At 43.4% G+C, this 72,089-nt stretch overlaps 1 protein-coding gene across 1 annotated transcript; it reads right to left on the bottom strand.

Moving 5' to 3' along the window:
- Positions 1 to 31,534: 31,534 nt before the first annotated feature.
- On the bottom strand, positions 31,535 to 67,185 carry SPTLC1 (serine palmitoyltransferase long chain base subunit 1). Its single transcript, XM_033164065.1, has 15 exons — positions 67,086 to 67,185; positions 65,158 to 65,265; positions 63,792 to 63,886; positions 61,351 to 61,444; positions 60,554 to 60,626; positions 55,065 to 55,197; positions 46,817 to 46,946; positions 46,076 to 46,165; positions 44,917 to 45,024; positions 43,543 to 43,638; positions 41,087 to 41,183; positions 39,312 to 39,366; positions 35,751 to 35,868; positions 33,696 to 33,766; positions 31,535 to 32,949 (listed from the first exon to the last, which is right to left on the bottom strand). The coding sequence occupies exons 1-15, from the start codon at positions 67,149 to 67,151 to the stop codon at positions 32,853 to 32,855; spliced, it is 1,431 nt and encodes a 476-aa protein (XP_033019956.1). The 5' UTR covers positions 67,152 to 67,185; the 3' UTR covers positions 31,535 to 32,852.
- Positions 67,186 to 72,089: the final 4,904 nt, after the last annotated feature.

Here is a 72,089-nt window from a genome sequence, read left to right as displayed (position 1 = left end):
ATTGGGAAAAAAATGTTTAAAATAACTTTTATTTAAAAAAACAACAGCAGCAGAGGCTTTTCTGTTAGGAATTGTAGGTGCTGATATTCCAAGAGAGCAGAAAAGCCTTTATATGTATGCGATGACTGCAGCACGAATGCTACTAGCACAGAGATGGAATGAAGATAAAGTCCCTACCAGAGAGGAATGGCAAATTAAATTGTTGGACTATGCTGAAATGCCTGTTGTCTTTGTCCATGGAGTTTTCTTGGCAGGGATATTGGAGTGGCTTGCCAGTTCCTACTCCAGGTGGATCACGTTTGGACCTGTCCATCTTGACCTGTCCATAGCTTCCCTGAGTAATTCAAGCCCCTTCGCCACGACAAGGCAGTGATCCATGAAGGGGATCCATGAATTATGGTGCTGGAGGAGACTCTTGAGAGTCCCATGGACTGCAAGAAGATCAAACCTTTCTACCCTTAAAGAAATCAGCCCTGAGTGCTCACTAGAAGGACAGATCCTGAAGTTGAGGCTCCAGTACTTTGGCCACCTCATGAGAAGAGAAGACTCCCTAGAAAAGACCCTGATGTTGGGAAAGATGGAGGGCACAAGGAGAAGGGGAAGACAGAGGATGAGATGGTTGGACAGTGTTCTCGAAGCTACTAACATGAGTTTGGCCAAACTGCGAGAGGCAGTGAAGGATAGGCGTGCCTGGCGTGCTCTGGTCCATGGGGTCACGAAGAGTCGGACACGACTGAACGACTGAACAACAACAACAATGCTGAAATGGCAAAAGACTGGAAAGCTCAGTAACCAAGAAGACCAAAACAATTTATCTTGGAGACCAGTGTAAGCAGATGAAAACATTAGCAGGATTGCAATAACACTTGTAATGTAACGAGTACTACGGAGATAATGGAGTTATAAAAAAAACATAGATTGCTGAAAAAGATGCAGTAGGAAAGGTTTAACAACAGAACCCCTGGAGGGGAAGGTGGGAAGTCCAGAGATTCAGAGGAATCTTTCTATTATGGATGTGTGTTGTGGTATTATTATAATGGTATATTTGTAAAACCAAATAAAAATTATTATTTTTGGGGGGGGGAGGATTCTCTTCCAGCCCTACCTGGAAATGTCAGGCATTGAACCAGGGAGTTTCTGAATGCAAAGCAGATGTGTTACCACTGAGCAGTGCAGTCCCTCTTGATGGCAGATGTTGGGGTTCTGCTATTAATTTAATAAATTCCAGAGAGAAAAACACACAAAGGAGATCCAATCAGTCCGAAGCTGGCTTACCCCTGCCCCCAGCTGCAGAAATGATAAAAATGCAAAGAGAGAACAACACCATGGAACACTGTTTTGTCATATCCACTCCTGGGCATAGTCAAGGACCAACCAAAACGTGGCCCATTAGGAGAAAGACAGGAGCAGCTGTAGATGGCAACTTTTTGTCCTTCTTCCTGAGCACATCTGGTATTTACGCTTAATGCAGTAGAACCACAGTGGAACATCAAAAGAGACACCCATATTGCAGTGGAAAAATATTCCCCAACCAAGACGATGAGGTATTACTGCTTGCTCAGGAAGAGTTTGGTTTTGCTTATTTGGGAACATATTCTGTGGACAGCTCTCCACATTTCTTTTCTCATCCCTCACCACCTACATTTATCTAGGTCATTTCTCTTGCCTTGTAGTCACATGGATTAAGATATAGTCCTGATTTCAGAAATAAAGTGCAAGATTTGAGGGGCTTTTGCTTTTAGTAAAAGCTGGGAAATGCACGGTTTTTCGAATACGCTAACATTTTACAGATAACGAACGTTCGGCAAAGTTCTCTTATGCCGACACATAAGAAACTTGCTTAATTTGCTATATGAACCAACTTAGTTCATTTGCTTTTCAGCAGGGATCTTTGCAACATGTCCCTGCATGCTTCATTGGTCCTAACCTGTCCCTCTTATCCAGATGCCTTGGCCCTTGTCTCTTGGTCACGTTGCAATGTAACCAAGACATGCTAAGGCTTTTATATATAAGAAACATAAAGTGAGAAAAACTGATGTAACATGTTCCACAACTAATATTCCCTACAAGGATTTATAAAGATTTTTTGAGTTTTTATTTAGATTTTTTACTTAGATTTTTTTGAGTTTTTATAGCCCAGTTTGAAAAGAAAGAAAGAAAGAGCATGTCCTGAAGGCATGAAGTATCAAATCTTGTAAAAATGAGATGATCCAACATTATATGGTCATTATTGATAAGTTGTGGAACTTAGGAGCACTTCTTTTCCTGTTCTTGTTCTTGTTGTACTATACAGTGGAACCTTGGTTGTCAAATGCTTTGGAAGTCAAACGTTTCGGCTTTCGAACACTGACAACCCAGAAGTGAATGCTTCCGTTTTTGAACACACCTCAGAAGTCGAATGGCTTCCGAGGCGCATTTCTCCATTTTCTCCCTTGCAATTGCCACCTCAGTTGTCGAAGATTTTGGAACTCAAACCGTCTTCTGGAATGGATTACGTTCAACACCCTTGGTTCCACTGTACAACTTTTAGAAGACATCTGAAGGCAGCCCTGTATTGGGAAGTTTTTAATGTTTGGTGTTTTATTATGTTTTATATGTCTTGGGTGGCCCTCAGATGAGCAGGGTATAAATAATAAATGTTGTTGTTGTTGTTGTTGCTGCTGCTGCTGCTGTTGTTACAGTGGAACCTCGGTTGTCAAATGTAATCTGTTCCGGAAGACCATTTGACAACTGAGCCTCAATTGCCGGTCAGCAAATTCCTTTTAAAAAATGGAGAAACGCACCTCAGAAACCGTTCGACTTCCGAGGATTGTTCGAAAATGGAAGCATTCGCTTCTGGGTTGTCGGCATTTGTGTTCCAAATTGTTCGGCTTCTGAAGCATTTGACAGCCAAGGTTCCACTGTACAGTGGTCCCCCGTGTTACGTACACGATCCGTTCCAGGTCGCAGCACGTAACCCGGGCGTACGTTACGCGAGCGAACAAAAGAAAAGAAAAAGAAAAAACCTGGAAGTTCGTGGGTTTTTGTGCTTCTGCGCATGGGCGAAGTGCGCAGAATATTTCTGCGCACCCGTGTGTCATGCGCGCTCCGTGGAGGACTTCCGGGTCGCGGAGGTGTGTAACTCAAACGTACACAACACGGAGCATACGCTACATGAGGTATGACTGTATGATTATTTCCACCAAAGGCATGCTAGAAGAGAAGGCCTCTGTCCTGGAACTGTTCAGGGGATATTACCATTGATGTGGTCTTGAATTCTGAAACAGACTGAAACCCACACACACTCAGCAAAACACAATATCCAAATGCATCTCATAATAAGCAACCACTCACTCGTGCAATATGTCTGATAGCAACATGATCAACTAATGCTCATATTTGGAAGTCAAGGTACACAATAAGGAGTGATAAAAAGGTTCTTGAAAAGGGCTAGGGTGCTGAAAGCCCAGAATTTCACAGGGTCAACTATTTCACCCATAACTGCCTTAACACATTTTCCTCTTAGCCATCTGGACTAGGGGAACACTGGCGGAACATGAAGTAATTTGCACATGTATTGTAGGGACTGGATTCACTCTTTTACCTGACCTCCCAGATAGCATCTGTGCAGATGTGCCGCTAGGTTTAAGGCTTAAACATTAAGCAACGGAAATCTCTGTAGTTCAGCCTTCAGCTTTGTGCAATTTGCCGCTGCTCATCTTGCACAGAAGTATTTAGTACAGTCATACCTCATGTTGCGTACGCTCCATGTTGCGTACGTTCGGGATATGCACTTCCGCCCCCCGGAAGTGTTTTCCGGAGTGCGCGGGAGCGCTCGCAACTGCTGGATGCGCAGAACGCTTCTGCGCACTTTGCACATGCGCAGAAGCACTCAAGTTGCGCAACTTCCAGTTTTCCAGGTTTTTTCCGTGCGTTCGAGTTATGCATGCCCGTGTTACGCACGGCGACCTGGGACGGATCGCGTGCGTAACCCAGGGTTCCACTGTATCCTGTGTAGATGTCATTCATAGGAAGAAAATACCCAGTGTGAGTGACTGTCGGAATACGTTTCACGGATCCGCCATGGATTCATAATTAATTGGTTATTTTATGGGTTTTTCAAGGTTTACTTTTGGTATAATTGCGCGCAAAAGTGAAAGTGAAAGCATGAATGAATAGTGTGATTCACTTACAAGATTAATCCGCCTTTATTTTGTAGATCCGGTCATGTTCAAAGTTGTTAATGAGCGTTAAACTTGCTTCCCGCCCTTTTGGAGGGCAGCAACAGTGATTTTATTGGTTAAAGTACTAATGATGATGTCACGTTTGTTCCCTAATAAAAGGCAGAGGCACCCCGCTTAGGCAGGAGGAGTAGCACGAGACCGCACGTTCTTCTTATGTTCTTTTAGTTGGGTTTTAGTTGAAGTCAAGTTTAGTTTAAGGGGCTAGGAGCGGGCTGGACGGGTTGGATGGGTTTTTCTTTAGTTAGAGTTAGATCGCGGAAGATCATTCGGTTTAGCCTTAGTTAGGTTTTCTTTAGGTTTAGCCTAGGGCTAGAATTGCGGAAGATATTTTGGTTTTAGTTTATTTAGTTAGCCTCGCGGAAGATTGGGCGCGCAGGGTCTTTAAGCTTAGGAGAACTTAGCTTAGGGGACGAGCCTACGCGGGTTCTGCCGAAGCCACTAAAGATACAACCGGTGTCTGTCTTCCTTTGGGGTTAAAGGGGGGAGTAAAGTAAAATTTTTATTTCTTTAAACTGGTCCGTCTATTCAGAGTCAGGGTATATATTTTATTTCACGAGGCAACTGTTCATTAAAGAAGGCAATTAGAAACTCACACTTCATCGGAGTCGTCAATTGGCTTACTCATCATCCTTCAGACTGTGAGGCTTGGCCGGCGACCGTGCTCAAAAGCACGCGGAACGCTGGCCACTTTCCCCGCAACTGGTACCTCGTGCATAACCAATCCAAGGCCGTGCACGAGGAGCTCCAGCACCCAAACCCCGACAAGTGGTGCCCTCTCTGAGGCAAAGCGTAGTCAAAAATCGCTTCCACGAAGACTCCGGTTAAAGGCAACATATCGGAAGTGGCTCGGAAACAGACATTGAGAGGTGAGGTATAACGGCCCGGTTTATCCAGGATTTCGCTGCAGTAGCGCGAATCCACCGCTTGCCCAAAGTAGTGTAAATAGAAGTCGCGCGCGTATATTTTGCCCCAAGGGGTCCCCGGGTAGAGCGGCAAGGAGTTTAGTGTAAGCCTACGGGCAGAGTAAGGTCTTCCCTAAAGCCTACGGGTGGGAAGGGTTCTGGCAAAAGCCTACGGGTGCCAGGGTCTGGCAAAAGCCTACGGGTGCCAGGGTTTTCGGTCAAAGCCTACGGGTAGGGCCGGTGTCTCCCGAAAAAGCCTACGGGTGGGAGGGAAAGGTTTTCTGGCTAAAGCCTACGGGTGCCAGGTTTTTCGGTCAAAGCCTACGGGTAGGGCCGGTAGCCCCTAGTAGAAGCCCACGGGTGGGGGTGGAGGTTTTCTGGCTAAAGCCTACGGGTGCCAGGTTTTTCGGTTAAAGCCTACGGGTAGAACCGGTGTCCCCTAGTAGAAGCCTACGGGTGGGGGAGGAAAAGTTTTGGAAAAGTGTTTAAAAAAATGGGCTCCTCACTCTCAACTGCTCAAGTAAAATTTTGTGAAGATTTATTGTACCTTTTGAAAAGAAATGGTCACCCTGTCTCTGAATCAGAAGTAGAGCTTTTAGTTAAAACCATTGGGGAAATTTGTCCCTGGGTCCCTAAGGAGGGAACGAAAGATTTAGCTTCATGGGAAAGGATCGGGTTAGAATTTATGGCCAACCCGAAAATCGGAATTCCTGTACAATTAGTATGGAGCAAAGTAAGAAACTGCTTTCAACAAATCGCTCCAAGAAATGTTTTGCTTAATGGAACAGTGAATTTAGGAAATACTGCTTTTAATAGTGCCCCTGTGCTGCCGCTTGCGGTTGTGCCATTTTCGGCCCCCTCGCAGCAGCCAGTTCAGGCCCCGTTGTCGTACACGCACTCGCCCTTGTCCAATTTGTCATTGCCAGATTCATTGCCGCCTGTGCCGGTGCAGCAGACGCCGTCGGCCTTTCAAGCCCCGCCGCGGACTGCCCCACCGCCAGTCGCTCAGCAGTCATCGCAGGCCTTTTACCAGCCAGCGATTTCAAGTCAGCAGCAGCCGCGGACCTCGCTCCAAGCAACGGTCCGGCTTCCTCCATCGCAAGCCGCGCTTTTGCCAGCGATCCAGCAGCAGCAGCAGCAAGCAGCCTTTTTGCCAGCAAACCCTGCTGCCCTGCAGGCCGCGCTCAAGCCAGCAGCTCCAGTTTTGCAGCAAGCTGATTTCCAATCAACAGCAATCCAAGCTTCAATGCAAGCAGCACAACAGCAATTTACCAACCCTTCAGCACCTCCAATGCCAATGCAGATTCCAAGACAAGAGCAAAGCCAAACAATGATGATCCAGATGCCAGGACTTGCAGTACAGAGCCAACAACCTTATGCTCCAACTTCAAGTCAGCCATCTTGTCTTCATCCAACTTCAAGTCAGCCATCTTGTCTTCATCCAACTTCAAGTCAGCCATCTTGTCTTCATAGTCAGCCATCTTCAAGGCATCCAGATGTCAAAGACTCTTTAGCACCATCTAGTGGCTCATCATTTGGAAAGCATCAAGAAGATTTAAGCTCACTGATGCCACCTACAGACCCTACAGCAATGCAGCCCATCTGCAGAACCCAAGCTTTGGAAGCAGCTTTGGGACAAATAGACTTTAGTGCTGATCCAATGCACATCTTTCCAGTGATTCGTGCTAATGGAGGACAACCTGCAAGATATCAAGCCATTCCTTTTGAAACACTACGTGAACTGCGAAAAGCCATACGCGAAAATGGACTTCAAGCTCCTTATACTAGAAGTTTACTTGAAGGACTGTCCACTAGTAGACTTCTGCCATCTGATTGGAAGTTGATTCTTCGCACCTTCCTGTCGCCTACAGATGCTCTTCTGTGCCTGCAAGAGTGGAAAGAAGTAGCAGCCAGACGTGCAACGCCACTTGCCACAGAAGATATGCTCACAGGATCAGGACATTACTCCAATCTCAATCAACAGCTAGCCATACCTGATGCTGCACTTGTCACCATAGCAGACATTGTAGTCAAAGCTTGGCGCAGACTACCCAATCGCACAGATGCTAGCTCAGTATCAGGATTCGCTGCAGTTAGGCAAGGTCCAAAAGAACCTTATGGGGACTTCGTGGATCGCCTGATTGTTGCAGTGGAACGCCAGATAGAAGATCGTCATGCCAGAAACATGCTGACAAAACAACTTGCCTTTGAAAATGCCAATGATGACTGCAAGAATGCCCTAACAGCAGTTGCAGCTCGTCCGGATGCCACATTGACTGAGATGCTACGCGTCTGCCAGAATGTCGGTACCCACTCCTACAAAGCACAGCTCTTGGCAGCTGCGGTACAGATGCCACGTCAAGACAGCTCTACGCCAGTCAAGAAGTGCTATGGGTGTGGAGGCGATGGGCATTTCCGGTCGCAGTGCACAACAACGCCAAGGCCTTCTGCCAAGCCGCCAGAGAGATGTCCCATCTGTCAGAAAGGATTTCATTGGGCGAATGATTGTCGCTTGAATCCACAAAACACATCACCTACCTCATCTCCAGTTCAGGGAAACGGTTCTGCGGGCCGCGCCCCGGCCCCGGTAAAACAATAGGGTGCAAGTTCAAGAACATCATGAAGGTCAACCATCCCAGAAAGGTGAACAACGCTACTCCTTATCCAGGTCATCAGGAAAAAAGAGTGATCCAGAGAGATATCTACTCTTCAGATGTCCAGAGAAAAGATGTGACCTCATCAAGCATTCAGGTTCCAGAGGTTTCATCATCTGCCTTACCTATTCAAAGGGTTCCAGTAGAGAACACAGCATTCAGTTCACCTTCTGCTGACCGCCCTTCAGTTCCTGCTGATGTTGATCCTGCTTCACAGCAAGCAATCACAGTCAAGCCTCTGATCGCAGAATTGCCTTCAACGTTGAGAAGACATCCTACTGAGATCAATCTCGCAACTCCTGAGCTTTATTCATCTTCAAATCAAGGTCAATCTGTCATTGAAGGACATTTGCCCTTGATGAAACAGCAGTGTTCAAGTTCTAACCCAGCTGATGATCACTTTCCATGTGGCCAAAGAATGCAAGTGAGTGAGCCAGCTCCCTCTTGTGGAAGCTTAAGCATCACTCCAGTTAACAATGTCCACACCTTTGTGTCACCTCCAGCTTTTAAGCTCAGCCCGCCACAACCAAACAACTATCAGGAACAACAACTTCTACTGCCTCGTGTCAAAGAAGAAGTTCCATCCTGCCAGTTTGATGCACAACTGACTGAATGCCAGCAGGTTCAACAGCATCAGCAACTTTTACCAACAGAGGAACCTCAAGTTTGCCAACTCAACGCCAAGCAGCTTCAGAGTTGCCAACTTCAGCAGTGCAAAAAACCCGAAGCCAAAAAGATATCTTCAAACACTGCCAACGAAGAACAAGAAGAATCTTCTGTCCCAGGTATACCACTCTTCTTAACAGAGGACTGTTACTTTTCAAATCCATGGTTTGCTCAGCAATTGCCAACATCCATTCGTGGTCCATTCCCAGACACTTCGATTTGCCTTATCCTGCCTAGGATGGATCGCCTCCCTGCCACAGTCACATTGACTGCAGGCCTAGTTCGAATCACAGATTCATCGCAGTTGCTGATTCCAGGATTTTCAACTGTTCCTTGTGTCCTAACAAAAGGTTTGGAAATTGCCAGACTCTATTTGCTTACTTCTACGCCTACAGCTCCTGTAGACTCTTTGCCTCCTCAGACAGCAATGGCGCTAATCAAGATTACAGAAGAACGCCCTCATCTCGTCTTAGAAATGGGTGGACGAAAGATCAAGGGTCTTCTTGATACAGGCGCAGATGTCACAGTGATCGCCAGAAAGGATTGGCCTGACCAGTGGGCAACGACTGTCACCCAGGAAGTCTTCGGAGTCGGAGGTTTCGAACCCGCCCACCAGAGCGTGCATCCGATTACCTTCCAGTCAGACTCAGGCTCCATGGTGCAGCTCCGTCCACTTGTTATGGATGTGCCTATCACCCTTTGGGGTAGAGACTTGTTGTCTAAAGCAAGAACTGTTATCCACACTCATTTTTGATGTGGGCCTCTGCATCAGCGCCAGTTCATGCTCTTCCACTCACATGGAAGGAAGGACCCCCTGTGTGGGTCGATCAATGGCCGCTGACATCCGAGAAGCTCGTCGCAGCAGAGGCCCTAATTAAAGAGCTCATTCTCTCTACAAGCCCCTGGCAAGCACTGTTACAAAAGTGCATTGTTCTTTTCTGCATTGCTCACATCTATTCACTTTTCCTTTATTCAATGATCCAATCGCCAGCCATGGAACATTCCTTGTTATGTTCAGTGCTGACTTTGGCAGTGGTTGATTGAAAAACTATAACTCCCGGCGGAACTTTTGGTTCTTTGGCTAGATTCCTATTTCTTTATTATCCTCTATATTAACAGCATGCTGAGAATATTCAACTCGTTGTCTGAACACACCAGTTTCTCAAAGCAAGGGACTTGTTTCTGTTCCTTAAGAGGAAGTGTCTAAAATTTGGCCCAGCCATGGAGAACTACGGTTTCCAGCTGCCCGCCTTCGTTTGTGTGTTCAACCTCTACTCTTCAACAATACGTTTCTACAGTTTGTCCAGTTAGGGAGAACTACGGTTCCTGGCAATTTTTGCCCAACGCCTTGTCAAATGCAGCAACTATCCTCAATCTATGCATTTTGTTTGCCTCTGGGCAGCCCCTTGGTTCCTGGCTGCCTAGATTTGTTCCAGTTATTCCCATACCTGCACTCACTAGCAGATCACCTTGATTTGCTTGCTTAACCTCCTTTCTTCTACAGGTATCGTTGTTTCTTCAGAACTCGATGTTTCAGTACTTTCCTGAGCTCCATGAACTTTTCCTGAGTTCCAGGACTATTTCTTCTACATGGTCATGTGTAGTCGGAGAAGAAGACGACCGGCAACTCATTCATCGTCTTCATCCTCCTCTCCAACACCATTTTGCAGTTCTAAACCTGTCTTGTACTTGTAAAAATTGCATATTTACCTTTGTATGCTTCTTGAAATATCCGCCTCGCATATTACATGTGTTTTCCATATAGCTTGGTAATTAATGATATGGGTGTTTATATATATGATAATTTTTCTGAAATGGTTTCCATTTAGAGCGTCACAACTTTGATGATATGGAAATGTTTATGTAAGGTCAAAGCATCGTCTTTGTGCAGTTCTAGTCATAGACATATTTATACATATATGTTTTATTTCAATAATCCTAAATCTCCACGTTGTGCTTGCAAAAGTTGTAGTTCAAAATGTGGTAACACTTATATGCCTTATTTGAAATGATTTCCTTTGGTCAAAGTATTGGTCATTCTCGGATTTGTTCAAGATATATATGTCAAGTCTGGTGGTGTCCTACCCTTTTGGTACCCCTATTTTCTTTGAAGAATACCCCTCTATATGCTACCTTTGGCAGTAAACCAGGTTCCCAGCTTTTCCCTTCACTCTGTTTCCTGCTGTTGATGGGAGACCCTTATGTAGTTGGTTTAAATCCCATCTCGTTTCGCTGGAAACCCTTGCGTAGATGGTTTAAATCCTCATCCTGGCTGGGACACCTTTATGTAGGTAGCTTAAATCCCCTCTTGTGGCGAAAACCACTTGTACATAGGTGGCTTAAATCCCCTCTCTGGAATCGGACCCTAGTTCCCCGTTACCTGTGGTCGCTGTGGTAAGTCCAGAATCTAAAGTTCCCTCGATTCTGTAGCCTCAGAGCCACAACCCTTTTATGTTTCCTTATCCATTTTCCTTAGTTTCCAAATAAAAATTTAAAAAAATGGGGGGAGGGGTCTGGGTAGGCCATGTAGCCCCAGCTCTAGTTATACTTTAATTTTGGGTCCCGGATCGGGACCTCTCTTATGTTTGGGCAGTCGTTATCCGTTATTTTTAATTTTGGACCTGTATCAGGTCCTCTCTTGTGTTTGGGGAGTAATTTGTTGTTTTACGCTGCACGCGAAAGTATACATGCTTATGAGGTGATTTGTTGTGTTATACTACATATTGAAGTATTTATATATGCCTAGAAGGTTTACAGTGTATCGGATCGATCATTTTATGTTCGGCTAGTGGTTTGTTATTTTCATGACTTTATTGCTACATTATTGTACAAGTATTTCCTCCTATGAAGGGGGTGGATGTTGATGGTTTTGCTGGTGTTTATATCACAGTCTTGATGTGGACACTGTCAGCACTGTTGACGCTTTGCCTTTTCATGTCGAGGTTTATATCGAAGCAAATGGTAATGTTTGTGTCAAGATAAATGCTTATGATATCTCTAATTTTTTTTTATATAACTAAATCAAAATTAATTTAATTTAAAACAAAAAAAGAAAGATGATATGTCGGAATACGTTTCACGGATCCGCCATGGATTCATAATTAATTGGTTATTTTATGGGTTTTTCAAGGTTTACTTTGGTATAATTGCGCGCAAAAGTGAAAGTGAAAGCATGAATGAATAGTGTGATTCACTTACAAGATTAATCCGCCTTTATTTTGTAGATCCGGTCATGTTCAAAGTTGTTAATGAGCGTTAAACTTGCTTCCCGCCCTTTTGGAGGGCAGCAACAGTGATTTTATTGGTTAAAGTACTAATGATGATGTCACGTTTGTTCCCTAATAAAAGGCAGAGGCACCCCGCTTAGGCAGGAGGAGTAGCACGAGACCGCACGTTCTTCTTATGTTCTTTTAGTTGGGTTTTAGTTGAAGTCAAGTTTAGTTTAAGGGGCTAGGAGCGGGCTGGACGGGTTGGATGGGTTTTTCTTTAGTTAGAGTTAGATCGCGGAAGATCATTCGGTTTAGCTTAGTTTAGGTTTCTTAGGTTTAGCCTAGGGCTAGAATTGCGGAAGATATTTTGGTTTTAGTTTATTTAGTTAGCCTCGCGGAAGATTGGGCGCGCAGGGTCTTTAAGCTTAGGAGAACTTAGCTTAGGGGACGAGCCTACGCGGGTTCTGCCGAAGCCACTAAAGATACAACCGGTGTCTGTCTTCCTTTGGGGTTAAAGGGGGGAGTAAAGTAAAATTTTTATTTCTTTAAACTGGTCCGTCTATTCAGAGTCAGGGTATATATTTATTTCACGAGGCAACTGTTCATAAAGAAGGCAATTAGAAACTCACACTTCATCGGAGTCGTCAATTGGCTTACTCATCATCCTTCAGACTGTGAGGCTTGGCCGGCGACCGTGCTCAAAAGCACGCGGAACGCTGGCCACTTTCCCCGCAACTGGTACCTCGTGCATAACCAATCCAAGGCCGTGCACGAGGAGCTCCAGCACCCAAACCCCGACAAGTGACTAAAATAAATTTCATTTCAATTTCTAGCCCGCCCTCCATCTATTCATGATCCCAGGTTGGTTAATATCAATACAATTCATCTTAGCACCATTAAAACAAACAATGAAACGTACAATATCAGAATACAACTTTACAGCAGATTGATAACCAACCATTTATAGTTTACTACATTAGGTCAACTAGCTCTGAAAGCCTAGGCAGATAAGTGAGTCTTTACCTGGGGCTGAAAGATTATTAACAGTGGTGCCAATCATATATTAAGGAGAAAGGAGTTGCATTAACTGGGTGCCACCACAGAGAAGTCTCTGTCTCATTAAACTGAACAACGTGTGTCTCCTAAAGATGGGACAAGGAGGACATCCCCCTGCCCTGATTTTGGGAAGGCTGGTAAAGCAAAAGGTCCCCTTTTAGTCCAAGTCATTTTGGGGTTTATAAGTTTATAAATTACCTTAGATTCAACTACATAGTTTTAGGCAACCAGTATAGGCTCTTAAGAATTGGCATTATGCAAGTTTGATTTGCAGAGGTGAACAGAATTCTGGGGTCTGCATTCTGCATTTTTTTGTGATTCCACCCAGAGGTGTAGCATGGAGGGCCATGGCCCTGGGCAGACATTTTTGATGGTGCCCCCACAACAGGCATGGAGCCCTGGCAGCTGAGTCGCAGCGGGAGGCAGGTTGGTCTAGTGGGCAGGTGGATGGAGGCAATGGGCAAGGAGGCAGGTTCCATTCACCCTCCATGCGGGCTGCCAAGCCCATCAGGGGGTGCAACACTTGCCCTGCCCCGGGCACCAGCAACCCTTGCTATGCCACTGATTCTACCCCACAAAAACCATTCACAGTATCTTTAGCTTCCATGGGAGATCAGAATTCCCAAACTTTAGGAATCATGATTATTCACGTCTTTTTTTTTAATGGCATTGATATTAGTTCTCCAGTGATTGTTGGCCTCCAACTGTCCTGTCCTGATCCCCAACCTGTCCTGATTCCTAACATGGCCAGTAGTTAGGAATGATAGGAATTATAGGCCAAATGCATCAGGAGAGTCACAAGTTTGTCAGTTTTGCCTTAAGGGTAGAGGCCAGGCAAACTATTTTCACTGGAAAATGCACTGCTAAGTTTGAAGGACTCCTAAGACAGAGGTGCTTTGGGGTCTAGACTGTGACTTTCTTGAAGTCCAAATGGCAGAGGCTTTCCCACACAGTGAGCAGCTGCTGAAAAGACAGTGTGATAATTGTAAATTGCCTAGATCGGTAAAAGATACAAACGTTGTCTGCATATCATCAGTAACTCACCAAAAACAGAACAAATTTGCTGAGGTTTCTTGCATCATTTTTTTTTTAAAGAGTGTGACAAATGTAGGTTTTTTTCACAGTGCTGAACTGCTAATGGGTACAAATAAGGAGTCGTGTGACTTTTAAAGATACCCTGAAAAATGTCATAGCTTCAACAGCTGGAGATTTACAGAATACCAGAATTCCCCACAAGCTAGGGTTGATTTGTACGGCCAGTTCGATATGGGGACAGGATGATTTAAGCACCAGGAGATGGTTGCTGTTAGAAATTGTGGTGAGTTTTGTGCATGCTCTTAATATTCTTCAGTCTGAATTGCAAAATTTAACTGCAGGCCACCGCTGCCCTGAATAATGAGTATGAGATGGTGAATTGTTTTATTTGCTCATTCATTTGATTTTCATCCTGTCCTACCTCAAAGGAGCATGGGGAGGGATTTGAGATGTTGTATTAATCTACTCTGGGAGGCTGGTTAGGATAACAACAGCAGCAGCAGCAGCAGCAGCAGCAGCAGCAGCAGCAACAACAACAACAACTTATTTATACCACAGCCGCTCTGGGCAGCTCCCAACAGAATATTAATAAAAAGGTGATAAAACAGATTAAAACTTCAAACATTAAGAACTTCCCTACACAGGGCTGCCTTCAGATGTCTTCTAAAAGTCAGATAGTTGTTTATTTCCTCAACATCTGATGGGAGGGCGTTCCACAGGGTGGGTGCCACTACCGAGAAGGCCCTTTGCCTGGTTCCCTGTCACAGGGAAGGAACCACCAGAAGGCCCTCAGCACTGGACCTCAGTGTCCAGGCTGAACGATGGTTGCGGAGGCACTCCTTCAAGTATACTGGGCCGAGGCTACTTAGGGCTTTCAAGGTCAGCACCAACACTTGAATTGTGCTCTGAAACACACTAGGAGCCAATGTAGGTCTTTCAGGACTGGTGTTATATAGTCTCTCGGTGGCTACTCCCCAGTCACCAGTCTGGCAGCCACATTCTGGATTAGTTGTAGTTTCCGGGTCACCTTCAAAGGTAGCCCCACGTAGAGGCATTGCAGTAGTCCAAGGATGAGAGACAATGACTGGGCCAAAGTCACTAAGTCTTACAACTCAGTAAGGATTTGAATATCCAGTCCAGTACCATATTAACTAGTTCCCTGTGATGGCACTAATGCAAACTTTTTTTCCCTACAGCCGCTTGTGGTATGTGGGATAATTCTGATGGGTTTGTTGCTGCAGATACATTCATATAAAACCTCCCCGCCCTGCGTGCTGTATGAAAATCTGATTAAAACCTCCTTCTCCATGTCTGTTTAAAACAAAAAAACTATAAGACATGTTTACAAGCTCCTCTACTTAACATCTAGTTTGGGTCTAGGATTGTGCACTTAGCATTGGCTGTGTTTATGATTTTAAGAGTTGTTTATTTCTTGTAATGTCTTTTATAGGTGTTTTAACAGTTTTACATCTTGAGCAGTTTCTTTTGGAGTGGTGATGGAATTTTGGTTAAAAGAAAAATGTAGTAAGAATCTAGATTAATATTTTTTAAATTAAAAATAGCACATTGCAAAGTGAAAAAATACTAGTGTAGCAAAGTTAACAAGTCATCTCTAAGCAAAAGCTTAGTACTTTTGATTTGAAATCCCCAAAGCCATAATCACAGGCAGCGGTCCTCTAAAAATATATTAAAGACATCCATCTAAGTTTAATTGTATTGGCTATTATGCATAGTCCCCCCACCCCCACCCCCACCCCCCGTCTAACCAAGGAACTGGTTTTTCCCATTAATGCTAAATTCCAAAGCTTCTTAATCCAACATTTTACTCCAAGGACTTTATTATCTTCCCAAGCTTTCATTACACGTATCATTGCCGCTGCCAGCAGATAGTGAATAACCCTCCCGTTTATTACCTCATAGATGTATCCCATCTGAATCATCTGCGGATTTTCTGGCAAGCTTATACACCCCATCATACACGTATCAGTTTTATCACTTCTTTCCAGAAACATTTTCTTTACAGCCAGTCCCACCTAATATGAATAATATTCCCTTCAGAACACTGTTTTCTTAGCCTTTAGCTTGGCCCAAAATGTGTGGTTTTTAAAAGACTCAAAGGAATATAATGCAATCTATAGATCATTTCAAAATAAGATTCCTTTAACCAAACCTACACAGCATTAGACTTATCAGCTAATTGCAGCCCGTTGGGAGGATTCCAAATTTCCATTGTATATAGCGCTTTCCCTCCTCTTTGTAGGAAATCTAAAGTCTTCCTTAGTGCATAAAAAGTGGGGGTGGTGATAGGTGGATACGAGCATCACTATGGAGTGAAAGAAATGTGGGGTGTCATTGTTGGCTTCTCACCATCGTGAGAATAGTCCCATGTCAATAGTGGTCAATAGCCCAGTGGTCAATAGTCCCATGTCTACAGAGTGTATTGGAAAGGGGTGTGTGCATGTAGACTGGGCCAAGGCCCCATCTCTTATTAAGGAACTCTACATCACAGATCCTGAAGTTGAGGCTCCAGTACTTTGGCCACCTCATGAGAAGAGAAGACTCCCTGGAAAAGACCCTGATGTTGGGAAAGATGGAGGGCACAAGGAGAAGGGGACGACAGAGGATGAGATGGTTGGACAGTGTTCTCAAAGCTACTAACATGAGTTTGGCCAAACTGCGGGAGGCAGTGAAGGATAGGCGTGCCTGGCGTGCTCTGGTCCATGGGGTCACGAAGAGTCGGACACGACTGAACGACTGAACAACAACAACACATCACATTGGTCAGAGCAACCTTCTGATGCACCTCAAGGGCACAAATGGCGCATTGGTAAAGAGCCTATCCCTGCAACTTCCTCAATGCATTCTTTCAGTGTTGTTCGAGTCCTGTGTGTCTCTGCATTCTTCCTGCTTATCCCTTGATTGCCTCTGGGACCCTCTGTCTAGTAGCTGGAGTGAGCTCCCGGTGCTCTGTCCCAGCTCCTGACAACCTAGCAGTTCAAAATCATGCAAGAGCAAGTAGATAAATTGGTACCAATGTGGCGGGAAGGCAAACAGCGTTTCCATGCGCTGTGGCTTCTATCACGGTGTCCTGTTGCGCCAGAAGTGGTTTAGTCATGCTGGCCACATGACCCAGAAAGCCGTCTGTGGACAAACGCCAGCTCCTTTGGCCTGAAAGTGAGATGAGCGCTGCAACCCCATAGTTGCCTTTGACTGGACCTAAAAATCCAGGGGTCCTTTAACCTTACTATCTCTCTCTCTCTCTCTCTCTCTCTCTCTCTCTCTCTCTCTCTCTCTCTCTCTCTCTCTCTATCTGTCTATCTATCTGTCATCTATCTATCTATCTATCTAGTGTGTGTGTGTGTGTGTGTGTGTGTGTGTGTGTAGTGTATATATATAGAGAGAGAGAGAGAGAGAGAGAGAGAGAGAGAGAGAGAGAGAGAGAGAGTGAGTGTGTGTACTGGGCCCCAGGACTAGCAAGTTATCAATAGCAAATGCTAGGAGATGTTGCCAGGAGCAAATAAGAGATCCTGCTTTATGCTTTGTAACCACCTATGTGTTTTTCTTAAATTAAAAGTAGTTGCGACTCTACTGATCTGTTTGACCCAGTAACTACCAGCTCATCCTTGCAGAATGTTCTAGAGATATACATGTTTATACAGCAGTACATCCCACTTTCTCCAATGGACTTTCTTCTAATTGGCACAGACTGCAGCTTCATTTTTTGTGTAAGATTGTACCAATTGACATGCATAATAGAGTCTCTAACCGAAGTCAGCCACTTTAACAGCAGCAACAAGGGTTTTCTTCCCAAAATAGCCCTAGGGAGGCATATGGAACGCTCTCCCATCAGATGTCAAGGAAATAAACAACTACCTGACTTGTGGAAGACATCTGAAGGCAGCTCTTTTTAGGGAAGTTTTTAACGTTTGAGGTTTTATCGTGTTTTTAATATTCTGTTGGGAGTCACTCAGAGTGGCTGTGGAAACCCAGCCAGGTGGGCGGGATATAAATAATTATTATTATTATTATTATTATTATTATTATCTGCTGCTACTACTATTATTATCATTGCCGGGCAAGTCACAGGATGGAAACAGGCACGTCTGCATTGGGTATAGGTGGTATATACGGTAAATTCAATAAATCATCACCGTCATCCTGCTTACAGGCTTCCCTCGTTGGCCACCATGAGAACAGGCTGCTGGACTAGATAAGTCTCTGGTTCCATCCCGCAGGGCTTTTCTAATATTGAAGCTGTTTGGACCAATCCAATACAACAAGCCGTTATGATGTTTTGCCTGGCTTAAAGGGCTATTACTTCAGCATAGCAACAAGGCCTGCCAACGCATGTTTAGAACCGAATTGCCAGTGCACAAATGAAGGCATTAAGATGGCCAAGTAAATTGAACGTGCTGTTCCAGGAAGTCTTGGAAATTCTCATTAGCTTCAATGGGAATTACATAAATACATCCAGAGAAGACTATACCCCCCAAAGTTTCTATTTAAAAATAAAAAATAAAAAAAACCAAGGATAAGTTTTTAAAGGCAGAGATTTGAATCAGCATTAAGCAATAACTGTCCAAGGATTTTGATTTGATCCACACTCTGTGGGGTGCTTTCGGTTATTCAAACCATGTGTTATCTGCCTGGTATTTAGGTCCAGTCCTGCTGCTGTCAGCATTTATTTTAAAATCTGATGCAATATATTAAGTTGATTTGAAGAACAACAACTAGAATTTGTTGGGCTGCGGGGGGGGGGGGGCAAGCAGGGAGACTTGAAACAAAGAGCTGAATGAGATGGAAAGCTTATGGAAATAATAAAAACTCCAATGCTAGAAAACGAAACGGCGTGTTCCCAGGGGAACAAGTTTACAACCTTCTTGGCAACTCCTAATCAGACACATGTAACAAAAGTAACGTAACCAGCTTCTATATAAACAAAAAACACGCATACCTTCCAACAAAGGGATTACACTTTAACATTCCCATATTTTGCAGAATTACCATATATAGAAATATGAATCACAGTCATATGGCGCTGAGCTTGGAGCAATAACACTTCCTTAGAAGAAAGGGCCATTCATAAAAGGTGCATCTTTTATCAGGACGTCATTTACCAACTTTATTTTTCATGTGGAGGAAGAATGCAGTCACATTCACGTTTACAAGGTAATGCTATCAGCGTTTCCCCTGCGGAAGAACTCTTTGGGCGGGCTTTTGTTTTTGCAAAGTCTTTAGAGAGACAAAGCTCATATTGTCAGCTGAGGAATCTTACTGCAAATAAAAGTTTGTGCCGAATGCCTGTCTATATGGGTCTATTAGGGGACCTTAACGGGTCCCTGCTAGGACACAGGGAGGAGATGGAAAGGGAATCCAGAATTTCTCAAAGCAATTTATATAGGATTTTTTAAAAAAGAAAAGAAAAACCCAGAGTGTACACTACAGGAAATAAAATGTTAAAGTTATAAAGGTTAATGATTTTTCTTTTCTTTTTTTTGTATTCAGGTGTAGGGTCTGCCTAATGTATGGCCTTAAAAACAACCCAAATCCAACTTTTGTGAAACTTCTCTGCCCGATATTGGATAGCTCTATTAGTAGAGCATGAGACTCTTAATCCGAGGGTCATGGGTTTGAGCCCTACGTTGGGTGAAAGATTCCCGCGTTGCAGGAATGCAATCGTGGTCCCTTCCAACTCTATAATTTTATGGTTCTACTACAATCACCTAGAGGTGATTCTGATACCACCTATCAAGAACCTAGGAGGGTGACTAGATATAGACCTCACCTGGGTTTAAGACTTGCAATATGAGCAAATGAATATTAGCTTGGAGCTTTTAAAACTTTGCCAAACCAGATTTCATTGATGGTAACTCAAATCATTTTGTACCAGTTGTTTGGTCTTTGGCATGCGTCCAATAGTTGGAGACACACATACACGAGTTGATCACTAATCAAGCACATGGCAAAATTATGATCACTTATATTCCTATCATAAGTCTAGAAACAAGGGATAAGTGTTCTCAAGGTGTGCTGTTATCACATGGTAAAACATTTCCCAACATAATGTAATTTCTTCTTAGTTTTAATTTGAGTCAGATGCAATAATAACGGTGAGCCAAAATAATTCCTGGTTCAGTTAACTTTTACCCCCCCCCTTCCCCTTTTGCAATGATAAAAAACATGAGTTCCCTGCCATTTCAGTTTTTTCTTCTTCCAGATGACTCATTTTCTGGGAAAGAAAAGGAGAGTTTGACATGAAACAACGAAAACCCAGACCTACTTGCTTCCTTTCCCAGAATCCTTTGAGGGAGGAGACTTAAGAGAGACTTTTTATGGCCTGTGCAAATGGGAGGAGGAGGAGGAAGAAAAATCTTTCTTTTTTTCTACACTCAGAATAAAAGCTGAGGATTTACCAAAGATCCCCAGAATCATGTACGATACCATTGGCTATGCCTTCCGGCTGCTAATTCTGGCATTGAAACAAACTGGCATAATAACAGCTTTAAGTAGAGTCTAGCTAGCATCCTCACCTATCTATGCCTCCATAAGTGCAAGGTGAAAAACCTTTCTGGGTGGCAGTATTGAGGCTATAAACTAAACAACCATATTTCTAGAACAATGGCAGTACTTATTGGGAAAGAAAACCACAGATGTGAAGTGTGCTGCTATACCTTCTATGATTAAAAAAAAGTTTCTGGATTATCAGTTATAACTGACCACCTAAATTATGTGGCACATACACACATGCACAGCGACAGACTTTGGTCTTTCAGTTTTCAGCGACAGACTTTGGTCTTTCAGTTTTTCAGTAAGAGGCCAAAATTTGGTGCCCCCTTCTCCCACCTTCCATTCTCTGTGTGCCCTATGCCATAGTTGCGGTGCCCTCTACACACACACACACACACACAGAGAGAGAGAGAGGGGGGGGGGTTTCTTATAGACTTCAAGCTTCAACCATATCCCCCCCACCCCTTGAAAAGAACATCTTAATGCAAGTATCTTAAGAGTCCAACTAGATGTGATGTAACAGGGCCACAGAATAGGATGCCTGACAAAACTGAGGGATGGTAGATCAAAGCAGTCGTGGGGAGAGCATGCAAAGTTGGGGATGTGGTTTTAAACTTATCTCCTCACACCATTTCCAGATACAACGCAGCCCCTCTCAAGCAGATGGTATTTTTCTGCAACAGAAAAAAATGCAACTTTGAGAAGTGGTTTAAACTGGGGAAATGGCACAGGGGGCAGGGGAATTCAGATTCCCAGTCTGAATAGTGGTCACCTGCAGCTGTTTTGGTGTACGAAAGCAACAAAACAAGGAAGGTTCTGTTTGCAGTTCTGTTCCTGCATCATTTGGGCCAGAATAGATAAGAGAGCGTCCCTTCAGAACCATTAAGAAGGGCAGTTAAAATCACACAATCTTTTACTTCAAATAAACATCACTGGAATATTACAAAGCGGTTTGCCACAGAGTGAAAATCTTGGCCGCAGGAGATCCACAGGCCCTGTTTGGGTGCTCAGTGTCCATGCTTCATTTCTGAGCTGTGTGTGTTAGTGAAACACACAATAATACATGTGGCTACTTTTTATTTATTTATATTTTGTTACAAACCACTTAACCTTTAAGATACGTTACCAAGCTGTGTGCGAAGAATAAAAACATCAACACATGACAACATAAAAGAAAGCCAGTATAAAAAGCACACTAATTTCACATCTCCACTTGAATCATAGCATTGTAGTGTTGGAAGGGACCCTGAGGATCATCTAGTCCAACCCCCTTCAATGCAGGGATATGCAGCTGTCCCATATGGGGATCGAACCTGCAACCTTGGCATTATCAGCACTAAACTCTAAGCAGTACAGTAACCATCACTATATGCGACCCATTGACTCATCCGGGAAAGCATGGATCAAAAGAAAAGCTTTGAGCGTGCACTGAAAACATGTAATCATTGACATATGATTGTGTCTGGGAGTGGCCGCTGAGACCACATAACACTGGTCCTGAAAGACCTACCTTGGCTCCCAGTGCATTTCCAAGCACAATTCAAAGTGTTGGTGCTGACCTTTAAAGCCCTAAACGGCCTCGGCCCAGTATACCTGAAGGAGCGTCTCCACCCCCGTCATTCAGCATGGGCATGGAGGTCCAGCTCCGAGGGCCTTCTGGCGGTTCCCTCACTGCAAGAAGTGAGGTTACTGGGAACAAAGCAGAGGGCCTTCTTGGCAGTGGCGCCCGCTCTGTGGAACGCCCTCTCGTCAGATGTCAAGGAAATAAACAACGATTTGACTTTTAGAAGACATCTGCAGGCAGCCCTGTTTAGGGAACTTTGTAAAGTTTGATGTTTCATCGTGTTTTTAATACAGTGGTACCTCTAGTTACAAACTTAATTCGTTCTGGAGGTCCGTTCTTAACCTGAAACGGTTCTTAACTAGAGGCGTGCTTTCACTAATGGGGCCTCTTGCTGCCACTGCGCCACCGGCACACGATTTCCGTTCTCATCCTGGGCCAAAGTTCTCAACTTGAGGTAACGCTTCCAGGTTAGTGGAGTTTGTAACCTGAGGCGTTTGTAACCCGAGGTACCACTGTATTTTGTTGGGAACCACCCAGAGTGGCTGCGGAAACCCAGCCAGATGGGCAGGGTATAAATTTATTATTAATTACTACTACTACTACTACTACTACTACTACTACTTCTGTTCAGGAAGAGAATTAATGTGCAAAGGTTGGAGGTGGAGCAAGGTGCCCCCATTCCATTAATTCATTTATCAGCAATTCATCTCTGCATGACATCCAAAAGTAGTTACTGCTCACATAACTACGCTTCCAAAGGAAGCCGGTAGGCCTACTTAAATCTTGCTGGCTTACCATTTCTCGGGTTAATAAAAAATTGTGATCAAAACTAAAAGCTTTTCAATCAGCGCTATGTGTTATGATACTGTTAAAAACAGAGAAAAACCTTGTGGGATAGTTCAACAGAATTACCAAAACCATCCACTAGCATTTTTGCTGCTCTAAGTAACCTTCCATTCCAAAGCATTTTTTACGGAATAGAAATGGACATTTGCCCCCTTTTCCAGATAAAATGCTCAAATATGCTCTCGAGTGAGAGTTCCAGAAAGGGAACTCTAAAATGTAGGGGTGGATAGAAGACTTAAGAAATTATTACCAACTTAATTCAGTAGCCATCAAATTACGATATTTTAAAAATTGCAATTGAAATTGTTCTACCTGCTCAATTTTTCTTTTAACCTTAACATCAGAATTTTTGTTTGTTTGTTTTTTTAAAAAAATCATAGGCATGAGAAGAAACACACTTCTGGAGTTACAGCTTTGGGTTTAAATAATGACTTTTAGACAACTGTTTCTTATTGTTATATATATATTTGTTTTGTTTTCACTGAGTAAGAATGTTCTTTGTGCTTTGTTCTCCCGTGGTGGAAATGTGTTCTGTATTAAAGTTCCGGGATAAACGCGAACAGTCCCAAATCTCAACCTTCAGCTTTCTATAACGCAAGAGCTAAGGGAAGATAGTGAATGTGGTTTTATGACCAACAGATGGTGTAATTGGTGTCAGAGATGTTTTTATGTTAAGGGGTCGTGGGTTCAGCTTCCATCTGGAACCTTCTCTGATCTACTGTATATCAAAATGATTAAAGGAGCTACGAGTATACAAGGTCAAAGACATCACCACCTGCCTGGAGGAGGGAAAGTGTTACTTTCTCAATCTGGCAATTAATTAAGCTTCAGTTATACTCCACTGACTCCCTAGAATAGGCCCTCAGTGTTCACATTGATATAGCTAGCAACAAGAGCAAGTCTCTCATCCAAATGAATGATCCCCATGCAATTTTTCTCTTTATGGGAAGGTGAGGAAAGAATCTAAAAACTGTAAATTCCATTGTATGTTCAGGTCCAGGGTCGACTTTCACCATGGCCAAGTCTCAAATGGAAACAATGAAAATTTAATGGCACCTAATGTCAGTCCATTAGGACTTTTAAGTAAGTCTGCAAAGAACTGAACTCACTGAGCTAGGGTTGCCATATTTTGAAGTGCAAAAAAGAGGACACTATGATGACTCTCATTTTAAATACCCCTACTATATGTAGGTTACAGAAGCTGTGATATATTGATGAGCAGGGCAGGAGAAGAGAAGATGAAAGCAAGTTTTTAGCTACCAGTTATGCCTATGTCTCATCCAGACAAATGGAAACAATTGCCGTTCACCGTGTGCTAGCTTTGTGTTGCTGCAGTTGCGACCTGTGTGGATTTGTGAGTATGGGCTTATCCTGGCCCCATCCTGTTTGCCTCCTGGTCTACAAGCAATACAATAAGATGTACTGGTTGTTAAGAGGACAAAAAATGGTCTACATACATACATGCAAAACTATTGTAGGAAAACAAGTGTTTTATTTCACTGTTCTGAAGTTGTAATTTAACTTGTCAAGTTTCTGGCTGAAAGAGAAAGCAAGCCTGAAACAAACTCCAGAAGGATATTTCAAGCCAAGCAGGGAAAGAAGTTGGGTTTTTTTAAAAGGCTGTTTCCTCACAAAACAGATTTAAAAATAAAATCTATGTCTATTACAACTAAACGGACTGGTTTTTAAAACAGCATGAAAACAGTTCCCCCAAAATCAATTTTCTAGCGTTATCTTGTGTTCGAAAATAGCATCTACATGCTACTGACAGAACGGAGCCTATTTTGCTCGTGTCAGTTGCGGCCACAGTTAGTATAGCTTTGGGTTTCTGTTTACTCTTTCTTGTACTTCTAAATCTACTAAGTTGTATTTACATATATTTCAGAATTGCACTCTGAAAATTCAAACACTGGTATTGAGTACAGGATTTTACATCCTCTAGAGACGTTTGTTTTTGTGTTCATTAAAGCAAGTTTCTAGTCTTAAGGCCAAAAAAGTAACAAACCAAAGGCTAGAAAGATTGATGAAATTCCAAAAGTGGGCCCAACTGGTGTTGGCTAAAAAAATATCCATTATTATTCTTGCAGGCTCTGAGTGCAATATTTCAGTAGGTGTATGTCCTCAGAGGTGTATGTCCACTGTGGTCTAAACACTGAGCCTCTTGGGCCTGCTGATCAGAAGGTCGGTTTCGAATCGACGACGGATGAGCTCCCATTGCTCTGTCCCAGCTCCTGCCAACCTAGCAGTTTGAAAGCATGCCAGTGTGAGTAGATAAATAGGTACTGCTGTGGTGGGAAGGTAAACGGCATTTTCATGTGCTCTGGTTTCTGTCACGGTGTCCCATTGCACCAGAAGCAGTTTAATCATGCTGGACGCATAACCCGGAAAGCTGTCTGTGGACAAACGCTGGCTCCCTGGGCCTGAAAGCAAGATGAGTGCCGCAACCCCATAGTTGCCTTTGACTGGACTTAACCGTCCAGGGGTCCTTTACCTTTACCTATGGGAAGAAAACCCTTGTTGTTTCTGCTGTTAAAGTGGCTGAATGGTTAGAGACTCTACTATGCATGTCAATGGTCCAGTCTTACAAAAACTGACCCATTGGCCATGCTGGTTGGGTCTGATGGGACTTCAGAGTCCTACAAAATATTAAAACAGCCTAGGTTCATCACCCCCAGAGTATAGATTGAGGCATGCTAATCATCTCTGTATCGCTCCCATCTTAGCTTACTGTATTTTTTGACGAGGTTTTTTGACACAAAAATCATGTAAAAAAACTGGGGTCGTCCAATACATGGGGGGAGATGTAGCTGCGCGCAGGGAGTGATCTGGGGGCGCTGGTTAGTGGTGTGCAGCTTCCCCCGATACAGCTGCGTGTGGGAAGCTCTCCCTGGATCGTTTCCTGCACACAGCGGCATGGGCAAAGGTGCCCTCCGGCCAAGCAGCTGGCTGGCTGGAGCACAACTTCCCTCGATGCTCCTGGGCGAGGGAAACACTCCCTACCTGCGCATGGGAAATGATCTAGGTAGTGTTTCCTGCTCACAGCTGGGGGGGGAGGAGAGGTTCAACAACTTAGGGCCATCTCCCCTCATTTTCCTTAAAATTGAGTCCCTCCCCTCCCCCCCTCCCCCCCTCCCCCCTCCCCTCCCTTCCCCCTCCCCTCCCCCTCCCCCCTCCTCCCCCCGTCCCAGTCCCCCTCCCCCCCCCCCCCAAAATGGGGGGGGCCTATACATGGAGCATCTAATAAGACGGAAAAGTACGGAATATGCTGCCGAAATATTTTTTCTCTGTTTGGAGTGGGTGGGGTGGCAAAGCAGGGAGCCGCATTCTGTTGCACTTACAGAATCCAGAGAAGTATGAGCATGCAAAACATTCAAGGTGGTTTATAATCCGAACAATGCCAGTACAATACATTAGCTTCTCTGAGTTTGGCAAGAATGACAGCAGCAATAAGAAATATACCAAAACAAAGAATAAAAGCAGAATGGAAATATGTAGAAGATTATTTGGAAAAGAAGATATGAAAACGGAATTAGTGATTTGTTTAGATTGAGAGCACATGGGGATATTTAAATTTAAATTTAAAATATTTGAATGATTGGTAATTATGTTCTCAAAGACTAGGAGTAATTAAAATAAAAGGTAGAGTAGAAGAAGCAGAAATTAATAGGGAATCAGTGTATAAACAATATGAAGTTGGATTTTAAAGTTAGATTTTGAGTTTGTTAATATATTCAGTTGAGTATTATTATTTATTGTTTATTGTTTATTTGTTTGTTTATTTGCTTACGTGTTGATTTGTTTTTGTTTTCGTTGTTATATTTGGTTTTGTAATTTTGAAAATATTAAATAAAGATTTTTATTACATTTTAAAAAACAAAAACAAAAAAACACATAAGCTTCTCTTGCCTTTTGGCACATTATCTCAAAATAGTAAGTTACAACTACCGGAATGTAAAATGCGGCATGCTGCAAAATGAGTCTTACAAACCCTAACCTTAACCCTTATGATTGTGAGAGGTTCTTTATTTCCCATGTTTCTCAATGCCTTTTTATTTTTAATTTTATAAATAATTTTTATTTGGTTTTACAAATTCATTCACACTCATATTCATCCGTAATAAAAAATTTTTACACAAGATTCTTCCGAATCTCAAGACTTCCCTCCTCTCCTCCATGGGTTCTTTGAATAACTTTTAAACTGCATATTATAAGTCCATCCAATTTACAGTCCTCCATTGTGTCCAAAATCTATGTATCATTGCAAGAGCTATTTAAAACCTGCTAAAGAGCAGGACGCGGGTGGCGCTGTGGTCTAAACCACTGAACCTAGGGCTTGCTGATTGGAAGGTCGGCAGCTTGAATCCCCGCGACAGGGTGTGCTCCCGGCTCCTGCCAACCTAGCAGTTTGAAAGCATGTCAAAGTGCAAGTAGATAAATAGGTACCGCTCCAGCAGGAAGGGTGGCATTTCCGTGTGCTGCTCTGGTTTCGCCAGAAGCGGCTTAGTCATGCTGGCCACATGACCCGGAAAAACTGTCTGCAAACAAACGTCGGCTCCCTCGGCCAGTAAAGCAAAATGAGTGCCGCAACCCCATAGTCTCCGCAACTGGACTTAACTGTCAGGGGTCCTTTACCCTTTTAAATAGTTCAAGTGTTTACAATGGTCTTTCAACTATATATAAATTTGTCCCTTCTTTGTTGAAGTTTTGATCCTCCTGGATTTCCCTGGTTAATCTTGCCATCTCTTGCATAGTCCAATAGTTTCGTCTGGGGCCCAAGCCACCCTGATATGTATTATTTCTCTTCTTCTTGGCGTGATGTCCAGGACAACGTAACAATGGGATTTAACTGTGTAGCACCACGTTTGAATAAATGAGAGCAATAAGAGGATGTTGTACCAAATGATTTACATTGAGTGAGGGGCTTCCTCTCTAGCATGGGGGAGCTGTAGGCCTCTGACTTCATGTGAAAACCCGGATATGGGGAAGGAAGTAGAGGAGTCTACTAATGCTAGAAATGTAGAGAGAAAGAAGGAACCTTTTACCATATGTGGTGGACATGGCCCCAAGATTAAGGACTTCTGGAAAAGGATTTATAATGAAATGAAAACAGTGTTTGAAACACCTTTATTAAGAAACCAAAGCCGTTTTATTGGGAGTCATAGGGAACCCCCCCAAAAAAGGATATTATTTTCTTTTGTATGCCACGACAGCAAGAATATTAATTGCCAAGAATTGGAAGAATCAAGAGATAGCAGCAGCCGTTGAGAGATGGCAAATGAGATGATAGACTTTATGGAACTTGCCGAGCTGACATGAGACTACGTGACCAAGGAGAGGAAGCGTGCAGGAAGATTGGAAGAAATTTATATTGTATTTTTTAAAAAATATTGTAATTTTAAAATTCTATATTCCTTAGGGAGAGTGGCTAGAGGTTTTCGGTAATGAGCTTGGAAGTGGACTTTTTAAGACACAATGTTATACGGAAATAATCTTAGGGTGATTGCTAACAGTATGTAACTGCCAATGAAGATTGAAAATGAATTTCGAAGGAGCAGATCTGGGGTAGTCACCCTAAGATGATAGCGGAATAATAAGAATATATAAGAATTTGTGTGTTGTTTGTTTGTATTTGTTTTGTTTTTATTTTCTTATAAAATGAATAAAAAAATATTTTAAAAAGGAAGTAGAGGAGCTACTAAATCTAGCTCTAACGACCAATTTGATTTATTAACACGGATTTCTGGCTTACTTTATTGTACATGTTTTGAATGATCTGTGTCTAAACAAACTGGTCATTTTTAAAAATAAAAACACACAGCTTCGGTCCAATCGTCATACATACACGCTTCCAGACATTTCCTTTTAATTGGAGCCCTGAAATTGGTTAAGTACACAAATGCTTGGGGTAACCCTAATATTTCCTTTGCCAGAGTAGCATTTACAGCTCCTGTACATTTTGTGAATCATTGCAGGATGCAAACTTGGTTTTGCAGTAGCAGCTTCAAGATCGGCAAACGCCAACACCCCCCCCCCCACAGCCCCTTTGAAGTAATAAAGACCAATGGGGTGGACAAAAAGACAAGACGAAGACAGTCCTCCATTCTTTGCCGCGACCAGATCACATTTCTGAAGTGCAGAGGAAGAGTCAAAGCTGTTCTGCATACCAGCACTCTGAACTCAGTATTCTTGTTGGGCTTTAGTTCCCAACTTCCAAATAAGCTTCAACGGAGAATGATCACTATACTGGTAAGAAATCACATTGGTGTTTTCTAATGTTGCCCGTGGTTAATTTTCAAGCATTGAGGTGGCAGAAACGGAAGCAATCTCATTTATTTGTGCAAGGGTTGCTCTGGCACACCAGCCAGTTTCATTAAAGCACCATTTTAGACATTGTTCTCTAGTGCTACAAACTACTAAGGACCAGTAGGACACACCTAGACAGCATCTTAAAAAGCAGACACATCACCTTGCCGACAAAGGTCCAGGTAGTTAAAGCTATGGTTTTCCCAGTAGTGATGTATGGAAGTGAGAGCTGGAACATAAAGAAGGGCTGATCGCCGAAGGATGGATGCTTTGAATTATGGTGCTGGAGGAGACTCTTGAGTCCCATGGACTGCAAGATCAAACCTATCCATTCTTAAGGAAATCAGCCCTGAGTGCTCACTGGAAGGACAGATCCTGAGGCTGAGGCTCCAATACCTCATGAGAAGAGAAGACTCCCTGGAAAAGATCCTGATGTGGGAAAGATGAGGGCACAAGGAGAAGGGGACAGAGGATGAGGTGGTTGGACAGTGTTCTTGAAGCGACTAGCATGAGTCTGACCAAACTGCGGGAGGCAGTGGAAGACAGGAGTGCCTGGCGTGCTCTAGTCCATGGGGTCATGGAGTCAGACACGACTAAACGACTAAACAACAACAACATATATGTGGACAGATTGACCTAGGGATATCTTACCATGATGATTCTTTGAAAATAGTTCTAGTCAGGAGCGGGGTGTGAGTGTGTCTTTCGCTCCTCTTAACATTATTTGTGAGAAGGCAACTGTGGGTCACATCCTTACACACATTTAACAAGCGCGCACACACACTTTTGCAGTTCATACACAACACAGTAGACCCCATAATTTTCTCCATCAAAGACCCCCTAGGTAAATATTTCTCATCCGAGAGCAACATCAAAAAGAAATCTAATTGGGATTTTCACATTGTTTTCAGAGAAAACCTAAGCTTCCCTTCAACATAGCCAGTCTACTCAGTATTGATTTCCCCCTCAATGTGTACCCGCAGGAATTTTGGGGTACACTCTCCCACCAAGAATGTCTAGGGCAGGGGTAACCCCAGATGTAGCTGAACTCCCACCAGCCCCAGACAGCATGGCCAACGCCAGAGATTATGGGAGTTGTAGTTTGGCAAACACATGAAGAACAGAAGAAGCTGTGGTTCTACATCTGACAAAGAACTTTAGCATTGTCAACGGAAATTAGAATCCAGTATACTTTTGAAATATAAATTTGCCAAATTAGGTAAATTAATCCCCCCTTGGAGTTACAAACCTAGAGGTGCATTCAGATGTGGAGACTATTTTGTAAGTTTTCCTGGCTATAAGGCTAGCGTTTCTGCCTTGTTTTCTAAAGTACACTGCCTGATGTGATATGGAACTGGTGCTTTTTGACTGATATACCGGCATGCCTATCTGCTTCCTTCTGCTAAACTATTTGCTCATTTTGTTCAGTAAACATTTACCAAGAAAAAACTGTTTTTAGCACAAATCAAAACTGGTAACATACCCTGATGCAAGATCAGGGCTAATTTTTTCTTCCACTTGTGCTTCATACAGTTTGTACTTCATGTTGGTTTAAAGCAGCACCTATGAGTTTGTATATACCCTCCCACACATATCCTTTCTTTATCAACCCCACCTCCACTCCCACAAAATCATGAAATTGTAAACAGTTGCAAAACTGGGATGAGGGGTATTGTGGACGTCACAGGAACTAGCCAATAGGTGCTACAGACAGATGCCATTTGCCACACTAGAACTTGTACAAACTCAGTATCTTACTGCAGCTTACTGCAGCATATTAATATATCCTGCATCCAGGAAGGAAAGGCACTTTCAGACTGCCTTGCCATCAGGAAAGCAGAACGCTTTAGCTTTACATTGAAAAAAATCACAACAGAGAAAGTGATAGGACTGTTTTCATCTAGTACTTATCTGGAAATCCATACCATTATTTTTTATTTCTTGCCATTTATACACTTTCCCAACTGACCATGTTCCCTGGCTGTTTCAGATATCTTTTAAAAAACCACAATTAATAAACCACATTAATACAATAAAAAAATTCAATACTAAAACACAGAGCAGCATAAAGCCAAAGGCATGAAAATGATTGTGGAAAAGCAGGGCACCCTGTCTTAAATGAGAAGTCCCAACCCTTTCTGATCTCATTTGAAAGAGGAGAACTTGGGAGTCGACAGTCCTGAAAATATTTTCAGTTTACAATTAGCATAACTGTCGGCAGCTGATAAAGTTACACTGGACTATACCATGTTTGGCCACAATTCTGAAACTGCATTTTGAAGAAAACCAGAAACTCATCAACGTAGCAAATTAAGTGGCTTGGGTATGGAAGCCGCTGGATTGATCACTATGTGGAAAGGCAGCACAGCCTGAAGCAAGATGGAAAATTTATACCTTAAAGTACTGAAACAGAAGCCTGATACCCACCTCAAGTTACCATGAAGCACTTTACGCCGATTTAGCCCCTACTGAGTTCAGGGACTGTAGCTCAAATCCGATTACTACCCCCTTAATGAGATCATAGCTGGTAGAGAAGATGGTGCAGTCGGAATATGAAGAAGGACAAAAACAGGATCAAATATATGCTTTTATTTTTTTAAAAAATTATGTGTCATAGAGTGCTGGAATATGTAGCAGCAACCAAAAAAGGCACAGGAGTGTAGAAACAACCCAGACGTAACAGAAAGTCTTTAAAAAATAGTATTCACCAGAAATCTGGAACACTTATCATGGCAAATTCATAGTATGATAACTTCCTTGAAGGGCAAAAAAGGTCCTCCTGACTCTAGGTGACATACTGAAACTTCTACGATATCAATGAAAGTCCCTTTTCTGCACATCTTTAGCAGAGACCTGAGTGGTGGTCTCAAGCAAGTAATTGAGAGAAAGAAAGAGAGAAAGAAAGAGAGAGAGAGAGAGAGAGAAATTGGAACTTCCTGATTACAGTAGGGATATGTGCCCATGCAACTAAATGTTAAGTATTTCTAATTTATTCATGGTTTTAAAAGGTATTGATGAGTAAACATGGACAAGAAACATCATGAGTGAATTAGTTTTCCCATTAATTTATGCACCCACCAGATTATGGTAAGAGATCAATATTTGTTTTGTTTGCTTGGCGGAAGAAATTCTAGCAGCATTTCATCTCTGCGTGCATACAGATTGCACTGGCGATCACCGGTATAAAAGTTAAATGCATGGTAAAATCACAGGAAAGGTCAACTTGTATAGAATAAAGGAACTGGCATGAGATAAGACATTTAATGTAAACCAGACAAATAGTTAGAAAAACAGCTCCTTCTGGGAATTTCAAAAACCAAAAGATCTTTAAAAAAAAGTGTACAAAATTCCCACATACCCAGTGTAATAAAAGCTACTTAAGTACATTATTCAAAAGCATAATTCCATAATACCGTTTAACTATCTGGTCTGACAGTAATAGGAACCTTTTCGGGGGAATGTTATTTAAAATAATACCTCTTAAGAGAGGTTAAATGAAGAATATCGTGTAAGTTTTCACATCCTTTTCATGTTCATTAGCATTACACACAAAACTCTCAAAAATAGCTCGGCTTGTTTTACACATTTAGAGAGCCAGGGAAAGGAATAAGGCCCTTTAAGAACAGAGGTGAAACTCATGTAAAATGCCAGTGTTAACAATGATCTCCAATCGAAACAGTACTTATACAGTGAGCAGTTTCACATTCCCATATTTGTGACTTTTTTTTTTTGTTCTGGAATGACTCCGTGGAAGTTGAGCTTTCTACTTCCGTCAGAAGAGAAAGTCAACCAGCTTGAACCTTGGGAGCACAAGCCAATCCGCCATACAGTAGGAAAATCGGTATTCCCAGTGTTGTGTGAAGGATGAAGACTCAAGTATGCAGGCCTCAATTCAGCACTGACTCGGCAGCTTCCCTGATAAGTGAGGCAGCTTTGTCCAATTCCGGTTCTGTCTGTTCTACTGTCACTACGACTCGGATGCTGTCAGGGGCAAAAACAGGGTAGTCAGTCAAAGTTGTTGTCTTTTTGTTGCACGGCAAAATGCGTGCAACCTTACAGCACAAACCAGACTGTTTAAGCTCCGGAACGCTGCTGCCAGTCAGAGAAGACATTACCGGCTTAGGCAGATCAGTGGCCTGGCTTAGTAAATAAGACAGCTGCACATGTACTCAGTCTCCCAATACTTTCCTTTGCCCATCAATATTTTTTTGCTTCACATAACAGTAGTCATAGCTTCCACTGTCAGTTCAGTAATAAGGATTATGAAGTCTAGATTTGGTGACTGGTATAGTTCAGTAGCTAGAAAAGGTACAGCAAGATGATGATGATGATAATAATAATAATAATAATAATTTATTACTTATATCCCACCCATCTGGCCAGGCCTCGAGTCATTCTGTTGTTTCTAGTGACGACAGAATGTGAGTAAGTGACCTTATTCTCCCTTCCCATGCCTGATCTCAAGTAACCATCAGACAGCATTTTATTAGCTAAAACAAAAAACCATACATATTCCTGCCCTGAACCCTATTTAGGTATAGACGATCAAGCCATTTAGGACAGTCTGCCTATGCAATAGACAAGTCCATGACTTATAAAACAACAGCGACCTTTGGAATCCAGAGGTTCCAACACAAGCTACGGCATGCTTCTCAACCCACCAATTCTGCCTGCCGTCAGAAGAACACAGTTTTGTTTTAATAGCAAGGTGAGCAAGTATCTACGAACCTGGTGGTGGGAGGAATTTTTCTTCTTTATCCAAATAGCGAGCCTGGGTTAATGCAATACCTCTGTTCATACACTGAGGAGAGAAACAGGAAACATCAGGTGCCATGCTCATGTGTTATCGGATTGTTAAGTAACGTGTAATAAATACCCTGCCACAAGGAGCTAAATACATCCCCACGACTGTTCCTTGCTCTATTGTAAAAAAAGAAGTACAGTCAAAGGCGACTATGGGGCTGCGGCACTCATCTCGCTTTTCAGGCAGAGGGAGCCGCGTTTGTCTGCAGAAAGCTTTCCAGGTCATGTGGCCAAGCATAACTAAACCGCTTTTGGCACAATGGAACACCATGATGGAATCCAGAGTGCATGGAAGCGCCATTTACCTTCCCACAGCAGTGGTACCTATTTATCTACTTGCACCGGTGTGCTTTCGAACTGCTAGGTTGGCAGGGAGCTGGGACAGAGCAACTGGAGCTCACCACATTGTGCAGATTCGAACCACCAACCTTCTGATCAGCAAGCCCAAGAGGCTCAGTGGTTTTGACCACAGCGCTACCCGCATCCCCTTGTCATTATTCCTTTCTTTAAGTGAACCAACGTGCATTACATGCATTTGCTCACGACACTAAATACTAGGTTTGTGTTATGTGCGCTAATCTCGGGCCCATCAACTCCCCCACTCCTTTCCTCCTCCAGTGAGGTCAGAATCTTTCGCTTTTATTTAAAGCTAATTGCAGTGGTTAAGGTTCACTAAACTATGGTTTAGTGAAACAAGGCAACTTCAAACCACGGTTAATGACCCTAGCTTGCAATCACTTCCTTGGTGTTGTACCAGAGAAGCGAAATGGAGCAGGAAAGACCAGCCCCTTGCCTACCTGCTGAGTTCCAGATCCCCCAATGACCACCCCCAAGAGATCTGAATAGGTGTCAAATAGCGTTGGAAAAATTATAGTGCCCTGTGCGTCAGGGACTGGGCAGAGGAGGAATGGTGAGGACCGCCTCCCCAGCTTCAAAAATGCCCTCTGTCTTTGAGCTCTTTGCTCTCCTATTTTCAAGGCTCACTGGATTTTGGGAGGGAATCCTCTTCTGCAAAGAGGAGGAAGAGGAAGACAGTATAGATTTACAACAGGGGTTTGAGCGAGGTCACAGCTCAGAGGCAGATGAGGGGGGGAAAGCTGGGAAATAATGGGAAAGGAGGAGGAGGAAGCACCAGGGGGGTGACAGCTGATGTCTTTAGAAATCATTCCAGCCCCCCCCCCCCCCCGAATCCAGTGAGCCTTGAAAATAGGAGCGCAAATAGCTCAAAGACAGAGGGCACTTTTCAGCACCCGTACAAGTAACGAATGAGGAATTGGGAGAAAGGGGGGTGGAGGATTCACTTGGGACAGCGTGATTATGCAAGAGGCTGGGTCCTACAGCCTCTCTCTGTAAATACTGAATAAAAAGCATACAGTAAGAGACATTTCCTTTTCTTTGTACATTCCTGGGCAACTGGCTGGGAGTCTCTGGCAGAAGCCTGACATTGTGGAACCACACGGCTCAAGAGCCAGGGAATTGAGAGACACTCGTCCAATGCTATCTTGCCCTCAATACCCATCTCCCATAGTGGGTACAATGCTGCCTTATCATATGCCTTATTTTAAAAAGGGACCAATCCCAGATGATTGCTGTAGCAATCTTAGGGTTGCCATATTTCAAAAAGTGAAAATCCTTTTTGGCCAAAGTTGTTGAACTTTCCTTTTCTCTTTTTACAAAAAAACAGTTCTGGAGCTATTTTAAAGGGAATTTGCCCAAATCTACACTTCCAGCATGGGTTGCCATACGTCCGGATTTTCCCAGATGTTAAAGTGATTTCCGCCCAGACACCGTTTCCATCGGCCGAATCCTGGCTATGCCCGGGAAATTCTGGAAGTATGGCAACCCAACTTTTTAAATGTAACCTTACAACCCAGCACATGGAGGAATTCTAGAAGGAAGTGCAACAGATACTTTAATACAGAACACCTCCACTTCTTTCTTCTCATTGTTAGGCTTTGAGGACCGTAAAAAAGGACTCTTACATAATCAACAATCTCCTTCAGTAGCCTTGCATCACTCTCTCGAGATCCAGTGCTGTCTTCTAAGCGGAGGTGTAATGCTGGAGAAAGGGATTGCCCCACTACACGTAGACCAGGAATCCTAAAAAAAGGGTCAACATATCGAAATCGCTGATATGGTCAGCAATCAAATGGAAGAAAAACTGGCAATGTAAGTTAGCAGTCGCTTTCTAACAATAGTGAATTGAACGGAATGCACTGTTTGCTTTCCTGTAGGATTGCATGACTGAAACAGCCAACCACATGGTCAAGTCAGGAAGGCTGCCCCATCCAACGAAACTCACCCCTTCCTTCCTTCCTTCTATCTATTCCTACACCAACCCATGATGGATCACAAGCAGACAGCAGAAGCAAACATCATGCATTATAGCAGGTTGCCGAAGCAGCAGGTGGCCCAGCTGCAGACTACAGGCAAACTTCCCACCTCCCAAACCTTCAATTACTTTTCTCGGCCTCTGGATGTGATAAGACCAGTATCCAAATAAAATAATTTGGGAATACTACTTAACTACATGGACAGAATTAAATGTTTAACCACAGCAAGAACAGCTTTTCAGCACTGGATCAGCCAATTTCTACAATATCGTCTAGTTCTGCGTAACCTTGAGTGTGGATAACAAAACATCTGGAAACAGCCATGTCAATTCTACCATTTTCTTTCAGCAACCTCCCATTCCACAGCTACATGGGTACTTGTTTTAGCTGCCAAACAGCTAGACTCTAGCATGCTACAGAGTGCCTAGGAGGAACAAAGCAGAGACAACACTGGCTTGATCAAATGTAGAAAGAGAAACGACACACATGACTTGGGGAGGCAGTTTCAGCTCCTGTAAGAGTGCCAGTAGAATCTGTCTAAACTGCACTTCTAAATCAAGAGGTGAGGCACTTCTTTGAACCGTGGAAGAATATATTCTCCTCCAACTAGATTGGCATAAAAGCCCCGCCAGCCCAGAGTTTTTGACTGGGCAAATGGACAATGCTGTCAATAGGACAAAGATATGCAAAAACAAGTTATGCATTAGGAGTTTTGCTTAATTTAATTTAGAATTTAATCTCTAGAAACATCTCAATTTTCAATTATTCCACATTAAAATTGCTGGAAAGTATCTTGTTAAGAGCCTGAAATCTAATGGAAAGCTATTTACTAGAAGGAAATCAAGAACACGAGAGAGAGAAGCAGTGTTTGGATATTAATATCATAAAGCAAGCAATCATCTAGTCACAAGCAAAATCATTAATGCAACTCTAACATACAGTTTACGAGGCAGATTTTTATGGAACCATGTGAGAGGCTTGCATGCTGAAGACTTACAAAAGAACTTTAGATCATTTATGAAGACGTTAAAAAGCACAGGTCCCAATACTAATGCTTCACGTCAAACTCTAACGGACAGTTTAAGTTATAAAATGGACCATTAGCACATTTCAGAAATGAAGGCAACTAACTGCTACAAAAGGAAAAGGTGGTTTAATAAGAGAAACCACCTTTGAATCAAAGCCAATTTAAAGCTTTGACATTTGCAGATTTCTCTCCAACCACACTTTGTCATAAATGTACTGTACATTTCTAGAGGCTGCTTTAGAAGTCCCAAGTTGATATCCAAGTTCCTTTTGCCACTTACTTAAAATAAACCAACATCTGACTCAAGTACGCATCAAGCTAGAGAAGAACAATAAGCAAGGTGTCAGACAAAGCTCTTCCAGACAAAAGGCCAGTTAATGTTTGTGTTAAGAGAAGAGAGTCTGGCTTTGCTGGTATGGCAACCCTATCCCAAAGGATATTTTACATAGGCAGAGATGGGGAATTTGGCACAATGAAATGGGTGCCTAATGAAAACTTGTGCTACAGAAGATGTAGCAAATGTATGAGGTGAGAACTTATATGGGAAAGCTAAGGATAGTATCTAAGATGCACCTGACTACAGAAAAGAGAATTGCAGAGTCGCCTTCAAAAAAGGGCACAGATATCGTGCAACTGCCTAGGGCCAAGGATCATTTGTGATCTTGAAAGATGTGCTGAACGCTGATGTGTTGAAGATGCTCAACACAAACGTGAATTCAGAGAACCTCATCTAAACTTGGATGTATTGATTCACAGGGATGCTGCCCTTGATCAAGAACTATCTAATGCGGCCAGACTCTCCACGTGGTTCCCTCGCGTGAAGGCAGTTAGATCTCTGGCCCACTATTTGAGTGATCTGATAAATCCTGCGCTAAGAAGGGTCTTTACACTAGCTCGATTTCATGCCATTCCCACAGCATTCTTACAGGGTGTATTTTCCAATACTCCTCTGGATCTTCGACTCTGCCCGTGCAACAAAGGAAAGAATAGAGGACTTCATTCACTTCTTCCTCTACTGCCCACTATATGCCTCAATAGAATCTAGGCTTCTCCCTCTAATCCCGCCGACTATCGCCAGGGAAGTTGACCGCATGAAATACTTACTGGCGGATGCCAACCCACTGATATCACGTGGAGTGGCCATCTACATATTACAGGCCCTGAAACTCAGGACCACCTTTTTGGCTAACTTCCCTTAGCCTTAGTCCTATGTACCTTCCTGACATGGACTCTGTCGTCATGCCCTGCTATTGCTCTTAATTTTATTTGTATTTTCCAGCACGATTTTACCTCCAATGTTTTAACTGTATCTGTTGTATTCTTTGTATAATTGTGCCAGGCCACTGCCTGGTCTTTTACTATGTGCTATGGGCATATGGCCAATGCAATAAATAAATTGATTGATTGTATTGATTCACAACCTCTTGCGCTAAATAAAGTGAAATGCGCAGAAATTAATTTTGCACAAGAGGCTCAAAACTGAAGCATGCAAAATCTTGATGCTAGTCTTCGCAAATATTCCTGCATTAATATTTGGGAGTGCTCCAAAGTGAGCACCCTGAGCAAAGTCTTGGAAACAGGGTCCCGCGAGTATCTATTTTCTGCAATGCTTTCGGCCAGTTACATCTTAATTATGACCATATTTACAGACACAGACTGCATCTTTGGTATCAATCGAAGACTGTATTCCCTGCTAATAATTCAATGTGCAGGTAAAAGAGCTAAGGAGCGCCTAAAACAAAGGCTATTTTACACATGGCATGTTTATTTACCCCAGCTATAAAATTTCATATAGCACTATTGGAGGGAGAATGATCTTTTAAACGCATGTCTGATACTGAAATGCCCCAGAGAAGAATTTTAAACTCAAGATAAATTATGGCTAAACTACCCATATTGTATTTCAAGAAATTGTTCCCTGCTTTAACTGTAACTGCAGTCAAACGCAGAAGCCAGATTTTCTAAAGTAGCTCAAACTTCAACAGAGCTGGGGGGGGGGGGAACTCCACCAGGAAGTGCAATCTTACACAATCCTCTATATGCCTATTCAGAAGCAAGCCCTATTCCACTCACTAGGGATTACTCCTGGATAATACGGTATAGAAACTATGGCTATGGCTTTTTTAAGAGGCATTTTCCGTTCAACATGGAGTTCAAAGTAAGAAGGCAAAGCGCTCACTTACCCTTGTAAAGCCTGGTGTATTCGCTTGCATTTTTGTCGTAAAATCTGAAAAATGCCTAGACAAAACAGTTTTAAGTTGGGGTATCTAAAGCTGAGCAGGATAAATATAAACAGCTGTTTAAGTCTTGTGCTGGAGTTGCCACTTCTACAAATCTGCTCTTCTACCATTCGAGAGGTCACAGGGAATTTATACAGAGAAAATAAACGCTTAGCGACACAAACGTGGGGCCCCCATGCTACCTTAAGACCACGGGGAGCAGGCAACAGGCACCATAGAACAGAAGATGACCACATGGTCAACAGTGGGGCATTTTTGCCTCTTTTAAGTCAAGCTCATGAATAAATGAACTTCACCTTCTCTCAAAGGCAGAGCTGGAGAACTGCTAGAGAGCAAAAAGGCTGCGGGAGGCAGGAAAGTATGCAGTGGCAGCATGCTGACCTGAGAAGGCTCTCTCTTATCTCAACTTCTGGGTAAACAGAAGAGAAGGGTGGTGGCAGAATAGTTCAGGCCTCTAAAGGAGGAATTCTCTTTTCTGGAGGGATTACAACATAAGCCGGTGGAGGAGGCAAGGCTCAGAGGTGCTCTAACCCCTAGCCACCCAATTATTTCTGGTTTCATTTTTTCCTACACCTTCCTACACCAACTGTAATCCAGTTACAGGTAGGTAGCCGTGTTGGTCTGCCATAGTCAAAACAAAATAAAAAATAAAAAAATTCCTTCCAGTAGCACCTTAGAGACCAACTAAGTTTGTTCTTGGTATGAGCTTTCGTGTGCATGCACACTTCTTCAGATACACTGAAACGGAAGTCACCAGACCCTTAAATACAGTGAGGGAGTGGGGAGGGGTATTACTCAGAAGGGTGGTGGGAATGGGTGATCAGCTGATAGGTGTAGAAAACCTGATAACAACTGCAATTTTTACAGGGTCTTTCAACTGTAATCCAGTTACAGGTAGGTAGCCGTGTTGGTCTGCCATAGTCAAAACAAAATAAAAAATAAAAAAATTCCTTCCAGTAGCACCTTAGAGACCAAGAGTTCATACAAACTTAGTTGGTCTCTATGGTGCTACTGGAAGGAATTTTTTATTTTTTATTTTGTTTCAACTGTAATCCAGTACAACTGGAATTGTGCACAATGTAATAGATTTGGGCCATTCTGAGATTTACATGATGCCATTATGCTACTAGCTCTGTTCAATTCCCTTCGCAAGGATTTCCAACGCACATTCTGGGTGACTTCTCAACTAGAGAGAAGACTCTCTTTCCTGGTAGCCACTGGTATTGCCATTTATTTTGCTTCTATATTTATATGTGTATCTCTCTATTCCAAAAAAAATAAAAACTCATGGCAGCAACAGAAGAGAGAGAAGAAACACCACGATCATGGATCTGAAGGATCTCCCTCATCCCTTGCTTACATCACTTTTAATGGAACAAATCACTTATATCATTTGTGGCCAATTCAACTAGCCTGGCGAGATTTCTTAGATTTCTTGGGATTTCACCACTCTCAAAAAACTACAAACTTTCCTACTGCACTATGTACTAGGTGATATAGCACAACGATCCTCCAGATAACCTAGGCATCATTAAAAAACAAGAGGGGCTGAGTCAACTATCAAGCATACAAAAAATGTGAACTGCAATTCCTACAGTGAACCTATGAGCAATCTCTCACAAGAACAGCAAGTCAAACCCATCTCACAAGTCTGGCAGTTCCAAACGTTGCTGGCAGTTTATCCTGAACAGTTTTCTGCTCCTTAAAAAAAAAGGTACCTGGGTTTTCCTCCATGATGTTGAGGCCCTCAATGGCGGCAGCAGCTAGGAGAGGAGGCAGAGAGGCTGAAAAGCAGTACCCTTGACCAGATAATCTCTGGAAAGAAAGAAAAAACAGCATGGAGTGACCACACTTTATATAGATAATTCATTGGTAAACAAGTTGGAATTTATCTGGATGCTTAGTTTGCCCTTGTTCCAAGACCTAATCTGAAATTTTCCAAGTCCACAGTGACAACAGCTACATGTGGGCAACACAGCCCAGTGGGCCAACATCCATCTCACCAAGTTATCATTCTTAAATCTGAAAGCAGTAACAGTACTGTGAGCAGACAGCCTGGATTATACTGTCACTATCAACATGCAGGACTTCAATTCTGTAAGGTGCCTTGATGAGTCTGCGATCAAGAGGCCATCAGTTCAAAAGTGGAGCCAGTTAAACGGCTCTCAGAATCAGAAATACCGGTATCTTTATTTGCATCAACCACTAGCCATAGCAATAAACTAAAATGTACTGAAGATAAGAGGTAAAAACTTAACTATACAAAATACACTTTGGGGGTTTACATCAATAATCAAATAGTAGATCTTATTCTAATTGCCCCCGCTGAAAACCTTGCAGTTTTTGCTGCCACCTCATCATTTGATCTGCTAAAAGAAAGGACACAGTAGCAATGGTTGGGTGACCCGGCATGGACAACAATAGAGGGGTAATAACCTCACCTCCTCAAATCTTTATAATGAGTGCAAGACGAGCCCCTGACTCAATACTGCCCTCTCCACATCAACACAACCGTTTTCCCAGCGGGAGTTTTCGAAATCGACCCTCAAGTACAGCCGAAGCCAGTATATTCAATCTTGCGAAAGTGAAAGCGTGCCTGTATTTTGGAATTGTTAAATTTTGCAAAGAGGGTGCCAAAGTGACCAGGTGGAAAATAATCATACCGTGGACGAAATTTCCTTGTTGTGGCCAAATTATTCTGTCGCTCGATATCATATAGGTGCTGTCTGATTACATTATTTGCTTTACTCAAGTCCAGGCTCTCCTCTTGGACCTTCACCTCTACGATAAACTGCTTCTCCTCAATTCTTGCCTGGTCAACCCTCTTCCTTTATGTACATTAGGCACCTCAGCCACAGTAAGGAAGCAGCACCAATTCAGCTGCATTCAGTGAAACCTTTGCCCCATTCTGCAGCCATAGCTGCTGATGCTCCTTGTTTGCTGCAGCTCCCTTGGATGGTCATAATAAATAACAAGATGAAAGATGAAAAAATATTTTTTAATAATTCCAGTGGCACCTTAAAGATCAACTAAATAGAGCTTTCAAGGTATGAGCTTTCGTCATACACACTTCATCAGATACTCTGAAGCAGAGGTCCCTTCAACCTTATAACTGTTGATGATTGTTAAGGCAGTTGGTACCACAAGGAAGGGCGAGGGATTTTTAAAGGGATAGATGACCAAAATTAGCTTTGGTGTATATAATGGGACATGAATCCAATGTCTCTATTCAGACCAGGTCTCTCCATAGTTTTTAGTTTGGTGGTGGTTGTTGTTGTTGTTCAGTCGTGTCCGACTCTTCGTGACCCCATGGACCAGAGCACGCCAGGCACGCCTATCTTTCACTGCCTCCCGCAGTTTGGCCAAACTCATGTTAGTAGCTTCGAGAACACTGTCCAACCATCTCATCCTCTGTCGTCCCCTTCTCCTTGTGCCCTCCATCTTTCCCAACATCAGGGTCTTTTCCAGGGAGTCTTCTCTTCTCATGAGGTGGCCAAAGTATTGGAGCCTCAGCTTCAGGATCTGTCCTTCTAGTGAGCACTCAGGGCTGATTTCTTTGAGAATGGATAGGTTTGATCTTCTTGCAGTCCATGGGACTCTCAAGAGTCTCCTCCAGCACCATAATTCAAAAGCATCAATTCTTCGGCAATCGGCCTTCTTTATGGTCCAGCTCTCACTTCCGTACATTACTACTGGGAAAACCATAGCTTTAACTATACGGACTATACTCATTAGTTTGGTAATGAGTTATAATTCAGCAACTTCTCTTTCAAGTGTATTTCTAAAATCCTTTTGCAATAAGACAGCTACTTTAAGATCTTGTATAGAATGTCCTGGGAGATTGGAGTGTTCTCCTATTGGTTTCTCTGTTTTATGATTCTTGATGTCAGATTTATGCCCATTTATCCTTTGGCGTAAAGTTTGTCCTGTTTGTCCAATATAGAGAGCTGAAGGGCACTGTTGGCATTTGATAGCATATATAATGTTGGAAGATGAACAAGATGGTGTTATTCTCAACTGACAACATGAAGAGGAGATGCTCCCATCAGCCTACCAACATCTGCCAGACTGGCCAAGTGTGAATCCACTCTGTCCAATACCTGCCTTGGTCACAGTATTCTACTGGAACTCCAAAACATACAACATATCGTGCATTTCCAGTTTTTACACCTACCTGGTGATCAATAACAAAGGATCGCCCGCAGCAAAACCCTCCAATAGAAGCCAGGGAGTTTTCCATATTTGCACTTATAAGATCAATGTCATCCATCTGTTGCACAAACAGGGCAACACCAGAGTTAGTTAAAAACAGCATGTTTGGTTACCAGACATATAGCTGTAGAAAGGTTAGATTGGCTTTCAGAATTATTTAACCCTCCCAAACATGCCCATAATTAATAAAGACACAAACTCTTTAAATTCATCTAGAGAACGACGGACAGCAAAATACAAGAGATATTATTAAAGTGGCACTCAATGCAAATTTCTGGTGTCAGTATCCTACAAAGTACAGCGGTACCTTGGTTCTCAAACTTAATCTGTTCCAGGAGTCCATTCGGACCCTGAAACTGTTAGAAAACCAAGGCATGGCTTCCGACTGGCTGCAGGAGCTTCCTGCACTCAAGCGGAAGCTGCGTCGGACATTCGGCTTCCAAAAAACGTTTGCAAACCGAAGCACTTACTTCTGGGTTTGCAGCGTTCGGGAGCCGATTTGTTCGGCAACTAAGCCGTTCGGGAACCAAGGGACCACTGTATCAACAGTTTACGTTTTCCTGTTTTCATCTACTGAGATCTAAAAGAGCAAAGTGGATCTGAAGCAGCTCTCAGCTTAACTCTGGAATACATTCAGTTAACACATTTGACCCGAGTGTCAATATTAATGTAAATTTCTACATGAACTTTCCAGAATGATGACAATGACACAACTCATCTGGAATAAAAATGCTCTAGGAATCAAAAGATGAACAGGGAGCAGGATTTTTTTCCCTTCCAAGATTAGCTCCTTGCATCTTTCCAAGTTCTACTTTATGAGCTCTTTACCTCTTTGTGGGCAAACAGTTCCTGAACATGTAGAGGCCACTACAAGAAGCACCCTGAATCCTAGCCAGTAGTTTGTAAAATGTTCTGAAGGATTTATATAAAGTTATGTGTTAATTTGCATCATGCGGGTATATTGATGCATACCACATCTTTGTGTTAAGTATGTTCTTTTATATCAGAAGATTTACCCATTCATTTGTCCGATCCCAAAGCAGATTCTTGACAAATTCAGAAAAAGGCAAAGCAGTAACCAAAAAACCTGCAAACTGGTAGGTTGTTTTAAAGGACTATGATTTTGATAACTTGAAGATGCTACTAATAATCCCTCCTATATTTAAATTTTCTTTGCAAAGCTAGTATTTAAGGGATTATGCAAGAGACAAGATTGCCATGCACAGAATTTGCATATAATGGCTGCAAAGCCACTGCTATACACATGACAAGTATATCAAAGGTTGTTTCTTCCTTTTGGCACAAAAAACCATTGTCATTAAAGGCATGCACTTACATTTATTCCAAAATGTTCTGTAACTCCTCGTCCATGTTCTCCCAGCACTCCGAAGGAAAGACTTTCTTCCAAAAATAACCTGACTTTGTATTTGTATTTCAATTTCACCTACATATTTATTCAATTGCAAGTGACACAAGACAGTACAAGATTATAGAGTGCTCAGGACAAGAAACCAGAGTCATGCACAAGTTGTCAAGTGTTCAATCAACTTCACTCTAAAAATGCAAACCTCCATGCACTTTAATTCCTCGACATTGTCGTAAGATAAATATGGAACATATTTAACCTAATTATGCACAGGATATAATTTTCTGTGTGCTGGTGCCTCAATGAGTTGCTGGACTTTTGGGAGTGTATGTGTGTGGTGAAATATTGAAATACAGAACTAGTACCCTTAAAACTTTGGGAGTAGGAACAAATTTCCTTGAAGGAACAATTTGAAAGCCTTCTTACTGAGAAATTCCCCAAATGCATTATAACAAGATTTCCCCCAGTTATAGCACCACTAATGAAAGTTATCAATACACAACTAGAGTTTTAGGCACAACACAGCAGCACCAATATAACACGCCTCATTCCCAGTGTGAGAATATTGTCTCCTGCCTCAAATTTGCGGCAACCCATTCTTCTGACCCCTGCACCAGCAAGTGTCCTCATATATAAGGGGTTAAGCTCTCTATCCCTATCTAAGGTAAAGGTAAAGGACCCCCGGACGGTTAAGTCCAGTCAAAGGCGACTATGGGGTTGTGGCGCTCATCTCACGTTCAGGCCGAGGGAGACAGCGTTTGTCCGCAGGCAGCTTTCTGGGTCATGTGGCCAGTATGACTAAACTGCTTCTGGCTCAATGGAACACCGTGACGGAAACCAGAGCGCACAGAAATGCCGTTTACCTTCCTGCCACAGTGGTACCTATTTATCTACTCACACTGGCATGCTTTCGATCTGCTTGGTAGGCAGGAGCTAGGACAGAGCAACAGGAGCTCACCCCAATGTGTACATTCAAACTGCCAACCTCCTGATCAGCAAGCCCAAGAGGCTCAGTGGTTTAGGTCAAACACACACATCACTAAACAGTCTAGTATCTTTCTGTTCGTTCTTCACATAGCACATAATGACTGGTAGGGGAAATACTTATCGACAAAAACTACCTACTCACCAATTCCGGAAGAGGACAAATATCTCCAGTGTTAACATACAAACCCTCAACCACGATAAAGCGCCGGGTTACACGAGCTTTACGAGGGTTCTGCAGAGAAACAAAAGTTTTGTATGGATGCTTCTTAACAGATGCTTGTTATGAGATAATCTCGCTTAGGTTACCATTAAAATGCCATCAAAAGTTGACAGAATGTATAGAAGAAAAGCCTGAGCTTATGCCAGCAGAAATCAATGGCCGTAAACACATTTTTAACAATATGATACTTTGCGGTTAAGCATTCTTTATAGCCAGTAAGCTCTGCAGCCAGGATAAAGGCTTAATGCTATTAACTCAGAGCCTTTAACACAAATGTTGATGTATAAAGAAATGTGCATGGCTCTGTTTTGATACTACTTTAATACAAAAATTGTACTTACAGTGTGGTTGTGAAACAAAATGGAACTCTTGAGTATTTTTTACACTGCACTGATATTGTGGTGGTGTGTGTTTGGTTATTTTGATTTTTTTTTTTAAAAAAAGGGGGGGTGAACTGCATATCTTACAGCTCCACCTGCAGATTTTTCAAACGCTAAGTGAAATTTGCAGACACTAAACACGGCCATCTGAATAAATGAAACACAGCTGCCAGACCTACTTCAAAAGATACACAACACTTCATTTTCAGAATGGACTAGAAGATAAATACGTTAGCTTAAAAATACACCCCACAACACATCAATGACTTCAAAAATATCATACCTTCTGATCTTCAATCTCCTGCTCTTTGAGTAGATGATGAAGGTCAGCCATATCATTATGTTTAAAAAACTTAAGGTTGCTTCTGGAAGCCTGTAAGCCTTTCTGAATAGCAAAGCAGGCTGCTTCATCACTGCAAATACACAGAATTGTGTCAGTTCACTCATAGCATGAGCTGACTTTTTGAAGTCTGATTTCTCTCCATAAAGCCTCTTCCGCCCCTTAGGAAGGAGGGGGGAGTTGCAGTCAGCACGAGCCCTACACGTGCGCGGGGGATGACTCCATCCCCTGCCCCTGTTGGCTGAGCCCTGGGCGCGGTGCCCGGCTGGCTGACCAATTGGTACAGCTGACGGGCGTGGCTGGCTGCATTTAAGCCGGAGCGCGGCCAGGCCTCAGCCTCTTGCTTCCTGCCCCCATCCTGCACGCTTTCCCACCCTCCCACCCTTTAGGCAGCGTTTTCATGACCTTGCTATGGACCACGGTTGGTCGCCGTTAAGGGGCCTGCTGGGAATTTTCCCATTTGGCAAACTGGCTCCAGCCTGGTGGTTTTCGCCTACCTCGTAGCAACTCGCCACAACTTTGGTTTTGGCGGTTAGGCATTGGATTATCTCAGAAAGGTTGAAGGTTGGGGGGGGGGAGATTGGGCCATCACCTCCCCCCCAAGGTGCTGAAGGGTACTTCAGTAAATGAGTCCGGGGGGCGTGTCCCTGTCCGAAGCCATGGTAGGTGAGGGCCAAAGGCACGCCCCAGATCGGCAATCACAGGGTGAGTCCCTAGCTGATGTGCAGCAGCAGGGCTCTCTCCTATCGGTGGTTAACCCTGGAGTCGGATATAGTTGGTGCTGGAGTCGGATATAGTTGGTCAGTTCCAATGCCTAAGCCAATACCGCTCAACATCCGTAACCAATAAAGTTGTGGCCTTTTCATGCCCATTGACCGTATTCTTTGTGTCCTGTGTCTTTATTTCACCACGGGAGGGATCGGGATATTGACATGCAATGTACTTGTCATAAACTGCTACACAATATGCTTTTTTGACCACATGAGCAGCCTCAACCACGTCCAGCTACAGAAGTGGACAGCAAGACTGCATTCTATTAGCAATATCGTCACATGACGGGGGCTCTTGCATTCTTCTCCCTCTGAAATGGCCACAAGGAGATGACATGCTTTTGCTTCTACTTCCAATTGCAGTTTAACTGTGTTGTTTTTATCCAGGGTTTATTGAAACAAGCCAGCTTCATGAACAATGTTTCCCGGTTTGCCTGTTTTTTGCAAACCATAGTTAACATTCATGACAGCTTCCCTAGGTTTCGCTACAACACTGAAATGTGAACCTTCCAATCTTCTTCGCTGGTGAAAGAAAGGAAAATGAATGCATCTGAGGCTTATCCACATAATGATAAAACCATAATTTGTTATGTTTGAATGCAGCCGGTGTATGAGAGCTGCCCAATCAATAGCCAACAATTTTGTTTTTCCTGTGTTCACAGGAACTGTTACTAACAACATTTTGTTTATTAAAACATTTCTAATCCCCCAATATGAATCAAAGAGATCCCCAAGGTAGAAATACACACACACACAGTGCTTTTTTTTTCTGGGGGTATGCAGGGGTACGCATACCCCTAAACATTTTGTGAATCTTTGTACTTTTGTCCATTTACTGTATTTATTTCCCCCAATTTGAACTATAAAATGGTGGTTTTCTTGAGTCAAAATGAGAGTACCCCTAAACTTTTTTTTAGAAAAAAAACACACACACAAAATAGCTAAAGCAGACATCACACAATAAGCAAACAGAATAAAAGCAAAAAAATAGGTTACAGTAAAAATCAACAGAAAGAGTGTAAGCTTTCTCCTTATGCCCTAATAAAGTATTTTTGAAAAAGAATACCCTTCACTATCTAAAGCCCAAACAGAAAAGTAGCTGAATGCATTTCTTAAAGGTAAAGGTAAAGGGACCCCTGACCATCAGGTCCAGTCGTGTCCGACTCTGGGGTTGCGGCGCTCATCTCGCTCTATAGGCCGAGGGAGCCGGTGTTTGTCCGCAGACAGCTTCCGGGTCATGTGGCCAGCATGACAAAGCCGCTTCTGACGAACCAGAGCAGCGCACGGAAACGCCGTTTACCTTCCCGCTGGAGTGGTCCCTATTTATCTACTTGCACTTTGACGTGCTTTCAAACTGCTAGGTGGGCAGGAGCTGGGACCAAGCAACGGGAGCTCACCCCGTGGCAGGGATTCGAACTGCCGACCTTCTGATCAGCAAGCCCTAGGCTCTGTGGTTTAACCCACAGCGCCACCTGGGTCCCTATGCATTTCTTAAGAGACTGTAAAAAAGCCCCTTTCTTGTATGACCTTCCTCCATATCCCTGACAACAAGCTGACCCAAAACAAGGTCTCTGAAAGAGTAGATCCTATGTAAAAGAAGGAAGGAGAACTGGATCGATACAGTTTATAGAGGTGAAAACCAACACTCTGAATTGGCTCAGAAACCACCTAGAAATCACAGAAGCCACCTTAAAACCAGTATCATACATTTCCTATTGGTCACTCCAGTCAACACAATGGTGGCTTCATGGGATCACATGATCCTTTTGGAGAACTCATCAGATTAATTTCTATTTAATGTTACTGACTTTCATACTATGTTACAGTCAGGCACATGGCCAGTCATACTCTTGGCTTTGTCCATGACAAATGAACGACCCAATCAGTGTTAGAAACTCACTGATATATAAGCTAGTTGGCAAGTGGCTCCTGAAACCAGGGTTACAGTCACCAAAACAGAATGCCTAGCTGCCGTTTTTGGACCAGGCGGCTCGAAAAGTTGCCTTTTTCAACAGGACCTTTAGGTTCCTGAAATTCATTCTGACTGTGCAGATAACATATAATGGGTAGAATTCTACAGGATGGGGTATTAGTGTGTGAAAACAGTCAAGATCCAAGGATCCCCAGGAATGCACCTCGAGATGGCGGAGACATCAGGAGCCGCCTAGGTGTTTTCACTTGATCACAAGTGGCCAATAGCCAGGTGCAAAATGTGCCCGGTGCCTGGCAAATTTCGAACGCTGCCCACCATATGTCTGCCTTATGTAACAGGTAACATTAGTTGCTCAGGGCTAGGCTCAGAGTGGCTTCAAACCTCCCAGGGTTGCGGTACCATCAACCAGGGTGGATAAAAAAAAATCAATGTTTTTTTTAATAAATAAAAAAAATCAGATTTTTTAAAATTAAATCAGATTTTTAAAATAAAATGCTTTTGGAGGAAAAATCTTTCTAAAGATAGTTTTCTATTTAAGTTACATTATAGTCCAAAGGCTATTCACCAGGATTTAGGGATTTGTTTTAAGTTTTTCATATATGCTAAAACTCAGTCTAAGGTGTTAAAAAAAAAGTTTAACCACATCAGTTAACAAACATGGATACATATGCTACAATGTTATTGCTTTAGTTAAATAAATTGTTTAAATTGTTATTTAGGAAATGATTATTTTTCTCTTTTCAATAAAGTACAGCAGAAAAGTTGTCCAAATATAAACAGTGAACTTATTAAACCTCACAATAATTTCCTAATTATCTTCCTATATATTTCTAATAGTATAATCAAATCAGTAATTTTTGCTATAATTGTAAAAACTACTCTGAAAATTTATTATTCCCAAAATGAAACCTTCATCTGGTTGTAAATATTAAGATTATACCAGCAAGAATGAGATTTTCTGTAAAAAAATAATAATGAATTAAATCAAGTCTTGCTGACTAGTGATTTAAATTGATTTGATTTAAATCAAATCCACCCTGCCATCAACTATGGCAATCTTCTGGATCACCTGGCTGGAAGGCATTGTGCTATATAGACCTCCTTTAAAGATTAGTTTCAGGTGGCGGCATTCCTCCTCCACTCCATCAACTTTGACATACAGGATGTCACACTGATTCATCTTGTCTCTCAACATATACATGAAACAAGATCATCCCAATATTTGGGCTAGTGATCATCTACCTGTATATGCAGATCAAAACTAGCTTTCATTTCCATCTTTTGATGCAATGGAAGTTCTAAACCGGTGAGTTTTGGAGTAGATTAAGGTGAACAAACTGAAGCTTAATCCAGACAAGGCAGGGGTGCTGTTAGCTGGTCGTTCTGGCAGCCTGGGGGACAGGCCTCCCTCTTAAAAAAAGAAATCTGGTTTGCAGCTTGGCAGTGCTCTTAGGTAAAGCCTTGCTTAAGGATGTTCAGATAGCAGAAGTGGTTGCGACTGCCTTTTGCCAGATTTGGCTAGTGGAGCTGCTGTGCCCTTATCTCGGGAACCAGACTCAGACATATCCTAGTCACTTCCAGCTGATCATTGTAACACTATGTTAGGGCTGCCTTTGAAGGCAGAGCAAAAACTTCAAATAGACCAGAATCCCTCCCAGCGCTGACACGAGATAGCAGTTTGCAGCATAAAACTGCAATACTGCATCCTCTGAACTTTCTGCCTATTTGTTCCTATACTCAATTCAAACTCTGGATAATAGAAGAAGAAGAGTTTGGATTTGATATTCTGCTTTATCACTACCCGAAAGAGTCTCAAAGCGGCTAACATTCTCCTTTCCCTTCCTCCCCCACAACAAACACTCTGTGAGGTGAGTGGGGCTGAGAGACTTCAGAGAAGTGTGACTAGCCCAAGGTCATCCAGCAGCTGCATGTGGAGGAGCGGAGACGTGAACCCGGTTCACCAGATTACAAGTCCACCGCTCTTAACCACACCACACTGGCTCTCTGTAAGAGTCTGTAAGTCTATAGTCATCACCTCAAATTGAGTCCAGCGACAAACTTGTACCTAGTGAAGATGGAGCAGTATCAGGGTTTTATGGTTTGTTTGTTTTCAGTTATTTTTATTTGCTTTAGGTAGGATTCCATGGTTTTGAACTTTAGAGCCCTATATGGCCTGGGAACAGAGCACCAACTATCTCCACCCATATGAATCTGCCTAACCCCAGAGATTAGCTCCATGGGTTTGAAATGTGGGCAGAAAATTTTCTGAGCTGATGGCAAGATAACTTTGTTGTTCAGTCGTGTCCAACTCTTCGTGACCCCATGGACCAGAGCACGCCAGGCACTCCTGTCTTCCACTGCCTCCCGCAGTTTGGCCAAACTCATTCTAGTCGCTTCGAGAACACTGTCCAACCATCTCATCCTCTGTCGTCCCCTTCTCCTTGTGCCCTCAATCTTTCCCAACATCAGGGTATTTTCTAGGTAGTCTTCTCTTCTCATGAGGTGGCCAAAGTACATCCTCCCCAAAAGGCTCAAACTGAGCTTGTCTTCTGAAGAGCAGCTAAGAAATTAGGGCCCGGGGGGGGGGGGCACAGACATCTTTAGGCATTGCTCCTTGAATTAGTTATTTGACTACACTGCTCATAATCTCTTAAGTGTAATCTTAAACATAAAGGCCATTTCGATGTTCTTTTGTTCATAGATTTAATTTCTTAAAAAAGTTTGCTTGCCATCTTCAACAATTTTTTTAAAAGGAAGCTAGTACAGTGGTACCTCGGTTTAAGAACTTAGTCGGTTCTTAAACCGAAACAGTTCTTAAACCGAGGCGCGCTTTCCCTAATGAGGCTTCCCGCCGCTGGTGCCGTTCAACCATTCGGCTTCCGTTCTTAGACCGAGGTAAAGTTTGCAAACCGGGACACTACTTCCGGTTTTGCGGAGTTCGTAAACCGAATAGTTCGTAAACAGGGCTGTTCTTAAACTGAGGTACCAATGTATATTAATAAGGAGAAAACTGCCAGGGCTAGGTAATTCCTAGCCATTGAACTCACTCAGTTCATAGGTTACATGGGGGGGTGGGGGTGGAAAGGGGGGGGGAATCAGACTACTTACGTTGCAGACACATTTATCTGGGAATGTCTCATTGAGTTCAATGAGATTTAGACACGCACACATATATGATTTCAGTTAGTATCAACTAACACATAACAAGCACAAGCTCAGTAAGAGTGCTCTAGAGGAGACTTTTGTCTGACATTAAGTAAATTCATTCTAACCACTCAACAAGTGCATTTCTTTGCTTGGCTGTAACCTATGGGGGATACTGACAAAACGTTTCAACAGCTGCTAGCAATTTTCAAGGAGTTTATTCTGAAGCAGCAATTGATCGTTAAAACCAAGTAGTCATTTTGAAAGCATTTCATAAGCGATTAAAACTGCCCCTTAACAGGCATTTAAAATGGTATCAAGATACAGCTTTGAAAATGACAAGATCATATAAGCGATCCTACACTGGCGCTGAAAAATTGTGCATAACCACTTTCCTAACAATCACATTCAGCCTTTTTTCTATGAGAAGTCCTATTAAAGCGCTTTTATAACTGTCCCAGTTAATCTCATTTTTAAACAATTGAGATGGATAGCTCATAATGCATGTTCACTAAGACCACAGAACCCACTAAGAGCTGGTAACCAACAGCAACAGCTTGTAGGTTCTCCCTTTGAGAGAAATATCTATGGTTAACTTGGGTGTACACAGACGTTGCCAGCAGTGGCTGGCAACAATTCCCAGATTGCAACAGCTGGGAAAAGTGTCACTACAACAGGGGAGATTGTCCCTATCAGGTATATGATGAGTTTGGATTTGATATCCCACTTTATCACTACCCGAAGGAGTCTCAAAGCGGCTAACATTCTCCTTTCCCTTCCTTCCCCACAACAAACACTCTGTGAGGTGAGTGAGGTTGAGAGACTTCAAAGAAGCGTGACCCAGCAGCTGCATGTGGAGGAGCGGAGACACGAACCCGGTTCACCAGATTACGAGGCTACAGCTCTTAACCACTACACCACACTGGCTCCAGCTCATAGGCTTCTTCCTCCAAGCAGTTTTGCATCTGTAAGCCATTAGTAGAGACTGCACGAAGAAGGCACACAATGTCTGCTTGGGTATGTTCACTGGCCACCTAACTACTCTAGCCCAGTTTAGAAATCTCTTCCCCAAAGGCTCAACCAAACCGCAAACATGCACAACTTTTCTAAGAGCCCCAAAACAATTTTGTTTGAAAAGGGTTTGAGTTGAAGTGGTTCAAGCAGGAAGAATAAGTTCTGTTTTAGTTTAAACTGATTCTCTCTGGTTATCTTCCGCTTGGACTACTGCAATGCACTCTACATGGGGCTACCATTGAAGGTGACTCAGAAACTACAACTAATCCAGAATGTGGCAACTAGGCTGAGGACTGGGAGTGGCCGCTGAGACCATATAACACCGGTCCTAAAGCATCTTCACTGGCTCCTAATACATTTCTGAGCACAATTCAAAGTGTTGGTACTGACCTTTAAAGCCCTAAATGGCCTTGGCCAAATAGACCTGAAGGAGTGTCTCCACCCACATCATTCAGCCCGGACACTGAGGTTCAGCTCTGAGGGCCTTCTCGGTGGTGGCGCCTGCCCTGTGGAATGTCCTCCCATCAGATGTCAAAGAAATAAACAACTATCTGACTTTTAGAAGACATCTGAAGGCAACCCTGTATCAGGAAACTTTTAATGTCCAATGTTTTACAATATTTTAACGTGTTATAAGCCGTCCAGAATAGCTGGGGGAACCCAGCCAGATGGGCAGGGTATAAATACAATTAATGTTGTTGTTGTTATTGTTGTTAAACCAGATAGGTGGGTATAAATAATAAAATTATTATTGTTTATTACTATTACTACTACTACTATTATTAAGTAGTGGGGTTAACTATCACACAAAGGATTCTATGATTCTTGGATCTGAAGGAAGAAAATTAGGTGAACAAGGCAAGTCACAGGATAGAAATAGCCACATCTGCATTGGCACTCCCCCCCCCCCTCCACCTCCAAGTGCTGCAATTCCAGGAATTGCTATCAACTGCAATGCTCATTGTTCATGAATAAACAGTCCAGGATGGTAGGGATTCCTCCTTTGACAGAGAGAGTATAAACTGGCTTTAAGATTATTACCTTTTGTGGAATATGGTACCTAGAAACAAGTGGATTTTGCTATGAAGAACCTCAACCTTACTGAGAGGAGCAGAAGTGCTACCAAGTTTCTGAAGGAGCCTCTTCAGAAAGTCCCTTGTACAGTCGTACCTCTACTTACGTATCCCTCTGGATACAGAATCTTTGGGTTACGGCCAGCAGCGCGCCTCTATTTACATAATTTTTGGGGTGGGTGCAAACGGACCCCTGGAATAATTAAGTTCGTATCCGGAGGGTCCACTGTAATATAGAAAAAGTGAAGATTACGTACACAAAAACAATGTCTCCTCGTTTTGAATAGGCAGGAATAGCACTGGCAATTGTAGCAAATCCATAGGAATATATGATAGCTTCCTCGGTCCTCATAAATTTGGCAAGTCGTTCCTCCAGTTCCAGATGTACATCTGTTTGAGAAGGGGAGTTTATGTTTTAGAAAAGTCACACAAAGATGCAAAGTCATTAGCAGCATGGAAATCTATTCAACTTTGCCCACGTTATTTTCTCCTTCACACACACACACACACACACACACACGCAATAAGTACAAGCTGACAATCCTGTCATTCTAACCAGGTGCAAAGTAACTCATCAGAGTGTTTGACTGCATTACCTTAAAAGGGCACTTATGTTTTGTGAGTAAAAGTAAGCAAGCCACACTCAGATACCTGTCAGAAATATTCCAGAAACGAATACCTAAACATGTCTGTTGTTGGGAAACTAGAAACAGAGGGAATCAACATTGCCAAGTTTCAGAGGCTTGTTTAGAAAGCTAAGGGGTAATTATCTTAGCTCTATATTAACATAGTGCATTCCAAGTGGAATTCCCCAAGCAGTTTTCAGGCTCGATAAACCAACAAAGCAATCAGTGGAGTTAAATCTCTTCTCCTGACACTTATTCCTATCTTGCATTCTTCCACATTTTTTTTTTGTTTTTGCCTTCTCTCATCCCCTACCTTCCTACTCCTCCCCAAGTCCTCATTTTCTGAACATCCCTCATTTCGAATGATACATTCGCATCTATCACTTACTAAGCATTATTTTACAGATTTATCCATTATTATTTTAAAAATGTTTTTATTGAGTATTTTCTGGGGTTACCCAAGTACATGCATCACCTCTGTTTTCAGATTCTAAAGTTCTTTCTACAGATCAGTAAGACTTTAATATTGCATACAAGGGTGGGGGGAGAAGAGAGTTGAGGAGAGAGAGGGGGGAAGAAGGGAGGTAGTAAACATTCATTGTTTTACATGGTATATTTGCAAGGTTTTTGTGTCAGCGTCACATGGGTAGGTTCTCTTTCTATTCCTTTATCAGTTTTCATTGGCATTGAGAGCAGTTGGGGGCCCAAGGCATGGATGGCCGCATACAGTTGACTGCAGTGAGTTTTGTTTGCCCCGTGTGTGTGTGTGTGTGGTGTTGTTGGGTCAAGTTAGGCATCGATTCATATGCTGCCGGTGGGCTCACCTTTTATTACACACACAACCCAGCAAGATCCATCAATTTAAGAAGAATTAACCGTTGTCCCCAAATATAATTTCAACCATGGTGAAAAACGTAAATTAAAATCCATCTCATTTGGGGGGTGGGTGCTGGAAGGGCTCAATCCAGTGCAGCGCAAGTAGAGTGACTGTACACAAACGAGTGCCAGGGAGCCCAATAGTTCCACTTTCTCCCATTCATCTTCCATCAAACATGAAAAAGGATGGCAAGCTCATTTGTTTTGTTTACGTATATACCGCTTACATGGTAAAATGGCTCCTAAGTGGCTTAAGGTAGCACAAGCGAGCACTGCAAGGAATGGGGTATCTATTCCTCCGAGCACAAGTGGTAGGGAACAGAGTTTTACTGAGCCTCATGAGAGTCCTCCAGGAGTGGCCAATGTGTCTGTGTCAGGGACTGGGCAGAGGAGGAATGGAGGAAGACAGTATAGATCAGGGGTCCCCAAACTAAGCCCGGGGGCCGGATGCGGCCCAATCGCCTTCTCAATCCGGCCTGCGGACAGTCCAGGAATCAGCGTGTTTTTACATGAGTAGAATGTGTCCTTTTATTTAAAATGCATCTCTGGGTTATTTGTGGGGCATAGGAATTCGTTCATTTTTTTCCTTCAAAATATAGTCCGCCCCCGCCCCCCCACAAAGTCTGAGGGACAGCGGACCGGCCCCCTGGTGAAAAAGTTTGCTGACCCCTGGTATAGATCTACAGCAGGGGTTTGTGGGAGGTTACAGCTCAGAGGCAGATGAGGGGGAAAGCTGGGAAATCATGGGAGAGCCAGAGCAACACCCGGCTGACATGTTGTCATTAGAAAGCATCTCCCAGAACCCGGCGAACCTTAAAAGTGGGAGAGCAAAGAGCTCAAAGACAGAGGGCATGTAGCAGCACCCGTAGAGGAGATGATGAGAATGACGAATGAAGAAGTGGGAGAGATGAGGTGTGTGGCGATTCACTTGGAACAACACCATTATCCAAGAGGCTGGGGTCTATAGCCTCTTTCTGTAAAGACTGAAATAAAAAAGGAATGCAAGAAACTTTTCCTTGTCTTTATACCGTACTTTCCTGGGAAACCAGCCGAGAGCCAGTGACAGCATCCTGAGAGTCTGATAGGATGAAACCTATTAGTTCAGACCATCTCCTTTCAATATAAAGAAAGTTGCCAGGTTTAGAGATACTGGGGAACTGGTAACAGGCCAAATTAAGGAACCTTATCTCCCAATTTTTTTAGCTCAAAACCTCTGATTATCACATTGGGAGGGGGGCAGTTTGGACCCAATTTAGTGACCAACATTCCTAAGAGAATCTGCTGTTAAATTCCAAGGAAAAGGGGCAGGGCATAAACCTTTCTCTTCTCATATTCCTATGCATCCTAGGCATCAAGCAGAAGCATGAGAAGATGACACATACGCTGAAAAGAACAGCCAAACCTCCAGAGTAAGAAGTCATTTACCATACTGAAAACCACATGGCTCTAAAGTTTAGAAGTCAGGATATCTAGATGGGAATCTAGTCAAAACAACATCAGTTATGGTCATGGATAGAGTTTCGCCACAATCTTCCAGGAACAAGGAAGGTAAGAGGGAATTCTAGCACCACCACTGAAATGATTAAAAGGAGAAGGAAGCATGGAAGACATTGTTCTCATATGGTAAACTATCAAATCACAGTGCCCAAAATGCCGACCATAAGATGAACAGTTTGCCTTGTGAAACCCGAACAGTCCCAAGTGGCTTCCTGGAAGCCATTCCCAATCTTCTAGGTAAAAACACCAGCAAGTTAAGCAACTCCCACCAGAAAGGCAGACTATAGGGGAGATAAAGGAAAACGTTTAGGCTCACTGCACTGCTGTCTCTATAGTGCTCTGCGGAGACAGAAGAGGAATGTGAAACACCCTCACACTGTGATTAAATGCAGACTAGGAGTTTCATAGCAGGATTTGTATTACAAAAACCCTCCGCTTGAGGTTTGAATCCAAACCTCTTGATTACCACACAGATATAGTATGTTGGCAATATCTACATTACTGTGTTCACAAGCGGTCAAGATGTTTCGGCCAGAAATCAGACTGCCCCCTCGTGGCCTCTCTGGAAAGCTCAGTATTTAGTCAGTATTTGCTTTAGCTCTGCCAGTTATCCCTATATGACATTTTAATAACCTCGAAAAGAAGCTGTGAATGCATGCGGGTGTATCCCAAGAAGCATTCTTGAAACAAGCTTAAGGCATCCAGCAATGTATTCTCCTCAAACAAGATAGATTCTGTAACCGATACACACTGGAGAATCTAAGGAACCTTCCATAAATAATCAGCTGTAACAGTTACATGATCTTGGAAAAAGCTGCAACTTCTATTGCAAGCAGAGATTGTGTGAAGGCTGTTGCTGTGGAAAAAAAACAGGAACTGATCTGGAAAGGTTAAGGGAAGCACAGGGGAAAGATGGAAGTTAGGATGCTGTTGCAACTGTCCTGCCCAGATGGGTCTGCCTTCAGGTCCAGTTGATGTGGCCAGAGGCAGTCTGAGAATGGCCAGAGGCAAGTCACAGGAATTCCTTTTTAAAAAATTATGTCAAGGCAATAGCTGAATTCTTTAACGAAAAACTTCACAGTTCCTATTTCTTGCTACTGGCATTGCAGAATATTCAAAGACCAGGATTGCCAATGGAAATCTGAGCAGCCCCTCAGACCAATGTGGAAGTAGCTCTAGGGTCCAGCAGTACCTGGGTGTCAATCTTTCAGGGAGAACATGTGTCTCATCCATCATAAGTACATTTATGCCCAACTGACTTACTTGCTTTTGTCTGGATAATGTTATACAGTGGATGCTCGGGTTGCGAACTGCGTCTGCATGGGTCGCGATTCGGTGCTTCTGCGGTACGCAACCCGAAATCACGCAACCTGAAGCGGCCGTAAACCGAGGTATGACTGCATTGGCAAGGTTAAAAAGTTGTGTTTCTGTATCTGTAGGCCAATGAATGCCTGTAGAGCATTAAGAAGCAATCTGCTTAATTCTGAGTGAGAATCCCTCTCGCTTCTTTCAGGCATTACAATCCAACTGGGCTCTAGTTTATCCTAATTATACTGTAATACTTTGTAAGTATTGTAGCTTCACTTTCACAAGATGCAAAAGTGTTCTCTTTTCACTCAAAAAGTACAAAACTGCCTAGAAAAGTAGTCTCCCTGAAAAGACTGAACATGCAACCATGGGTATACTTCGGGATGCAGACTAAGAGCTGCTTCTGGGTTTTTAGGGAGGCCTGCTCAAACTCATATGGATAATTCCAGTCTTGGAAATATCTTCTAAGCAGCAGCAGCCAAAAAAAAAAAACCAAAAAAAAAACCAGTGGACATTCCAACAGTTATTCTTTCCCTTCAAATCCCTCCTGTGAACTCACTTTTTCTCTGATGTCTTTGGCAGAACCTCTTAGCTCTCATTTGCTACCGATGCAATTCTGTACCTAGTTTCCCCGAGTATAAAGCCCCTCAAACTCCGTGAGCAGACGTGTGTATCTTGTGTGTGTGTGTGTGTGTGTGTGTGTCTATATAAATATCTATATATCTTGTCTTCCAAAACAACTACTCTATTCTGGACTTACAACTGGAAAGCGTAATGCTGGTGGTCAACAAGAGAGATTTAAAGCAAATCTTTAAATAATGTAGTATAAACACCGACAATTGGGAAACACTGGCCTGAGAGCATTTGGAGAACAGCCTTGATCAAAGGGGCCATGGGCTTTGAAGACGCTTGGACTCAGGACGAGAAATGTGCTAAGAGGAAGGCACACTTGGCAAATCCACAGCGTGATCAACTCCCGCCCAAAAACATATGTCCCCACTGTGGAAGGACGTGTGGATCCAGAATTGGCCTCCACAGTCACCTACGGACTCACTGTTAAGACCGTGATTATGGAAGACAATGTTACTCAGCTAAGAGTGATCACCAAAGAAGAGGAGGAGGAGGATTGAGCTGTAGTATGTTCAACTGAACTGAATGGAAACTCCTTTTCTGTTTATGCTCAGTTTCAGCTTGCTTTCTGCTGTCTCCCCATGACAAACTCTAGATTGTGTGCTTCTCAGGAAAGGGACCATGTGCTCTTGTTATTACTCCATGTGTGTGCATGTTGATGACACTATGCAAAAAAACAAGCTTATATGCCAATTCATCTGAATGAGGAATACGTTAGCATGCGTTCACACCTCCCAATTCCTTTATGTGATGTCCACATTCAATTAGCGACCTTTAACGCTCTACTGGAAAAAACAGGTTATACATACCAAAGGTTCCATAAAATCCTCTTGGGCCACAGGTGCCAACACCGTATTTTGTCAGAGATTTCTGGGCTGCATTCTTTGAATAAGCATAACAGGAGGAGAGTTGTTAAGTACAGTTAGAAAAGAAATGATTTCTACAGTATTCATAGAATCACCAAGTTGGAAGGGAACACGAGGACTGGCGTTGGATACGCCTATTGTTCTAGTCGCATTTTGCCACTGACAACCCACCTTTTGTGACTGGATGGAGATGTCTGGGAGCCTCTGTTGTGCCGAGGTATCTCCACCCCGGCCTACCTGCAGCCCATTGGTCTACAGGGTGCAGCGGCAGCAAAAGACATGTCCCGCAAAACACCTGATTCGCCCTGCAGAGCAGCAGCAAAAGATTGTCTCTCTCCACCCCCACCATGCTGCTGGGAGAATCAGGTGTTTTATACTAATTTGTATAAAACATTATTAACTGATGATCTTAGAATGCTAAGTCAGGACACTTGATTTAAAAAAAACAACAGGTTACATTTTTGTTTTTACTAGATTATTTTTGTTTATTTTAAATAAAAAGTTAAAACCACCACCTTTCTTAATTGACCTGACTTGAAACCCTCTCCAAAATGTTTTCTCAAGACTCTATCTGCACCTACTTCTTACAAAATACTTTTGTTTGCTGTATTGGGCACTTTAACAAAGTCATAGACAGGGGGCATGGTGCTCCCTCCCTGCTTAATAAACCATAGATTATTAAGGCAGGATTGTTACACCTGAGCCAATACCTACAGATGAGCAACAGTGCAGGCACTTACCTTGACCCTTTCATTATCCAAAAGCCCAAGAAAATTAAATGACGCAAAGTTTATGCATTCCTTGCCGTTCACGACAATGTTATGAATTGGAGGCCTGAAAAGAAAAGAAAATCAAACTTTTCTTAGCTTACTAATAATCCTAACTTCGTTTCAGGCATGTGGTAAGAGAACAGCGCTTTTAAAAATTCTGCACAACACTGTAAACACAACTAATTTGAAAATACATATTGCAATGGTGGAAGCTGTTCAGTCTTTCTGGTGTGGGGATTCCTTTTTTAGAATTTGTATCACATTTCAAACAGCTGCATTCTTGTTGAAGGTAAGGTAAAGGACTCCTGGATGGTTAAGTCCAGTCAAAGGCAACTGGGGTTGTGGCACTCATCTCACACAGAATTTGGCACTTTCAGACACTACAGTGGTGCCTCGCAAGACGAAATTAGTTCGTTCCGCGAGTGTTGTCGTATAGCGGAAATTTCGTCTTGCGAAGCACGGTCGGAGGAAGTGCAGTTTTAGGGGGGGGGATCACAAAACATTTGCGTTTTGCGAGTCACGGCCATAGGAAAATTCATCTTGCGAGTCACCCTTTTGTTAGCGAATGCCTTTCGTCCAGCGAGTTTTTCGTCTAGCGAGGTATTCGTCTAGCAAGGTACCACTGTAACTACTTTCAAGAACCCGTATCTGAAACTCTGGAACATGCAGTGGGGAGGAAAATTTAAGAAGGATCTTGGGAAACATATAAACTACCTTACGACAATCAGAAATTAAAACTGCCCTAGTTAAAGATTGCTTTGCTTTCAAAAGAGCTAAAATAAAGAGGTTTCTTACCTCTCCTCAATGATCAAATATCTATTTACTTGTTTTGTTTTTTTATTACTGAACTACTATTGCAGGATATGCAAGGTAGAAAACAAATCTTTATGTCTAACTACTAGTTTTAGGATAACTTACTTTGGGGTCAACATTAACATTCAGAATATTATAGGTTTTGCTTCTTAACCGGGGTGTATGGGGTGTAAAGGGACCCAGGTGGCGCTGCGGGTTAAACCACAGAGTCTAGGGCTTGCTGATCAGAAGGTCGGCGGTTCGAATCCCTGTGACAGGGTGAGCTCCCGTTGCTCGGTCCCAGCTCCTGCCCAACTAGCAGTTCGAAAGCACGTCAAAGTGCAAGTAGATAAATAGGGACCGCTCCAGCGGGAAGGTAAACGGCGTTTCCGTGCGCTGCTCTGGTTCACCAGAAGCGGCTTTGTCATGCTGGCCACATGACCCGGAAGCTGTCTGTGGACAAACGCCGGCTCCCTTGGCCTATAGAGCTAGATGAGCGCCACAACCCCAGAGTCGGACACGACTGGACCTAATGGTCAGGGGTCTCTTTACCTTTACTATGGGGTGTTAGGGGAGGGGCGGTGAGAGACATGTTAGGCTCCTTCTGGGGTAGTTTGTCCACATTTGGTGCCCAACCTGTGCTCAGCTCTCACCTGTGGCTCCTAGAAGCTGTCAGCATGTTGCAGCAGCAACACCCTGGGAATGGCTTCGACTGGCCGGCTAAACCAGGTGAGAGTAGCCAATGGGTCTCAAACCCTTAGTGGGTTAGGGACTTCCCTTGCATGTGAAAACAGACTCCAGCAAACTGAGTGGAAGAGGCCAATAAAGAGTGGGAAGTGAGGGGCAGGTGGGGCTCATGAACCTGGGAAGGAAAACTCTGGGCCTAAATCTCTGCTGCCTTGCAGGATATATTTGGGGAAAGAAAAGGCGAAGGAGTAAACCTGACACAAATCCAGAGTGGAGTCCGTAAGATGCTTGGATGGCACCTTGTCTGCCTCCTTCCAGCAACTCCTGCAGCCAAGCTGGTGCCAAACAGATTGCTTTCCTTTCCTTTGGACCACATCAGCGAGGGCGAGAGGGGGGTCTTGTCGTCTGGGCAGCCCAGGGCCCCCATACACACTGCCCAGGCTTGCATACCAGAGAGATCACTTTGGTACTGCTAATACAGTGGTTTGCCTTCACTCTCGGAAGCGCAAAGAAGCCAGCAACCATTTCTTAACCACTGAAATCTCCACAGCTTAAGAAGTTTAGATTTGATGACAAGCTTTCACAATAGCGTTTCTGAAAAGTCAACAGGCAAGCCTCTAATATCAATTAAGCAGCTGAATGCTAACTAAGTGAACCAGATACCAAGCATCCTCATGCGGACATGAGGTTGTTTTTTTTTTTTTTTTACAAAATTATGTTGCAAGCTAAAAGTTCAATCCATTCTGTAACCTGGTTCTCAAAGTCTGCAAGAGAGCAAATCACAATTTCCCCTGAAAGTAATCAAAGCTGCAACAATAAGCATACTAACTATGAAGCGAGCACCTTTGAAATCAGGAGGACTGACTTTCAAGGAAGCATGCAAGGGATTGGGCTGTTTAGTCAAACATGAAATTGATTTATTCTAGGATTACCCTGAAACAACATTGTAGTTGAGAGCTGGATGGTCTTTTGATACAGGAGGAACTAGTGGCTCTGGTTGCCATTCTTCAATCAATTCTTCCTTTTCCTGAAACAGAAAGAAGCCAAAATATTGGTTGTTAATAATTTTATTGAGAAAATCAGGAAGAGATTTTTGATCTAAGCAGATGGATTTTACACGCATGTCTGGTAAGTTAAATGGATACAAAAATGTAATTCATTCATAATAATATGCTTCCCATTTACTAATCCACATATTTCTTTGATGTTCTATGCATGCCAATTGGCGCTGTAACTATTGCCACATATTTGTTTGCGCTGGGAAAACAGTTGATTATGCTGACAACATGTCTATGCAAGAGCAATATAGACATTAAAAGGATCATTATGAAATTAATCAACTTCTTTGTACAGATGCACCAAGCAAGTTCACCCAAAAACAAAAACAAAAAAAACCTGCTGGCCTTATGATTGGCAAGCTCAAGAGACTCAGTGGTTTAGGCCAGTGTTTCCCAACCTTTGGTCTCCAGCTGTTTTCAGACTACAATTCCCATCGTCCCTGACCACTGGTCTTGCTAGCTAGAGATGATGGGAGTTGTAGACCAAAAACAGCTGGAGACCCAAGGTTGGGAAACACTGGTTTAGACCACAGCGCCACCCGCATCCCTGACAGGAGGGAGATCTTGCCCACTCAGATTTCTGTACTGGTTGCCCATAGGCTACCGAGACAAGTTCAAGGTGTTACTTTCAGTATATTAAGCCCTTAACAGCTTGGAATCAGTTTACTTACAGGACCACTTTACTCGATATATGTCCAATATGGGCCACTTAATATTTGCTCCACACTTGTAAGAAATCCATATTTTAGTGGGGCAACACCCCCACTTCAGAACTCCCTGCCTACTGACACCAGGCAGGTGCCTTTGTTATACTTTTTCCAAAACCTGCTGAAAACTTTTTTGTTTAGGCAAGCCTCTCCTGGCATGTAGAATGTTTTTAAATACATATTTTAAACTGTTTATTGATAATTGTAAAGTTTAAGCTGATATACAACTATGATTACTCAGCCCCCTCTTCTCTCTCTCCCCCCCCCCGTTCTCTCTTCCTACCTCTCTTCTCCCCCAATCTTATACTGTATAGCCTACGTTAAAGTTTCACGTCGAATATAACTGATATGTAAAAGGAACTTTATGATCTTAATATAGAGGCGATGTATGTAACCAAAGAAAATCTTTAATAAAAACATGCTGTGATTAGATTGAAGTGCTTATTTCAAGCATTACAGCTATTAATCATATTGACTTGTATCCTGTAGTTTTTTTTGTCAGAGCACATTGAGACTATTTTGGAACATCAAACCTTAGGTGTGAGGTCAGATCGCTCCTGAAGCTTGTACGTCTTGGAGAAAAGAAGTCTGATTATCCATAGGATTAGAATACCTTCCAAAATAAGATGGTAAGTTGGAGCCTGGAAAGTAAACAAAAATACCGGCTGCACATTAATCATTTCTCTAAGTTTGCCATCTCTTTAAAAGTGTACAAGTTAAATTCACCACTTTTCGCTGTTTTAGCCAAACTCGTAATGCAACTGAAATGTTTAGGAAGCCTAGCACTGCCCAATCAGAAGCCCAGGCACAATTTGACTGGCCATGCCAGCTTGCAACACTCACAAAGTTTGGCTGAACACAAGCAAAGATGCTTTCCTTCCCTGGAGCCAACACACACACCTTTCTTAGAGGAGATGCCCCATCTGCAGGGGCATCGTTTGTGTGTACAACCTAAAGAAGATACCCAGATAGGATTAAATGCCTGCTCCTGGGCACACACAACAGAGACCATTTATATGGGTGTTTCCCAAACTTGGGGTTTGGAGTACATTACCCCTGACTACTGGTCCTGCTAGATGGGGATGATGGCAGTTGCTGTTCAAAAACCGATGGGAGACCCACGTTCAGGAAACCCAAATTTAGATTTACAGGTGTGGGGAACCTTTGTACCTGAAGACGGCACTGAACTACAGTTCCCATCAGCCCCAGCAAGCAGTTTAAGCCTTTTAAGAACTTGTTCCTAAAATTAAATCTGGGAATGACAATGGGGAGAACGCTGTCCGTTATCAGAGAGGACATCAGTTAAAGCCTTTTAAAAACTTGTTCCTAAAATTAAATCTGGGAATGACAACGGGGAGAGCGCTGTCCGTATTCAGAGAGGACATCTTTTAATCGCAGTGTTGCAGAAAAATTCTCCTGGCTTGGAGATGCGTCAGGAGCAAAGATAAATATCGCCCCAGAGTGGCTGGGGTAACCCAGAAAAATAATAATAATAATAATAATAATAATTATCACCACAAGGGTGCAAACTTGAATAAAATATTGGGGGAAGCAGGAAAGCCCTACCCCACATAATCCACCCTATGCTGGATTCTTTGTCAGGATTCAAAAATCTTTTGATGCCTTGGGCTCTTAGATATAAGTGACTTTGTTCTGTGAACCGCCCTGAGACCTCCGGGTATTTATAAATTCAATAAATAACAATAACAATATGGCATAGCCACACACAGCATTTGAATAGGAATTCCCCTGAACTTTAGGGGGCCAGCCCCCTTAATAATAACGATGATGATGAGGCACAGACACACATCATTTGAATAGGAATTCCCCTGAACTTTGGGGGCCCAGCTCCCTTAATAATAATAATAATAATAATATGGCACAGACACACATCATTTGAATAGGAATTCCCCTGAACTTTGGGGGCCCAGCTCCCTTAATAATAATAATAATAATAATAATAATAATAATATGGCACAGACACACATCATTTGAATAGGAATTCCCCTGAACTTTGGGGGGCCAGCTCCCTTAATGATGATGATGATGATGATGAGGCACAGACACACACCATTTGAATGGGAATTCCCCTCAACTTGGGATGTCCGGCCCCCTCAAATTTTTATTTTTATTTTCTTGGGAGGAGGGCTGCGAAGGGAACTCTGTCCCTAGTTGTTGTTGTTGTTGTTGTTAGCTCCTCCTATGCGTCTTCCTGACGGCCAGGCGTGGCGACCCCTTTCCCCTCCCCGCCCATGGGCCCCTCCATCGGGCAGCCACCCTCCTCCCCGGCGTCCCACCCAGACCTCAGCCTCCCTCTTCGGTTGTGTGTGTGTGGGGGGGGGAAGCCTCCAGCCTCTCCTCTCTCCGTTCCTCTGGGGGGGGGGGAAGGCCGGCGGAGCCTTTCGGCGACCCACCCGGCCACCCACCTCGAGGGGCCGCCGCCGCCTCCCGGCCCGCTCACCTCATAGAAGGCCTGGACCATCTCCACCAGCACCCACTGCTGCCCCGCGCCCTCTGCCGCCGCCATCGCCGAGAGATGCTTCCGGGTCCCGGCGCGCGCGCTACGTGAATTCACGCGGCGTGCGGGGGCGGGGCTGGGAACCCGCGGCGGACACGCCCCCTCGCCACGCCCCGTTTAACCCCTTCCACTCCCCGGAGCCTGAGCCTGCCTTGTAGAGACGAGGAGGGGGAAGCGCAGGTGGAGGCGGCCCTGTGGCCAATCCTATGCGTGTTTAGTACGAACAGACCACCGGCGGTGGAGGACACCAATTTACGTAAATAAAATATTGGAAGGGTTGCAAGGATGCCTCACCCCCACAGGATCGGTCGCAAGATGCAGAATACTGGAAGGGTTGCAAGGATGCCCCACCGTATAGGATCTAAGGGTTGCAAGGATGCCCCCACCCCATAGCATCTAAGGGTTGCAAGGATGCCCCACCCCATAGGATCGGTCACAAGATGCAGCAGTCCACGCACACCGTTGGAATGGCAATGCCATTTCTTAATTTTCAAAAATACGTGCATTATCTCTTTTTTCTTTTTCAAGTTGTGCTTTCTACAGATCAGTTTCAATTGTTGTGAGACTGTCTGTTGCATGCAGTGTTAGGTTAGAAAGGAAAGGGGGCAGGGCCGGATTTAGATGAAGAGAGGCCCTAGGCCAGTGTTTCCCAACCTCTGGCCTCCAGCTGTTTTTGGACTACAACTCCCATCATCCCTAGCTAGCAAGACCAGTGGTCAGGGATGGTGGGAATTGTAGTACGAAAACAGCTGGAGGCCCAAGGTTGGGAAACACTGCCCTAGGCTACTCCACTTGTGAGGCCCCTCCCCATCCCCCACCCACATCCCCACAACCAGAAGAAAATGGAGGAGTGTTATCAGGGCCGTCTTAAAGTGATTGGCCGCTGTGGCACGACGATCCATCGGTGTCCCCCCCCCCCGGCGTGCCGCCTCTCCGCCCACCTCCCTCCCGCACTGGCCGCCCCTCGGGAGGCGGGGTGGGCAAGCGGGGGATGAGGGGCGTGGCGCTGGAGCGGCACGGGGCTTTGCGCGCCCTTCCCAGCGCTCCAGCTGGGGCTCCGGAGGGCGGGCGGCTTGCCGCACGCCTGCCGGCGCCCGCCTGCCCGCCCGTGGGGGTGGGTTGGGGAGGGGGCGCCCGGTATGCCGGCGGGCTCGTGGGGTGCCCCTGGGGGGCCCGGCACCCTGGCGCGTCGCGCCACCCAGCATCTATGACAAGACGGCCCTGAGTGTTATTAACAAAATTGAGTGAAGCCAAGGGTGATGACGGGCATTTAAAATTCTGCAATTCACAATTTCTCCTCTATTATTATTGTTAAATACCATGGTGATTTTAAAAAATGCGTAAAATTAACACTGAAAAGCTTTTGCAATAACTGAACTTTTTAAACCTTTTGAGGCCTGGGCAGGCCAGGTCTTCCTGCTGGGATTGACAAGGCATCTGACCCTCACCTGAATCTCATAGCTCTCCTGACGAGTGCTTTGGTCTGCCCACCACATACCAGGCACTCTACAATTCAAATTATGCCCCAGTGTTTTTTTGTTACAATTCCCTTCTCAATTAAGTACCGGTAATCAATTTTAATCTAGAATTTAAATTCTGAAAACTTTCTTATTTGTTAATTTGAGCAAGTAAACTATTGCTCTCACTTCATTACAAACAGTAAAACAACAACCCAATAACACACCCCCTCAAAAAAGTGAACCACGTTTTAAAAGGGCATAGAATGTAAATCAAATCAACCAAAGGCCTAGTTAAAAAGGAATGTTTTTGCCTGGTGCCATTATTATTATTATTATTATTATTATTATTATTATTATTATTATACCCACTCTGGGCAGCTTCCAACAAGGTAAAACACAATTCAAGCAGACAAAATCTACACATGGATGTGTGGGAGTCACACATGCCTATTATAAGGAAGGAAAGGAGGAGAACCAGCTTCAGTTCTTCACTTCTTGTTCTTCCTGCTACAATCTAGAGAGAAAGGTATTTTGCTCATCTCATTGACACTTCCTTTACTGGATCGCATTGTGGGCTTAGCCCAGAACTGCAGCATGCGGAATCAGTGAGTCAACACCTAACCAAACTGATTCAATATTCTCCCCTCCCATTTCTCTTCTGGAAAATTGTGAGAAACAAATATTACAAAACGTTCAAGTTGCAATCGTTCGCATGGTCACGTTTGCAACACCCATATTGAGCATAATTCCTAGGAAGTAGGTGCCTAAGAGCTCAGGGGGACTTTAAAAAGGTAAAGGGACCCCTGACCATTAGGTCCAGTCGTGTCCGACTCGGGTTGCGGTGTTCATCTCATGTTACTGGCTGAGGGAGCCGGCGTACAGTTTCCGGGTCATGTGGCCAGCATGACAAAGCCACTTCTGGCAAACCAGAGCAGTGCATGGAAACGCCGTTTACCTTCCCACTGGAGTGGTACCTATTTATCTACTTGCACTTTTGACGTGCTTTCGAACTGCTAGGTTGGCAGGAGCTGGGACTGAGCAACAGGAGCTCACCCCGTTGTTTCGGGGATTCGAACCGCCGACCTTCTGATCGGCAGGCCCAAGATGCTCAGTGGTTTAACCCACAGCGCCACCCGCGTCCCAGGGGTACTTTACTTCTGTGTAAATCTGCAATCCTAATCCCATTTACCTGCAACTGGGAGTAAATGTCGCAGAATTCAATATGACTCTGCTGTGGTAGCAGAGCAACCTATAAATGCAGGGTTACTTATACGTTGTGAGAAATTGCATGAATTAATTCTGAGTAGATATGGTTAGGACTGACTAAGAAATGACTGTGTTAATAGTCAGCATTTTAATGAGCAATAATTTGAAGCAAAGCAACTTGTTTATTAAGATGACCTTGGGCACACCCAGAAGGGATTGCTGATTTTGCCTGGTCCCCTATAACACCTTGAAGAGAGGCACATCCTTAAATTGGGAAAAAGAAAGGGCAATGGAAGCATAATAAGGCAAATCTACAGCTGCTGTGCCACCTGTGTTTTGAAAGAGCGGCCTTCTGTTCACCTGTGCAGTATTTCCTAAGAGAAGAGAAAAAGTGGGATCAATGCTACCATCCCGGTTGTGATAAATTACCCGTGTAACCACTCTGCACACAACTGCCAGCACTTTATGAAACACTATTTGCCACAACACCAGATGGGAAGCAAATTGTACGGTAGAGGGGGGAGGGAATGAAGTAATAATGCTTTTCAGCTGGTGGCCACGGGCAAAGCAAGTAGAAAAACAGGACTTCAGTTTTGTAGATTCAACCACACCCTTTGCATGTCCTGGTTTGCATTTTCGGTAAACATCAAGCAGAATAAATAATGCATGCTCCAATTTACATAAACATACGGGTCTAGGGGTGTGAGTGTGTCACGGTCTCCCAGTTTTATTATTTTGTTATAACTTGCAAAGAGCAGCGTGAAAAAGGAGTCGCAGTGAAACAATAGCAGAGAAAGGTTTTGAGAATACAGAAAAAGTCGTTCAATGGAAGGGGGAAGGGGCTATAACAGGTTTAGGAAAACCAGGTAGAGATTAGAGGAGGAAATTTGGAGAGAGCGTCCCACTCTGACCACTACAGAGAGGGAGATCAAAGGAGCTTCATTACCACGTGACCTCAAAATTCTGGATACCCCCCCCCCCAAAAAAAAAACTGATGCCAAAGTTTAGCGCTTGTTTTGTGCTGCGAACCCCACATTTTGTGCTGCCCCCTCCCACCAGGTAATTGGCACTGCTAATCGGGGTCACAAGTTAATGCCCCCAAATCTAACATTGTCCGATGGACTCCAAAGAAGTGTCACGGTTTTCTGCCAGTTTTGTGCCACAAACCCCACGTTGATGGAGCTGATCAAAGGAGTTGGTCAAAACGAGAAAGCTCGGGGATGGGGATAGATAGAAGGATAGTGAGCACTAGGATTGAAATCCCACAAGACTAATCTCCGGAGAAGGAGAGAAAAGGGATAACGAAACACGCAGTGAGTGGGTAAATATGACTGAGCTAAAAAGGGTCTGACAGTCACCTATCAGGGAATGACAGAAGAGGAGGAGGCAAAGGCTGAAAATGGTACCTGTTATAAATTTATATCACACATTTCCTCCAAGGAGCTCAAGGCCAAGGCGGTCTTTACCCGGGGGTGCAATGGGTGCGCGGCACACAGGCACCAAATTCTGGGAGGCGCCAATGTATACCTACTGTATACCGATCCGTCTCGATCGGCGGCAGTGAAAAGCAATGGAGCGAAAGTTCCTGCCCCCCTCCTCTGTTGCTCTGTTACTCTGTGGCGTCAAATATTCCTGACAAGTCAGGAAACAAAATCAGTTTTTTTCTGCTGCGTCGTTGTAACAGGAGAGCGATTCCCCACCCAAAACAAGGTCAACAACTTTGAGTTCGCCCCCCTAAAAAAAGTCAAAGCTTACCCCCCATCCAAAAAAGCTCAATAAAAGTTAATTTGGGGGTGGCTAAACTAAATTTGGGGGCCCTGAGCAGATCTTTGCACCCTGGCAGCGCATATGCTAAAGATGGCTCTGCTCAAGGCAGTTTACATTCTCCCCTGTTATTTATCTTCACAACAACCTGTGGTTAGCCTGAGAGATGGTGACAGGCCCATGAAGACCCAATGAGCTTCATGGCTGACTGAGAACTTTGAGCCCTGGTCCCCCAGGTCCTAGTCCAACCTCCTAACCACTACACCACACTACCTTTCCAGTTGGTGTGAGATGGGGAGTAAAGCTTCCCTCCCCCCATCAGAATGGAGACTATGGGGGGAAAGACAGTGCGGATACTATGTTCCCCTCAGTGGAAGACATGGAAGAGGTTTTGCCCTGAAGGAAGGATGAGAGTGTAGCTCGAATACCCTCCAGGTTCTATTACAGGTCTTTTCTTTTCTTCTTTACTTCCAGTTGTGTGCTTACATACGAAACCAGAAGTGCAGGAGTGTTGAAC

The sequence above is a fragment of the Lacerta agilis genome, chromosome 11 (genome assembly GCF_009819535.1).
Source record: "Lacerta agilis isolate rLacAgi1 chromosome 11, rLacAgi1.pri, whole genome shotgun sequence".
NCBI lineage: Eukaryota > Metazoa > Chordata > Lepidosauria > Squamata > Lacertidae > Lacerta > Lacerta agilis.
Note: the sequence above shows the minus strand (reverse complement) of the source record. Positions and strands in the feature narration are given on the sequence as shown.

Bases quoted from the DNA above. Each gene is read 5' to 3' on its own strand.
- SPTLC1 (XM_033164065.1), bottom strand. From the start codon at position 67,151: ATGGCGGCGGCAGAGGGCGCGGGGCAGCAGTGGGTGCTGGTGGAGATG. The intron at 46,947-55,064 runs GTACGTAATCTT...GTGTATTTGCAG, and splicing joins CGAGGAGACATTGTTTTTGT to TGATGAAGCAGCCTGCTTTG. The intron at 46,166-46,816 runs GTATGATATTTT...GTTTCTCTGCAG, and splicing joins AGGAGATTGAAGATCAGAAG to AACCCTCGTAAAGCTCGTGT.